Source organism: Benincasa hispida, chromosome 8 (assembly GCF_027475165.1).
Source record: "Benincasa hispida cultivar pf3 chromosome 8, pf3_genome.v1.1, whole genome shotgun sequence".
Lineage (NCBI taxonomy): Eukaryota > Viridiplantae > Streptophyta > Magnoliopsida > Cucurbitales > Cucurbitaceae > Benincasa > Benincasa hispida.
Window position 1 is genome coordinate 33,188,855 of NC_143485.1, and position 72,089 is coordinate 33,260,943.

At 33.7% G+C, this 72,089-nt stretch overlaps 2 protein-coding genes across 2 annotated transcripts; both read right to left on the bottom strand.

Moving 5' to 3' along the window:
• Nucleotides 1-7,071: 7,071 nt before the first annotated feature.
• Nucleotides 7,072-10,091, bottom strand: LOC120083596 (tetrahydroberberine oxidase-like). The gene is made up of 2 exons (XM_039039415.2): nt 9,069-10,091; nt 7,072-8,005 (listed from the first exon to the last, which is right to left on the bottom strand). Exons 1-2 carry the CDS (start codon nt 9,952-9,954, stop codon nt 7,257-7,259), a joined length of 1,635 nt encoding a protein of 544 aa, XP_038895343.1. The 5' UTR covers nt 9,955-10,091; the 3' UTR covers nt 7,072-7,256.
• Nucleotides 10,092-40,303: 30,212 nt separating this feature from the next.
• On the bottom strand, nt 40,304-43,246 carry LOC120083756 (tetrahydroberberine oxidase-like). The gene is made up of 3 exons (XM_090316142.1): nt 42,807-43,246; nt 41,884-42,356; nt 40,304-41,200 (listed from the first exon to the last, which is right to left on the bottom strand). Exons 1-3 carry the CDS (start codon nt 43,211-43,213, stop codon nt 40,470-40,472), a joined length of 1,611 nt encoding a protein of 536 aa, XP_090172268.1. The 5' UTR covers nt 43,214-43,246; the 3' UTR covers nt 40,304-40,469.
• Between the last annotated feature and the right edge of the window lie 28,843 nt (nt 43,247-72,089).

Below are 72,089 nucleotides of genomic sequence, written 5' to 3' on the forward strand. Positions count from 1 at the left end.
CCGTTGCAACTTTCTTTATGTACTCCAAACCATACACCAAGAGAATCGACAACTTGAGAATACCAGTTGGGTATCAACCTCCAAAGTTTCAGTAGTTCGAAGGAAAGGCAGTCCAAAACAACATGTTGCACACTTCATTGAAACCTGCAAAAATGCAGGAACCAGAGGAGACCAGCTAGTCAAGCAGTTCGTTCATACCTTAAAAGAAAATTCTTTCGATTGGTATACTGATTTGGAGCCAGAAGTGATTGACAGTTGGGAACAACTAGAAAGGGAGTTCTTGAACCACTTCTACAGTACAAGGTGCACTGTTAGCATGATGGAGCTGACGAACAACAAATAGTGGAAGGGAGAGACAATCATTGATTACATCAACTGATGGAGAGCTTTAAGTCTGGATTGCAAAGATAGACTCACTGAATTATCTGCAATGGAGATGTGCACTCGAGGCATGCACTGAGAGCTTCCCTCCATCCTACAAGGGATAAAACCTCGTACGTTTGAGAACCTGGCAACATGCACTCATGATATGGAGCTAAGCATCGCCAATAGGAGCACTAAAGATTTCCTAGTCCCTAAGGGGAGAAAATACAAGAATGAAGCCAAGAGCACTGAAAACATCATAGATAGTGCCACGAAAGAATCTATGGTCATTCATGTGACCCCGCTGAAATTTTCCTCCAAAAGAAAACAAAAAAAAAATTGAAAGAAGGCACAATGAGAATGAGAAGCGTTGTCCAACTCTTAGAGAAAGACGAGAAGTTTTATCCATTCTCTGACTCTGATATGGCAGATATGTTGGATCAACTACTAGAAAAGCAACTTATTCAGCTGTCGGAATGCAAGCGACCGGAACAAGAAGGAAAAATAGATGATCCTAACTACTGCAAGTATCATCGGGTCATTAGTCACTTAATTGAAAGGTGCTTCGTGTTGAAAGAATGAATTCTGAATTTGGCTCGTGAAAAGAAGATTGAGCTAGATTTGGATGAAGTAGCTCAGACAAATCACACTACAGTAGCGGCGACTTCAAGTGTTCCAACACTGTCTGTGTCCCATGCTCAAAGATAAAGCCTGATCCAGTTCGGAGCCTTAGAGCCTATAGTTGTTTGGTTCCAATAAAAGATTGAAACAACAAATTCCAAAAAGAAAGACGAGCTCGTTGAAGATGACAACGAAGGGTGGATAGTTGTGACTCGTTGAAAAAGAAGACAGCCAAGCTCCACCCAAGAAGAGTCACATTCCTATTAAAGCTATAGAAGAAGAAACATGACTCATAAAAAGAAAGGCAAAAAAATGACATGGAAGCCTAAGCTTGCTAAGAAAGAAGATAAGGACCTCCCTCAATTCCGACAGCTGACAACTTTGGCAGAATTTTTCCCAAGAAGCTTTCTCAATAATCATCCAAAGAAAGTATCAGAAGTTATTGCATGTCACACTATCGACATAGTGGAAGTCGACAACAATCATATGACTGCTGAAGAAGTCAACGACTCAGAAGAGATGAAGCAAAGAACTTCTGTCTTGGATCATATTAAGCCTTCAAGTGCTCAATCTTCAGTCTTTCAAAGATTGAGTATGGCCACGGTAGGAGAAGAAGACCAATGTCCAACGATTACTTTTGCTCGAACTTCAGCCTTCAAAAGGCTAAGTATATCCACATCAAAGAAAGATCAACCTTCAGCATCAACTTTTCATCGTCTCAAGACAACAAACGATCAGCGTAAAGGAAGGACTATAATCTTGAAGCCAACGTCATTCCATGAAGAAAACAACGACGAAAAGATTCACAGTCGTGTCCTTTCACACATGAAGAGAAAATTTTCTGTTGACATAAGTACAGAAGGTTCCTTGATAGTGAAGCCAAAACTCATCATATTGACGAATCCTACAAATGAAGAGGATGATCAAAACCATGATGAAATAAGAGCTTCTGAAGTTTAAAAGAGGAAGTTCCTCATCGCAAGAGCCTAAACTGCATGATGCTCCTGGCCCGCATGAGCTTAAAATGTGAACGACCCAAAAAAAAAAAAAATCTTTGTACAAACTATGTTACGACTTGATCCCTCTCATTATAAAGGGCACGTAGGCAACTTAGATAAGTTTAAGTTCAGTCGCGCATATAAAAAAAAAAAACATTCTTTTTGAACTATATTATGACTTGATCCCTATCATTATGAAGGGTATGTAGGCAGCTTAAAAGAAACTTCAAGTTCAGTCCAGTTAAAAAAAAAAAAACTTGAACGACGTCATGATTTGATCCCTTTCTTTAAGGGTACGAAGGCAACTTAAAGAAATTTAAGTTTACTCCATCAGAAAAAGTACCACGACCACCCAAGTATGATACTACAAGATTGATGTTGATCATCGCCTTAAAAGAATGACACTCTTGATTGAAGATGTTCATCCCTATTGGGGACAACACAACGGATTGAAGAAGTTCATCCCTCGTAAGGAGCTAGCACAGTAAATAAAAGGCACACACTTGGAATGATTTCGCTTCCTTCTTGATATCAAACTTGGATGCTCTTTCATCTTCAAGTTTAGAGGTTTCATCGATGCTTCATCTTCATGCTCAAGTCTGGAGGTTTTGCAATTCCATCTTCATGCTCAAATTTGCAAAGTCGAGCTTAACGCGAAGATTCATTGATGCTTCGTCAAACTCAAGTGCGGAGGATTCGTTGATGCTAGAGAGATTGTACAACGAGGAGATATGATAGTCACACAGATAGCTTCAAAAGACAACCTTGCTGATCCATTTACGAAAGCTCTCTCAAGCTCAAGTGCGGAGGATTCACGATGCTTCGGCACGCTCAAATTCAGAGGATTCATCTATATTTCAAACTCAAATGCAGAGGATTCACCGATTCTTCAAGCTCAATTGCAAAGAATTCGCTGATACTTCGTCAAACTCAAATGCAGAGGATTTTCCGATGCTTTGTCAAACTCAAACGTGAAGGTCTCATCGATGCTTCTCCATCTTCAAGTTCAGAGGCTTCATCGATGCTGCTCCATTTTAAAGTTCAAGATCGGCGTGCATGGCCCCACTTCCATCTTCAAGTTCAAGATCGGTGTGCATGGCTCTACTTCCATCTTCAAGTTTAAGATTGGTGTGCATGACTCCACTTCGATCTTCATGTTCAAGGTTGGTGTGCATGGCTCTGCTCCATCTTCAAGTTCAAGGTCGGTGTGCATGGCTCCGCTCCATCTTCAAGTTTAAGGTCGGGGTGCATGGCTCTGCTCCATCTTTAAGTTTATGGTCGGTATGCATGGCTCGCTTTTCTTACAAAGTCTGGCGTGGTTCCCTTCGTCTCCAAATTATGGTGTGGCTCGCTTCGTCTCCAAATTCTTGCGTGGCTCGCTTCGTCTCCAAATTCTTGCGTGGCTCGCTTCGTCTCCAAATTCTTGCATGTTTCGATTCGTCTCCACAAGTCTGGCGTGACTTCGCTTCATCTCCACAAGTCTGGCGTGGCTTCGCTTCATCTCCAAAAGTCAAGTGCAGCTGTGCTTCATCTCTAAAAGTCAGGAGTGGCTTCAGTTCATCTCCAAAAGTTAAGTGCGGCTTCACTTCATCTCCAAAATTCAAGTGTGGTTTTGCTTCATCTTCAAAAGTGCGGCTTTGCTTCATCTGCAAAATTCAAGTGTGGCTTCGCTTGGAAGAAGAAAAGGAAGTTAAAAAAAAAACGAAACAGAAAAGATCAAAAGAAAGGAAAAAAAAGAAAATAAGGAAAAACGAAATAAAGAACAAAAAAGAAAGGAAAATTGAAAGAAAAAAAAAAGAAGAAAAAAATGGTGGAAGAAAAAAAAAAAAGAAAGAAAACATTGGAAGAAGAAGAGAAAAATGAGAGAAAGAAAGTGTAGAAGAAGAGAAGAGGATGAGGATAATGGAGGGGTTTGGGATTCTATTTATAGAGGTTCCCTAGATTCCATAACAAATTATAAAATTCAAATCAAATAAATATTTCATTTAAAATATTAGATTTTTATTAGATTTTCTAACTTGATTCTATCCTAATTTCAAATTAAAATAAAAATAAAAATATTAAATTAAACAAATTCCCTATCTAATTTGATTTTATTAGATTTTATCCTTAAATTTATCTTTAACTAAAATTTGGACATATTCTAAATTTTCTTCAACTAAAATTTGGACATATTCTAAATTTTATTCAAAATCAAATTTATGGCAAATTAAAATTTGGCCATATTCCAAAATTTATTTAAAATCAAATTGTTCAATATTGAGATTAAATTGTAAATAAAATTTCAAATTAAAATTTGGACATATTCCAAATTTTATCCCAAATCTAAATCGTCATACTTTTATCCTCAAGCAAAATTATTGACGAAAAAATATCAAATTAACATTTGGGTATCTTCCAAATTTTATATCAAATTCACCCAAATTTAGGTTCTTATCCTCTTTCCAAATCAATTTATGGGAAATATCTAAAATTCATCTTAAATTAAAATTTGGTCATATTCCAAATTTTATTCCAAATTCAAGTATTGAGATCTCCAAATCAAATTAAATTTAGGATAAAACTCAAAGTTTTTCGTAAATTAAAAATTTGGCCATATTTCAAATTTTATCCCAAATTCAAGTTAAACTTATGTACTAAATTCATGGTTTGATTGACACATCAATTGAGGTCAAATTCAAAAACAGATATATTTGGATTTTGATTCCAACATTATATTTTTCGAGATTCATGCACCTGCATAAATCTCGAAAGGGGCATTTGTTGAACGAGAAATTTTGGACTAATCACAAATTGCCACGTTATTTACTAAATTAATGAAAAAATTCCAAATAATTGAATTTTGGACTAATTAGAAGATTAATTCGGCTCAATTTGATATTATTATTTGGGTCAAAGTCCAACTAAGCCCAAAAATAGGTTGAATTTTACCCAAATATCAAATCAGAGTCCAACTAATTAGGCCCAAAAGGCCAAACCTATAGATCAACCAAGCCCAAGCCCACATGTGAACTCTATAAATAGAGAAGCTCTCCTAATTTGGAAGGGTCAGGGAATTCTCTATAATCAGAAGACTCTTTAACTCTTGAAGCTGACCACGCTTGAAGACTGGAGTCTTTCGAAGATACAAACATGCTGAAGACTGAAGTTCTTTGAAGATGCAAGCATTCTGAAGACTGAAGTCTTTTGAAGATATAAGCATTCTGACAACGCTTGAAGACTGAAGTCTTTCGAAGATACAAGCATTCTGAAGACTGGAGTCCTTTGAAGATACAAGCAATTCTACATTCAGAGAGCCCAGAAAGAATTCATCAACAAGCAGAAGACTCCCGAAGCTGCACTCTTCGAAGATAGAAGACCCTTGAAGACACAAACACTCTTCCAAGACTTCTACTTCAACAACGTTCGGTGCTTTTCTTCTTTAAGTCGAGCACATCCACCCAACCGAGAGAGAATCAGAGGATCAAGTACTAGAGATCGAACCACATCGAATCAAATCAACCTCAACCTTAACATCAACTCAAGTTCAACTCCACGAAACAAGTTTCTTCGGAAGCTTCGTGCGAATATTAATCCCCAAGAATATCAACAAGCCCGAAGGCTGATCATCCAAAATGATCAATAAGCCCAAAGGTCGATCATCTAAAAAGACCAACAAGCCCGTAGGTCGATCGTCCAAAAAGATCAACAAGCCTAAAGGTCGATCATCCAAGAAGATCAACAAACCCAAAAGTCGATCATCCAAGAAGATCAACAAGCCCAAAGGCCGATTATCCAAGAAGATCAACAAGTCCAAAGGCCGATTATCCAAGAAGATCAACAAGTCCAAAGGCCGATCATTCAAGAAGATCAACCAACTTAAAGAATATAGTTTATTTTGAAAGCATCAAAATACTATGTATTAGAGTTTGTACTCATTTTCCACAAAATTAATACAAATACAAATTTCAAGTTCAACGAAATAAATTTCTCTTGAAATCTCGTGCAAACAAATTGGGCCAAAAAATAGGTTGAATTTGACCCAAATGTCAAATCAGACATAAATCCGATTAATTGGGCTCAAAGGCTAGACCCATGGACCAACCAAGCCCAAGTTCAACTAATTGGGCCAAAAGGCCAAGCCCATGAATCAACCAAGCCCAAGCCCACATGTGAACTCTATTTAGAGAAGCTCTCCTCATTTAGAAGGTCAACAATTCTATACTCCAAAGAGCTTATAGAGAATTCTCCACAATTAGAAGACATCTTGATTCCTGAAGTTGATCACGCCTGAAGACTGAAATCCTTTGAAAATACAAGTCTTCTGAAGACTGAAGTCCTTTGAAGATACAAACATCCTGAAGACTGAAGTCCTTTGAAGATACAAACATCCTGAAGACTGAAGTCCTTTGAAGATACAAGCATTCTGACCACGCTTGAGGACTGAAGTCCTTTGAAGATACAAGCAATTCTACATTCAGAAAGCGCACAGAGAATTCATTAACAAGCAGAAGACTCCCAAGACTCCTGAAGTTGTACTCCTAGAAGACAGAAGACCATTGAAGACACAAACACTCTTCCAAGACTTCTACTTTAAGAACGTTCGGTGCTTTTCTTCTTCAAGTCAAGTACATCCACCCAACCGAGAGAGACTCAGAGGATCAAGTACTAGAGATCGAATCACATTGCATCAAATCAACCTCAACATCAACACCAACTCAAGTTCAACTCCACGGAACAAGTTTTTTCAGAAACTTCGTGCGAATACTAATCCTCCAAGCAGATCAATAAGCCCAAAGGTCGATCATCCAAGAAGATCAACAAGCCCAAAGACCAAACACCGAAGAAGATCAACAAGCCCAAAGGCCGATCGTTTAAGAAAATCAACCAAATTAAAGATTATAGTTTATTTTGAAAGCATCAAAATATTATGTATTAGAGATTGTACTCGCTTTCCACAAAATTAATACAAATATAAAGTTCAAGTTCCACGAAATAAATTTCTATTGAAATCTCGTGCAAACAGTGAGCTTACAAGTTCAACAATATTTAACACGATCTTCTTCCTTAGAGGTCGAAGATTCAGTTTCACAACCACAGTTGTTGTATATTAAAAGAAAAAAAATGATAATTCACTTATTGTTATTGCAACATTTCAATATATATAAAGATATATATAAGTATAGATATATGCTTAAAAGCAGTACACACAAACCGCTTATTTTGTCACAATAATAATCAGCTAGGCACAGTTGAGAATAAACATAAACCAAATATCATATGGTTCAAACTATATTAAAATCTATGATGAGGGAAACTTGGTATACTCTGTTCATGCCTAAAGAAATCGTAAGGATCCACCTCATTTTTAACATGTACCAACCTGTTAAAATTGTTACCAAAATACTTTTTACCCCAAATACAGGCTCGCTTGTAGCTTGTCTTTCCATACTTATCGTTTGATCCAATGTCAAGGTCTCTATAGTTGACATATGCGGCTCTAGGAGATTTCGAAACAAAAGGAGTCATGTAACTATAAATCTCTCTTATCCAATTTAAATGTCTTTTCTCTGCATCCACACCTTGTTCTTCCCACCCTATAATATAGCCAATCTTATATAGATTTCCAATTCTATGTGGAAAAGGAATTTCCGACTCGGAAATTTGACTCATCCTTCCTCCGTACGGAATAAGTCCAAGGTTTACTCCTTCTATATCTTGAGATTTTAATCTTTGCCATATGCCCTCAATTGCAGCTTTAGTGATGGGTTCCTTAACATAATCAGATTTGATTTTGAAGCTTCCATTGGCCAAAGGTGTTCTATTGAGAAAAGCTTCTAAGGGTTGATCATCAATTTGAAGCCCATTAGCTGTATAAACGGCTGATTCAATCCAACTAGTTTCTTTGCAATCTTCTTTTGCCAAATTCAATTCAGGAAATTTGTTCTTTAGGATTGTCAAAAGTTCATCTGCCTTTCCAAGAAACAAAGTGAAGAACAAAGCTGTTGGGTTTATTTTGCCTCCTTGAGCTGAAATTTTCCCACCTATGTGTCATCAACAATCATATATATTTGAGTTCAAATCAATATGTGTCAATCAACCATACAAATAACTCAACAACAACAAATACTCGAACATGTTTCAAAATCAAATAAACTTTAAATAACAATTAAAAGTTTAAGGGCAGGCCTAAACCCACGATCCGAGTTCAATTCAAAGTTAAAATTGGACTAGACAATAATATGACCAGTCTAGTTCAGCCTGATCGAGTCCATTTGTTTGTTGAGTTGGAAATAGATCACCATTTTGAAGAATGTCCTAACCAAAGGCCGGTCCGTTGAGACCATTTTCGTTCAATTCTCGTCAAGGCCAATCCAATGAACTTACTACTATTGGGTTAACCATATCTATATATATATAATTTTTCATATAATAATATTTTATATTTAAAAAAATAATTTTTAAAATATTTTTCACATTCAAATTTATAATTTTGATACAACAGATTTTAGAGAATATAACTTATTTTGAAAACATTTATAACTAATAAAATATTTGAGAACATAAAATATTAAATGAAACTTTGTAATACATATAATTTTTCAAGTAAATGAAAAAAATATCAACTTTTTTAAATAAATAGAATAAAAATAGAAATTCATTAAAATTTAATAAAAATTAATAATATATCGATATATAATTAAATAAACAATTAAATCCGTCCAAACTTTGTTTCAATAAGTCAAACTCAAATGTTGAACTTTGACTATTAAATATAGGTCAATCCAATCCAAAGCCAAATATTATCTTAACTTAGTTGGATTGAGCCTAATGAGCATGGAATAGCAACTAAAATAAGGAATTTGTAATGAATTTATCACCTATTTAAATTTAATGTTTTGTGTGATAATATTAAAATCTAAGTCAAATTTGTAGAAAAGTAACAATTAATCTTTGTTCCATTATTTAAAACCATTTGGTGTGGCTTCGTTTTCATTCAAATATTATTAATTGCAAAAAAAAAAAAAAAAAAAAAAAAAAAAATCAAAACATGTGAAACATCTAACATAAATAAATAATAACTCAATGAGAGAGTGAAAAAAATACCAGTCAAAATGATGCTAAGAAATAGATCTTCATCCAATTTGTTGGCTACATATTGCCACTGATCGATTAACTTGATTGCTCCTTCCTTCCAAGTTCTATTAGCTGTGCAAATCGTTACCGTCGCCGGAACCGGAACCAGCTTCACCTTCCACGCCACAACAATCCCAAAGCTCCCACCGCCGCCGCCTCTAATGGCCCAAAACAAATCCTCCCCCATCGACTCTCTATCATGAAACTCCCCATTTGCATCAACCAAGTAAGCGTCGATTACATTATCCGCAGCCAGACCATATTTCCTCAGCAATGTCCCATATCCACCGCCGCTGAAGTGCCCGCCAACACCAACAGTTGGACAAGTCCCTGCCGGAAAGGCCAAGGTTCGACTTTTCTCAGCAATTCTGTAGTAAAGTTCACCTAGAGTTGCCCCTGACTGAACCCATGCTGTACTTTGTTCGACGTCGACAGCAACAGAGCTGAGATTAATGAGATCCACTACGATGAATGGGTGGTAGGCGACGTAAGAAAGACCCTCGAAGTCATGACCGCCGCTTCGGATTCGGATTTGAAGGCCGTGAGATTTGGAGCAAACGACGGCTGCTTGAATGTGGGAAATATTTGATGGGGTTATTATGAGGAGTGGCTTTGGGATGGTGGGAGTTGAGAATCTGAGGTTTCTAATGGAGAAATTCAAGAGAGATGAATAGGAGGAGTTGGTGGGAGCGTAAACAAGATTGGTAATAGAGTAAGTATTTGGAGAATGATGGAGAAGACATTGAAGAAACTCCTCATATTTTATATAAGAAGAAGAAGTTGCAGACAATAATGAAGATGATGAACATAAAATAATAAAGGCAAGAGAAAGAGGGATTAATGGAGAAAACTTCATGGTCCGGTTGGGAAATTTTATGATTGAAACGTCCACTATTTATAGTCATTTGCATGGAACATCTGCAACCAGATGTGTTACCAATTAATACCTAGCGAGTTAACATTTCATAAAGATAAATGACTAGTTACTAATTTAAAATTATACCTGTCTTTATAAATTATATTACACGTGATATTACTTTCCAACTATCTCCATAATTATATGATATTGTTTATTTTGGGCATTAAGGATGATAGTCGATTTGGTTTTGCCGGTTAGAACCAAACCAAATGATACTTTTTGGTCTCATACAAGGTTCACAAAATTTCTTTGTTCCACGTTCTTTCTCTAACCAATGTGAGATTTTGTTCGCACTCATAACACTAAATGTCATTAGAATAAAATTGGGCTAACCTGACATTATAGAGATATAGAGATAAGTGCAATCAACCAACACCTAAATATATTTTTTCATCCTTCATCTATCTTTTTTGTCGAGTGGACCGACTAAAAGAGAAAAAACTTAAAGAAAAGGAATAAAGAAGAGTTTGCTACATTGGACAAGGATATAGTCTACAAAAGATACATTCAAACGGTTGTATACCATTTTTTTTAAAAAAATTTTATTTTCACGAGTTGGATATATATGATTAAGATTAATTAATTATCAGCTTAAGTATAATTCAATTAATTTAACACCCATCTCCTTTACTAGAGGTCAAATATTTAAATACTTCAACCTAGTGGCAGATCTAAAATTATTGTTAAGGGGTTTAGTTTAATGCTTAGCAAAAATATTAAGATGAGTAAAGAAAAAAACATTAAATCATAAATTTAGTTCACGAACTTTCAGTTTGTGTCTTATACATTATTAAACTTTAAAAATGTCTAATAGGCCTCTAAATTTTTAATTTCACGTTTACTATATTCTTCACATATATGAATTTTAAAAAACTAAATTGACCTATTAGATATAAAATTTAATTTGTGTCTAATGAAATTTAACTTTTTAGTTTTGTTTTCAGTAAAACCATGATTTTTTTAAAATAACATTATATATCTAATACTCTATTACTCTATTAAACACAAAATTAAAATTTTTGAAATTTATTAGTTACAAAATTAAAAATCTAAACCTTAATACATACAAACAAAAGCTTATGTTTCGACCTTTTAAAGTTGATAGACTAAATAACTGTGAGCATCAAAATTTAAAGAATGAACTTGTAATTTAAACTAAAAAGTTATTGATTTGTTGTTCAATATGTTTTAATTTACTACACAATTGAATAGTAATTCATATAATTAATTTTTTCAATTTACTGCACATTTATGCATTGTCATAACTAGTATAAATATAATAGTCTAATAAAAAAATAGAATAGAATTGGAGTCTATTAAGGAGGATTAGAGAATTCTACCAATGTGCCAGATAACAATCTTGTCAACTAAAACTTCTTTGATTTATACTAATATAAAATACATTGAAGTTACTCATTTTATTTTATATTAGTATAAAACAAATAAAAATTGAAGGGGCTTGAACACCATAAAGTCTATGGTATATTTGTCCGTACTTCCATCCTCACATAAGGAAGTAATTAAAAAAAAAAAAAGAAAAATCAAGACGAAAAGTTTAGTTTTGCCTTTAATATCTTCATTAATGAAAAAAAAATCAGTATATTATATAAGAAAAAAATTTGGATGCATTCTAACTATCTATTGTGCGGTTCCTGTTTAACCAATTAAAAATTGACACGTGATATTTCATTTTTTAGAAAAAAATTATTAAATTTTTTTTTTTCTATGCACGTTTTTGTTTTGTTTTGGTTTTCTTGGAAATGGGTACCAAAAAAAAAGTTAAATCATTGACTACTAGTTTTAATCGTGCATATATTTCTTCAATCAAACTAATGGTTATATCTATTATCAAAAGAGAAAAAAATAATGGATATATCAAACCTATACCTATCAATTTATTTTGTTAAGAAAATTCTTCCGCAGGTGCGATTACTTGGGAAGAAAGAAAAACAAAGTGATAAATAACTTGAGAACAAAGAAAAACAGAGAGAGAAAATTAATATTTTAGGGACAAAAAATTTCAAAGCCTTTGACATTTCAAACCAATCAAATTTCATTTTTTTACCACCTAAATTACATAATCAAATTATCCGAAGACAAAAAAAAAAAAAAAAAACAGAAATTCCCCCTTAGAAACGTTAAGGCCCCTACCATCTATATGTTAAACTAATTTCTCATTCATGTGTAGCACGTAATATCATACATGATTCTATAATATGATTTTTGATAAACATAATAACTTAATATCAAACAATTATAACAACAGAGATAGTGATATACATTAATTGATAATCCAATTCAGTGCAATATCGTCTACGTTTCGGGGATTGTGTGCTTGGTAGAAAGAAACTTAACTATATAAAGAGTTTAACAATTACAAAAAAGTATTTATTTAATAGACTATTTTTTTACTGACTTATGTACAACTTACTCTTTAGTTTCAACTTAGGCTTCCCTAACTTCCACGGTAACGTATCTCTAATCTTTATATGTAAATCCACTCAATACAAAGTACTTAGGTCTTCATAAAGTGTGAGATCCCTTGACTTTCAACATACTTAGGCTCTCTCTAAGTGTGAGATTCCCTTACTCCATTAACAAGCTTTTACCATGCTTTGATTGAGCTCTCCTCAATACAATATCAAAAACTCGTCCTGGGTTCTCTATGTGATTCGCTACATTCAACAATTGATCAATGAAGTCTCATTGACGACTAAAATAAATTCCCGATGGGAAAAAACTAAGTCTTTTTAATTACAATTCACACCATTTTTAATAAAGAGGCTTACCTTATATAAAAGATAGCAGCCTACAAAATATATAGGAATATGCCTGATGGAGAAGGAAAAAAATATTATGCAAAATTTGTTGTCTGTCACACATAACATCTTCTTGGACATCATTATATAGGACATGTTGTAAAACATGTCACTAAGGATAGAGAAGCATTCAACAAAAATGCAATGCACATATCTACATATGAAGAATCTATCTTCAATAAAAATCAACTTGACATAACACATATTACAAAAACATGTTTCTAACAAGATACAAGACATGTTGTGAAGCATATTGTTTAAGTTTTGTGGATAACAAAACTAGTCAATCATACTACAGTAACATATATCATTAATTTTTTTTTTTTTTTTTAAATAAACTCATTTATTAACAAGATTGGAAATTTTGAATCATATTCTCTCCATTCTTATTTAGTGGAATATTGATATTCTATATATTGGATGAAATAGGTATAAAATTAAGATTTTGTTTGTTATCATCAAATATCAACTAGTTTTGAAATATATTTTACACTTCAAAAAGGTTAGAAATTCTAATCCCCACATTATTTTAATAGTAAATGATAAATATTTTATTTTGAATGATTATTATTCTTTGTCTCATATGACTTATATTATAATGTTTTAATTATTTAAAGATTCATCATTTAATTAACCGATATTGACCTATATTTTCCAATGAGTAATATATATGTTAGGTATTGAACATATTGGTTGAAATTATGTATTCAACAAACAACTCTTTTGACTATAGAAAAATTTAAGCCTTTCAACTCAAATAACCAATTTTTGGAAATCAAATTTTCGTTTTAAAAAATATTTTAATTCATGCATTTCATAAAGTTTGAATTGTGTTATAATATTTTAATGTCTTATCTCAATAGGGATCTTATAAGTAAAATATGTATAAAATTAGATGAAATAAACGTACACATCAATGTTTTTCGTCATCCGTTTTTTTGTTGCATTTAACAACGTTCCAATAATATCGAGAGCATGAAATAGTGTTAATTTGAGCATATAGCTAAGCTCTAAACTAAAAGATGTTTAAATTTCTAGTCCCTACATGTTATTGTATTAAAAGAAAAAAAAAATGCATTTAAACTAACTTTGAATCATGTACTTTGTTGGGATAATATCTTTAAATTTTCAAAATTTGCATCAATTTGTAAACTTTAAAAGCAACCCCTTACCTTTATGGATATAAACAATTCTACATACCTTGTTTTAATAATAATATCTTTCAACTTTCAAAGTTGCATTAATCTCCCTACTTTTAGTGCATAGACATAAGCAGTTTATAAACCTTCCATCTATCTTTATGTGCCATTTTCTCGCTCATCTTTGCTTTAACCTAAGAAACTTTTAAAATAATAAGTAAACATATACAAACACCAATATCAAGTGCCTATCTAAAAAACGATACGTCCTTTCTCAAAAAGCATATTGTACTATTGTGAACAACACCCTAGATCTTTGACTAAACAGTGCATTCAACAATTTTGAAGATAGATTAAATTATAACCAAAATTATCTGCAGGTATCTTTGTATATACTAAATCCGAACGTGTTAATTAGGGATGTTTGTGTCGCACCCCATTCCAGAATACTATACTAAATTTGTCTCACACTATTCAAGATGATTGTACTAAATTACCTAGGATGAGCTATTATGACAATAGACTTCAAGGGTGCAAAAATGAACCATCAATGTGTAAATAACAGGTCTTGGAAATCTCATAGAAATTCTTTTAAATCATACGTGATCACAAATTATTTGAGATTCCATAAAATATAGGTAAATGATAAAACATTTTCTAAAATAAACTAGTAAAAAGAATGATTAACTGTTGCGAAAACAACAATTAAAGAACACAAAAAGGAACGTAAAGATAGAGAAGATCGACACACAGATATACGTGGTTCACTAATAGTGTGTTAGCTACGTCCACGGACAGAGTGAGAACATTATTATTAGATAGAATAATACAACGAGACCCTCATACTTGGTTGTTCAAAGCGCCAGCAAATAGATCTAAGACATTTCAACACTGACTTTCACACTATGGATCATAAGCCATTACAACTTCGGTCCAACTTGATCTTTCGAATTAACCATAACGTAAATAAATTATGAATCACCTATACTTTTCAAAAGGGAATAAACATAAATTATTTACTTAACCATTTAGACTAACTAATCATCCTTATATAGCACCCATTAATCAAATCCTCAAATCACCATTCTCTCTCCTCATTCAACCATGATACTTAAAAACAAGTTTTAACTCACGAAAATTGGAGGAGAGGTTTTCTGGTTTTTTAGCTTGTTGAAGAATAACTTCTTGAACCTTCAAAAACTAAAAAATTCAGCAATTGCATCAGTTTTTCCACTCAATCAAGAGTGGTTTTATTACATGACTCTCATGCAAACTGATCACTTGAAGTCAGCTACTCCTTGAATTTGGTAATGGAATTATGTGTAAGAAGTGACAACCTTCTTGTTTGAAAGTGGAAAAATCCCACATTTCCCTTTTGATTTCAAAATTGATTTTCAAAATAAAAACTTTTTCCAATTTTAATTCTTTAATTAAAATTGATTTTTTATTAATTTTACAAAAAATAATTCAATAATCATTTTTTCTAATAAAGTTAATAATTAATAATTACTTAAGCAATTTAATTAATTCAATTAATTTAATATCAAATATTATATTAATTTATCACCAATTTCATTACCATAAATCCCTATTCATGAAATTAATATTTAAATCATATTTATATATTAATCGATTCTCCAATTACGTTTAATTCCAAAATTAAACGTGAAATTATATCACATTTAATTACTAATTCCCTTAATTCGAATTTGGACGTTTCAAATCAACTTATCACGTTATTCTAAGGCTAATTCTGATTGTGAGCTAGTGAGGGGACCTAATGGACCTATAGATCATGGGCTCCAACGATCCGAGATTAATTGGCCAAACTCTTTACACCGAATTAACCTCCATTCGTTAACTACCGGGTCATTCCACTAAAGCACAGTAGTTGCAATCTTCTCACTGTAGATATACTGTGTCAACTTAATATAACCATGATTAGTAAATTAACCCTTCACAAGTTGTTCGTAATAACGGTTGGGTCACAAGACTGTTTTACCCCCGAGATTACCTCTTATTTCTTAAGTTCCACTGATCCTCTAATGAATAATTTGTTTATGATCCAATCAACAAGCAGAATCCCTATCGGGTCAATGAGAGGGTGCACCCCTTGTTCAGGACCCGAAATCAACACTTAAGAGAATACTCTCTGCTATCCTTAAAAGCGGGTAAGAACGAATTCCGTCTTGCACCCTATGTCCCTAGCTATCTACCCGATCTTACTCCTAAAATGAAGGGCTTATTGAGCCGGCACTGTTGAGCCAACCCTCACCTATGCAAATCTAAGGATAATCTCAAATAAACAGGAGTTCGTAGTTAGCTTAGGATTAAGGTCAAGTTACCTAGGTTATCGCTATGAAATAGTCAATCTTAAATAGTAAACAGCGCTATAAAGTAAGAGTGACTTATTTCATGGTTCGATCTTATGCAAACTCATTGCACATAACACTCCCACTCCTCATGTCAACATGTGAATGAATCAAAATCACTTCATTTGTAGCACTTTACAACTCTTTGTAACAACTACAGAGTGTGTCGCATCCGATAGTGTTACCAGAATAAGGCACCCAACATTATTCATATACTATAGATCATTTTGACTATTTATTCGAATCTCTACACAAAGTTCAGGTACTCATGTAATAGTCATGACTCTTTTAGTTTATTAGAATTATTTCTAAAACGAAATAAGCAATTCACATATTCAATAACAACTTTATTGATTTACAAAATGAGTTTATTGTTTACAAACCAGGAATTTTAGGACAAAAAACCCAACAAACTTCCACTTGAACTAAAACTTCAGTGGTAACATAGATATGAATACATTGAGTTTTTAAATTTTACAGAGAAATACAATAAACTAGGGTATCACATTATTGAGGTTGATGCCCCAAACTCTCGTAGGATCCTGTAGTTTGTAAACACTCGTATGAACAAACGTTTGTGATATAATAATATGAGATATTTTCTTCACTGTTGTCTATAAAATATGAGATATTTTATTTACATTTACCACAAACCAATAAATTAAGATTTCTGGTTGTTGTTGTAATTTAAGCATGTATGTGGAGACATACAAGTGGATCATGCCTTAAGTGATAACCTAAATGGTCTGTAGTATATGGATATAAGAGGGAAATCTTATCCCCAGGACACTAAAGACACTACCCGCTTTGTAGATAGTTACAAGTGTTGTGACGTGCTACAGATGGTCTAACCTGATCATTCATGTGGAGACATGCGAGCGGGGGTGTCTTATACAAAAGAGTTTGTATAAGACCGGAACACGAAGTATTTAGTCTCGTTATATAACGCCATTCATGACAGAGACTTTCATTTCACTACGATGACCGTAGGTAACATGAACTTAATCTTGAGTGAGTTGGGAACTCTTACCTATGAGGGTAGTCTTTTAATTTGCATGAGTGTGAGTGGCCAAATTGTCGACTCAAACCTACCACTTTGGGGATTTTTCTGATTGGGGAGCTGAGAACTCAGCTACACAAGATGGAATTCACTCATTTCCCGAAGCAGGTGTAAGTAGATAGCTTGCTCCCTTAAGGGCTAATTCATGGGCTTGAACGATGTGGCGTCACACACCTTCTCAAGGCCCGAGAGGTGTCCACTAATAGTAGGACTATGATGTATTTTTTATTAGAGGGATCAGTGGTACTTAAGGAGTTAGATGTAACTACAGGGGAAAAACGGTAAATTGACCCAATTATACTTACGAGCGATATGTGAAGAGTTATCATACTGTTGACTAGTTATATCCGATGGATACAGAAATATATCTTTGGTGAGAAGAATGTAGTTGTTGGTCTTTTGTGGAGTGTCTGGCAGTTAACGGATGGTGGATCTCGTGATTAAAGAGTTCAATCAGCTATTCACGTACTGTTGGAGCTTTAAGCCACAGGTCCATAAGGTTTCTTTGGTAGCTCAATGGGTTCAAGTTGAGAATAAGTTTTTGGGTCTGTTTTTAGTGTTTAAATTGACAATAGGGAGTTTGATTATATATGACATGATTAAACTGGTTCAGTTATAATTGATATGATGTATGAGATACATTAATTGGAGGAATTTGATATAAATATGAATTATATCAAGTAAAGGAGAAGAGAACTATGGTTAAATATTACATATGATGTGATATTAAAACGGTAGGTTATAAATATAATATGATAAGTTAGTTATTATATTTATTTATAATTAAAACAATTATATGATATTTGTTGGTAGTTTCTTCTTTAACCGTGCGTGAAAGTGAGAGGTTATATTCAGTTTTCATAATTGAAGGATAAAATGAAAAATGTTTTCATTTTGTAAGGTGTCGCTTCATAAAGTACACTTCTGATCGTTTAGCTCAGAGAGACTACACGATAGCTTTCAAGTGTTTTTCTAAATGATCGTGTACACGTGCTTTTCTGAAAACGATCGCGTAGCAAGCGAGATTCACGAAACGATCATGTAGCATTTTACTAAATGATCGCGTGGCAAGTGATATTCACTAAACAATCGTGTAAACGATCAAGCCTGTTTTTCTAAACGATCATATACCTACTGAGTTTTACTAAACGATCAAGCACACAAAGTCTATATGATAGACTGTTCCTTCTCCCACTTGCTTGGTCGCTTTGTTCGATCGTTGCCTCCTCCAACCCTTTACCAAATTCATAACAGAGTCCACACCTCCTGGATTCTCACTCCGAAAATACCAAGGTTACTATGTGGTGGTGTCTGAGAGGTTACTTGTTCGTGGAGAAGATTATTCGTGATTGACCAGACATTTGGCTAGACGATCATAGAAACAATGAGAGGTTGTTGGTCCATGTCTTCATGAGAGCGAGAGATCTGTAGAAGAAAAGTTCTTCAAAGGTATGTCTCTTGTCTCTTTTGTTATTAGTTTCTAAAGCATTGTTGTAATTTGTTAGAAAATGCATACTTAGTTTGTATGTTTGTGAATGCTTGTAATTATGTCACAATGAACTTGGATCGATCGTGCTTCCTCTTACAGATTCTCTTTGATAAGAGTTCCTTCACACATACCCATAGTTTGCCTTTAGGTATCACATACCCATGGATTTTTCTCCCACTTGTCCTAGGTTATACAACTCATAGTCCTGGTCTCACTAGGTGATCCTCAAACACTTTAACTGAGAGGATCCCTGCAAACATGTTAGTATATAGCAGATTTCAATTCAAAACAATATGGGGAATGCATCTTATTTCCCCAACTTCTTGTTTCTCAATACTGTCACCAAGACCTGATGACTTAAGTTTCCACCAAACCCAAACTATGGCTAGGCTATTATACATTCCTACCATTACACCGAGGTACCCTAAACTCTTTAAGTAAGATGCATCTGACCTGTCCAAATAACTTTTGTTACAGTGTCAGCTTTAATTAATAACTATTTCACTTTTCTTTTTATTGAAACTAAATAATACATGGTGATCTCGTATACTTTTCTGGAAAAAAAGTTTAGTATTTGTCAACACAAACACTTGATTTTCTTTTACTTGAAAAGTATACTACTTTTGGTTTGCCTATATATAGGCATGCCATCTAAATGATATTCCAATGCTTAAGGGTTTGACACTAACACATGTGTCGATCTATTCCAAATTACTAAACTATGTAAACATCTTTTACATATCATAAACAACTTTTATGAGTTCTCCATATCTCATATGGAATTTTAAAAACACCTTAAAATTAGAATGTTGTTCAAAATAATTAAGACAACTAGGTATAGAGAGTTACCACTTGATTTCATGTTCTATCAAAACAGCCTTAGAAATCTCAGACTCTTTGTATTCTTTACCTAACAAGTTTTATACACATTGAACCTTTCAAATGTTCTAAACTTATTACTTAGGTAAACATAACCATTTGCCTTATTGTTTTTCAACCGTTAAATATCTAAATATTTGAAATGACCTTGAACTTTGGTTGGTTTTAACAAAAGTTGCTTTATAGTAGAATAAATATAAAATATATTTTTTACATAAGATAAAACTTGTCCTTTACAAAGATAAAAACAACTTTTATTACAATAATAAAAGTACAAGGATTCATCTCTTGTCAGCAACTTCAAGATCTCCCACTGGTTTTACTGAGATACTCTCCCATGTTCACAACTTGGAGCATTATCTCATTGTAAGCAATCCTCATGAACTAGTTTCCTTGTTTTGCTTTTTTCGCTATTTTCTCCACAAGGTATTGTGGGAAGCTTCTCTTCCAGTATGCATCCTCGCTGCAATACAAACATTTTTCTTTATCTACAGCTTTTACCTTGCCTTTGCGGCCAGTAGAAGTTTTCTTTCTCCCTTTCCCCTTATTATTCTTCAAGGGAATACTCTTATTTTTAGAAGAAGAAATAACATCAAGCTTTTTAGAGGAGGATCCTCTTTTCTTAGTAGTGGCAACATTTACCTCCGCTTCTTGTCTTTTTGTTCTTAAAATGGACTGAAAAGCCTGTAGCTCATTGAGAAGTGTAATAAGGTTGTATTCTATATTGTTCATTAATGCGTTAGTGCAAAATTGCAAGAAGTTCTTTGGAAGAAACTCTAGAATAAAACCGACTTGGCTCCTCTCATATTCGACAACTCTGTTTACCTCTATCACATTGAAACAGACCATCATGTCTAGGACGTGTTCTCTAACAGATGCCCCTTTTTTCATTCGGTAGTTGTAAATATATTTGATAGCATCATGCCTCAGGGAGAAGGATGGATGTCCAAACATCTCATGTAGAGATTCCATAATCTCTTTAGCAGTATACATGATTTCGTGTTTTTTAGCCAAGACATCAAATATGTTGGCAAGAATGTAGACATGGGCTCTCTCATTCGTCTTCGTCCATTTGTCATATGCTTCTCCAAACAGTTCGGTTTGCATTTGAGCTAGGGATGGTAGGATACTTCTCTGTCAAAATGAACCTTAAATCATCTATCACTAGGATTGTATGCAAATTTGATTTTCATGTAGCATAATTATCCCAAGTTAATTTATCCGAAGCCAATAATTGTACTAATGAACTAGTCATTCTGAAAATGTAAATAAATTCTTTATTAGTGAATTGCTTTTAAACCCAATCATGTTTTAGCAATGTAATAATGTACCCAAAATTTATTATTTTTGCAACAATACCATAGTGAGTCAGAATAAGTGCTATCGAGGGGCAGTCAAATACTCATTCACTAAAGCAAGACATTTTTTACTAAATACTATCTATAGAATAACTCATATTCCGATGGTCATTTAGCTACCGTTTTCAGTTAGAACTTACTAACACTTACAAATGTAACCCTTCATTTTCAAACCTCAGAAGTTAGCCCCAATGATGCTACCGAATTGAAAATTCAAGGTTGGAAAACGACCTAAGAAATCCTATCAATTTCTGGAGTTTGAGTTGTTTCGAATCCTATGTTACAACCTTCCGAGGAGATAGCCAGCGTTAAACGACTAACAAAAGCCGCCTAAAGCTAACCAGTAGGCGCAACATAGGAATCTCACGATCCAAACCAACGGAAGAGACCGCAGGACACGTTGACTTATATCCTTTACCCACTTACTATGAACTACTTCCCTCATTCACCTTGATCTTGGCTCCATGAAAACACTTTCCAGATGGAGCAGTCGAGATATAATCTGCTAGGGTTGATGCCCTAAATCTCGTAGAGTACTTTGTAAACCTTGTATGAACAACCTTGTCTGTGATTAATAATATATGATATTTTATTCACTTTTTCTATGAAATATGTGATATTTTAGTTGCATTAACCACAAACCAATAAACTGACATCCAAGGTCATCATTATAAGTTAAACATTTATGTGGAGATATACAAGTGGATCATGTTTAAGTGATAACCTAAATGGTCTGTAGTATACAGACAAGGTTGGGTACCTTATCTTGGTAACACTATGAGTATGGCCCGCTTTGTAGATATTACAAATGTTGTAAAGTCCTACAAATGATCTGATCCTAATCATTCATGTATCAGACATGCGAGCGAGGATATTCTATACAAAAGAGTTTACATAAAACCGGATCACGAAATGCTTAGTCTCATTATATAACGCCGTTCATAATAGAGACTTTCATTTCACTAGGATGACCATAGGTAACATGACCTTAATCGTGAGTGAGTTGTGAACTCTTGCCTATGAGGGCAGTCTTTTGATTTGTATGGGTGAGAGTGGCCAGATCGCCAACTCAACAAGCTTACCATTTTTAAGATTCGTCTCATTGAGGAGCTGGAAACTCAGCTCAACAAGATGGAATTCACTTCTTCCCCGAAGCAGGAGTAAGTAGATGGTGAACAATGTGGCGCCATACCCTCTTCTGGCCCGAGAGGGGTTTAATCATAGTAGGACTATGATTTAATGTTCATTAGAGGGATCAATTGTACTTAAGGAGTTAGATGTAACTACAAGAGCAAAAAGGTAATTTGGTTCAGTTGTACTTACGAGCAATTTGTGAAGGGTCATCATACTGTTGATTGGTTATATCCAATGGACACAGAAATATATATATAGTACGAAGAGTGTAGTTGTCGGTGTTTAGTGGAGTGCCCGACAGTTAATGGATGGTGGATAATGTAGTTAAAAAGTTCAATTAATTATTCACGTATCGTTCGAGCTTCAAGCTACAGGTCCATAAGGTCCCCTTGGTAGCTCAAAATAATTTAGTTGAGAATTAGTTTTTTGGTTATTTGAATTGTTTAAATTAATAAGAGGAAATTTAATTATATATGATATAATTAAATTGATTCAATTATATATGATATAATTATTATAATGTATTTGATACATTATTGTTTAATTGGAGGAAATAAATATTTGAATGAGATTCAAATATATTTTTCTATGAATGAGATTCATAGTTGTTAAATTTAATATGAATATGATTTATATTTAATGGCATAACATAGAGAAAAAGAACTATAGTTTATATTGTATTTCATGCAATATTAAAACTATAGGCTATAAATATAATATGATAAGTTAGTTATCGTATTTATTTATATTATTTATTATTTTGAATAATAATCCATTCTTTATCTCCAACAACTTTAGTGGGTGGTTGAGTAGTTTTTATGGCAAATGGGATAAATAAAAAATATATATTTTTTTTCCATAACAAGACTACTTGAAAAAGAGAGAGTCTATACGATAGATTTATACACTACACGATTGAAGTTTTTTGCTATGCGATAGTGTTCTTCTTCAATCTTCTTCCTCCTCAAAACTAAAAATGTCTCCTTACCAAAATAGTCAGAGTCCACAACTCTTAGGTTCTCACCTCGAGCATACTGAAGGTTCCAAGTGCTTGTGTCTTCCATTTTGGTTTGTGATTTTCTTGAAGAGGGTCTTCAAGTTCCGTTGCTGATTTTAGAGTTCGTGATAGTTCAAGGGTTTTACGAGAAGAAGTATTCTTCAAAGGTACAATCTCCTCTATTTCTTGATTAAAAAGCATGCTGTAATTTTATTTAGAACGTGTAATATGTATGTTTGCTGTAAATTCGTGTTTTCAATCTAAATGGAATTTGGACGATCTACTTCCGCTCATGGATCTCTCTTTAAAAACGAGTTCCTTCATAATCGAGACGAAGCATTGAACGGATCTCACGGTTTGAATTTTCTAGGGACGTAAGAGTTGAATCAATATATTGTATATTTGATTTTATATTGAATAACTTTTTTTCATTCACTTTGATCTTGATCCATGCAAACACATTCTGAATGGAGCAATCGAGGTATAATCGACACGAAGTGTTGTACGGATCTCACGGTGTGAACATTTTAGGACGTGAGATTTAAAATAAAAAACTCACTTTTGATTTTACTATGAACAACTTCCCCTATTCACCTAGATCTTGATTCAGGCAAACACTTTCTGAAAGGAGCAATCGAGGTATAATTGACACAAAACGAAGCATGAAACTCGATGTGAACTCTTAGGGACGCGACAGCCAAAAATAGCGTATCACATATGTTATTAATCTCCCTCTAAAGTTATAAAATTCCCATTGAAGTGTGCTAATAACATACATATATGTTATTAAATTCCCACTGAAGTGTTCTAACATTTGTTTGGGTGTATCTTTACTTAGGAATGTTCCGACTAATTAAACAACCTAAATCTAGGTGTTTATCCAAGTATAATGTTTATATTTGGGTTTAACTTACGATGTCTAGATGATAAACTAGTTTTAAAACTCACTTGCTCACGTATAGTTCATAAAACTGGTTAACAACACTCAATTATTCAACCATAATCTCCATGTAGGAGGTGTTCTATAGACCGTCAACTTAAATACCACCCGTCTTTAATAGGATTATATACCGGTTGAATTTGTAATCAAAGATAACGACATATTTTATAACAAACTATAAAACTTGGGAAGAGCTGAAAACCTTCGGTTTAAGTATGCAATCTCTGAGTCAAATGCATCAAGTTCTTCTCCCCTTTTGCATTACACACAGCTGAAAAAATTTAGGGTTTCAAAATTCCTTAGATTTCATTTATTCTTCTTCGATTGCACCTAAGGTTTCATATTCCTTCAGATTAGGTCGCACAAGCTCCAAGCTGGTCATAAATATTTATTCTCTTTATTTTTGCCAGCTTCTGTACTTGCTTTCTTTATTCTCCTCATTCTATTTATTTATTTATTTATTATTATTTTTTTTTTTAGTAAATTCTTCCTCAAACGATTTTCCTTTTTCACTTTGAAATTTCACCTTCATCGCACATATTTTTCCTTTTTTTGTGTTCACTTTGTTTTTGTTAGCTTCAGTATTTGCTTTCTTTCATTTTTTTTCTTAGGAAAAATAATTAAAAGAAATAATAATAATTATAAAATAATAATAATAAAAAGATATTTTTTATTAAAAAGACACAAAAATGGCGGTGCACGTTGGATTTCGTGGGTCTCCTCACTCCCTCTAAAACATGAATACCTTTTGGGACACAAACCCAATGTCCAACTTGGGCGTATAAAAAGGAGAGTGCATTTTCAACTTAATCAATGTGGGATTCTCAAAAGTCAACTTACTTTTAAAACTCATTTTTCACTAATAATCCCCCACTTGAAAATTTTAAAACATAAGAAAAACATTTTTCATCGAGCAGTTTCAGTCTATACAACACTGTGAGTAAGCAAAAGTATCTTATGACTTGAACTTTTACGTAGTGTAGATGATTCCAAATATATACTAGAATGTAACCCTTGGTTTTGAACTCTATCTCTAACAACATCTCACACATAGTGTCATTAGGGTGTAGTTCGAAAACCCATGCTTGAAGGTCTAGCACGTGTATCTCGGTTTAGTGAATGCTCTAGAGAGTTTGCCTAAAAAACTTCATAGGAAGCGGTCCCCATTTCCACATTCACATAGATGAGTCTATCAAAAGTACACCTGTAGTTAGGTACCCCACTTGACATCAAGTATAGATCTCATTAAGAACTGAGTTCAACCTCTCTTATGCTTCAGGATATCATGCTTAGCATGATACACTATATAACTTTGTGTTTGTTTTAGCATGATACACTATATATCACTTGTGATCTATTATTATCCGTTGAACCTGTTTCTTGGGATCTCCAGTCTACAAGTTGTGTTTTCATCAGAGTGATTCATCTTTCTATAGGCATGAGTCCCATCATTTCTGAAGTTTTGAAAGCCTTCTTTCTGGCTAGTTCTTTCGTCGAATGATCTGCCAATTTTTTATTAGTCCATATATGATCCACTCTAACTATATCAATAGTGAGAAGTTCTCTAATGATTCTGTGCTTACGAGGTGATGTCACCTCTTCCTCTCTCTCTATTTCTTAGTACAAAAAATACTCACTTGAGAATTACAAACTTACAGAGATATACATGCTCTTTCTATTTTCTAAAATTTACAGAAGAATTAAATTTGTTTTAAGTTTATTGCGAAACTTAATTCACTTACAGGGCCAATTGAATTTGAATTGGTGAAACTGACGTGGAAGGAAACTTCAAGTGTGGCTTCAGTAAAGGTAATTTTTGCTTCATCCATTTCAACATTTACTCTAATTGATTCTTTGATCTTTTTTGAGTTCATAAACTAAGGACTTTGTTTCTTAAATTTTACTCTCTTCCTTCGTTGAATCGCTTCGGTTCATTGTAAAAGTACAATGATTAAAATTGGATAATTTAAATTATAAGATGTAAAATAGAACAAACTTCAAATTATATAGACCAAATTGATATTTTAAACCAAGATCAATCTCTTTTTCTCATATGTTCATTGTTAAAATATTGATCAGGTTATGTAGCTTTTGTTTCACTCTTGCCTGGTATAGACACTTTCACATCTAACATTCATATATTTAGTGAAATTTGCAATCCTTCATTTAGATGGTATCCTTCTAAGGTAAATGTGGTATATTGCCGGTGTAGGGTTGTGAAGTTATGTAGTTTAATAAGCATTATCAACCTACCATCTCAGGTCATATTTAACCAATAATCATCTTGAATGTACAGAAAAAACAAGTTACAAACTACTTTGGCAATATAAGAAATAAAGTTAAACCCCATACTAACATATTTATTCAGTGCAGGTGGATGTTCACATTGGTCAGGCTCTACTTTGAACTCCCGCAAAGATGCTGGTGTGGGTGGATATACATATCAAATTATTATGGTCTTGTTAATGTCGTCAATTGTCCAAGAATTGAATCAGAATTTCGAGATAAATGATTTTATGGCTTTTGCTTCTTTGGGTTTGTTAAAAAGTAGGTGACTCTTCAACTAATGTAGTAGTGCTTGGCTGGAAAGATTGTTTTCTGTTAAAAGTACAATTTTGTTGTTCCATGATCCATTGGCTCCACTTGATATTTCAATTATTGATTGTAAATATAGAATAATTCTTCAACAAGTTGATCTATATATTTTTGTGGAGGAGTTCTTGATTTTAATATTCTTCTTTTGTTTGTAGATTTCAAGGAGTTGAGGATAAGATTCGATGTGACTTTGAATTTAGAGTTACTTAAGAGTGTTGTGGTGCTTGGAGGAGGGTGTGGTCTCTCTTTCTTATCAATACACATGCTCTGTGTTTTATGATTAAGGATCATAACTCGTTTTTTGTTGTTAAGTATATTGGGTCCAAATGGGTTTTATTCACTTGTGGGACAGATAGTTTGTAACCTTTGAATTATTTATGAGGTTGTTAATGTAGTTATATTGAAAGTATTAATGTAAAATTGTTATTTTTGAATTATTCATATAAATTTTGTGAATATATAATATTTATTTAGATGGTTGACAAGATTGGAAATGTGTGTTGTTTATTTCGTTGATAAATATTGTTTGTGATATAGATATCAGTATGATTGTTTGATCTCAAAACACGAACAATTATGTAGGTAATTTCTAATAGTACAATTTTTTTTAAAAAAAGAACACTTACACACAAACTTGACAAGAAAAACGTATAAAGTATTATTTAGGTTGTCGGTTTTTGGATGTCAAGAAGAAATTACATTTGACAAGTAAAAACTATCAAGTTATCAAAATTTTGATCCATAATAAATGTCAAGAATTTAGATACTTGACATCTAAAATAAGTCAACAAATCTCATATGATTGATAGTTATAAATCTATTACTGATGTGTTGTTTTTTTGGTTACTGAGTTTATCTAATCTATTATCGTTTGCATGCCGATTTTCTTTTTTTGTTTATTTTACTTCATGTTTCTTCTTAAATCTTTGACTAATATGTAAAGTCAGAAATTACCAAATTAATTAAAATGTCTAACAAGAGTGTAGCTCAATTGGCATAGAACTCGTACTATTGACCTTGAGATTAGAGGTTTGACTCCCCCACCCCATACTTTAATTACTATACTTTGGTAAAAAAAATAATAATAATAAAAATCAATTCTGATACATTTTAGATAAAGTATATTAAATACATAAATGATAAACTTGATATTTGATAATGCTTACAACTTGATACATTCTTTTTGGGTTGGGCCTGCATATAATTTTTATTAGATTTGCAATGTTTAAACAGTATGAACCCATCTACAATATCTATGGTGGAAGCGTTGATGAGCCAACTCTAAAATTTCACACTATTTCATAAACTTTAAAGAGAAGAAACCTGTTCTTTTATAAAATTCAAAAACACAAAAGAGAAGAATATTGTTCTCTAGAAACTCAATTTGCTTCTATTCATTTTTACTTCCTTGATTACAAACGAGGGAAATTATCCCTTGATATAGTACTCAAGGGATGTTTCCTAAAACACACAAAATAAATGAAGTACATGTATACATATCATTTATGTACTTGAACAATTACATGTATCTAGAAGTGTGTATATCTAGCAATTAGAAATTCATGTATTGGAAATGTATATAGGAATGTATTATCTATAAAAATGTATCTAGCTTAATTTCTAATATCCTCCTTCAAGCTAGACTTCCATGACTCCGAGCTTCTCTTTCATTTTCAAGAATAAGTCTATCTTCAATGCTTTTGTGAATATGCTTGCAACTTGATTTTATGCCTTGGAATACTTGATGTATAATTCTCCATCTTTGATCAATTTTCTAATGAAATGATACTTGATCTTTACATGTTTACTTCTTCCATGAAAAATTGGATTCTCTGAAAGTGAAATAGATGAATTATTGTAACAGAACATGATAGTCTCTTTCTTTTGAGGACACTTTCATTCATGTAGTACCGTTCTTAGCCAAAGTACTTAGCAACTGGCTATAGACAAATATAACTGCTCTCCAATCACCATCATTATATTTTAATATACCCAGAAGTATTTTTGTAATCATCAATATTTTCTCTCCAATCACTATCACTGTATCCAACAAGAATATTGTCTATGTCCTTCTTATAGTGGATTCCATGATTAATAGTTCTAAGAACATATCTAAGAAATCTCTTTCCAACTTACCAATGACATATCTTCGGTGATGCCATAAATCTGCTCAATAAACTAATTAAGAACATAAGATCAAGTCTAGTTGTAGTTAAATACATTAAACTCTCAACATGACTTCTATAGATGGTGGTATCAAAAGCTTTGCTATCATCATGCTTGCTTAGTTTTAAGCCTAGTTCTATTCTCCATTTTGAACTTTATCAACAAATTGAAAGGATTCGGTAAGGGTCTTTGAGCGAAAATGGGATTGGACCCAAATCCCAAATTTTATAGGATTTACAACTTTACAGAAGAAGACAGAACAATATGCATTTAAATAAATTATAGCATGTTAAAAGTAAAATTAAAAGACAATTGGGTTTCAAGAAATCCTTACCTTTGAAGAATCTTTTCTCCACGCCTTTCTTCTCTATCAAAGGTCATGTATAAGATGATCTGCAAATGATTACCACCACTCAAAACCTCCTGTATTCTCTAGGATGAGAATCCAAGGAGTTTGTGGACTCTTGATTTTTGGAAGAAAAGGGGAGTTGAGAGGAGCAAAGAGATTGCGAGGCTTTGAACTTTTCTCACGGGGAAACTTATAGAGAGTTATTTATTATTTTTTCTTTTTCAAAATCCAAAATGGGGAAGAATATGCTCGTAACCCTTTACCCTCACTTTCACATAGTAGAGAGAAAAGCAGGACTCCTTCTCAAAATATTTTTCAAAAAAATAAAATAATTAAAAGAAAAATAATTTTAATAATATATATGTGTGTGTGTGTATACATATTTATATATAACAACCACTTTATCATATAATATATCTTAAACTTTATGTTATATCAAATATAACATATAGCACATAGTTTAACATTATATCCAATACAATATAACCTATAATTTAATTCTCTCAACAATGATATTCAATATAAATTCCATTATCGTGTCACCAATCCACCATTTACATTAAATTTAATTATATGAATGCAATTTACATAATTAATATTTGAATCATATTCAAATATTTATTTCCTCTCAAATAAATTTTATATTATAATGTGTCAAATATATTATAGTAATTATATCCTATATAATTAAACCAAATTAATTATATCACATATAATTAATTCTCTAAATTAATTTGAACAATTAAAATTAATCCAAAATTTATTCTCATTTAATCTCATTGAGCTATAGATGGGACCTTATGTACCTGTAGCTTGAAGCTCCAATGGTATTTGAATAATTAGTTAAACTTTTTTAATTATATTATTCAACATCCATTTAACTGTCGAACACTTCACTAAAGACCGACAACTGTACTCTTTACACTACAGATATATTTCTGTTTCCATTGAATAAAACTAGTCAATAATGCGATGACCCTTCACAAATTGCTCGTAAGTACAACTTAACCAAAATTACCTTTTTATCCCTATAGTTACATCTAACTCCTTAAGCTACTGCTAACCTCTCTAATGAGCAATAAGTCATGGTCCAACTATGACCAAACCCCTCTCAGGCAATGAGAAGGTGTGGCGCCACATTGTTCAAGCCCCGAAATCATCCCTTAAGAGAACAGTTTAACTACTTACCCCCACCTCGAGGAAGGAGTGAATTTCCTCTTGTGTAGCTGTGTTCCTAGCTCCCAATCAGACGAATCCCTAAAATGGTAGTCTTGTTGAGTCGGAAATCTAGTCACTCTCACCCATACAAATCAATAGGCAGAAGTTCACAACTCACTCAGGATTCAAGTCATGTCACCTATGGTCATCTTGGTCAAATGTAAGTCTTTATTAAGAATTGTGTTATATAATAAGACTAGTCATTTCGTGATCCAGTCTTATACAAACTCGTTTGTGTAGAATACCCCCGCTCACATGTCTCCATATGAATTATCAGGATCAAATTATTTGTAGTAGTTTACAACAATTGTAACATCTACAAAGCAGGTCGTACTCGTAGTATCACTAGGATAAGGTATCCAATCTTATCCATCTACTATAGACCATTTAGGTTATCACTTAAACATGATCTACCTGTATATCCATACATAAATGTGTATACTATAGAAGATAACCTTGGATGTTATTTTATTGGTTTGTGGGTTTAATGCTACTAAAACCTCATATTTTATTAAATAAATAAAATAATTGTACAATGCAATTACAAACTATAGGACCCTACGAGATTTAGGGCATCAACCCCAATACAAAGTTCTTGCATACTTCTTTTGGGAGATTGTAATCCCATCATCATCTTGCTTAAGTTCATTATCAAGAAAGTAATAATGTAAACCCATATCAGTCATCTCAAATTTTTTCTTCATGTTCTCCTTGAAATCTTCAATCATCATGTTTGAATTTTTCGTAATGATTAAGTCATCAACATATAGACGAATGTTGAAGAAATTACTATTTTTTTCTTCTTTAGTGTAGAGAGCATGTTCGTATGGACATCTTTTAAAACCATCATTCAAGAAAAATTTGTTGATACGACTGTACCAGGCTCTTAGTGCTTGCTTGAGCCCCTACAATGCTTTTTTCAATCGACACACTTTATTTTCTTCTCCATTCTTTTATAACCATGAGGTTGCTCTGTTGGGGAGGATGCCCTAAATTTTCGTGTCATGTAGTTTGTAAACATAGTTTTGAAAAAATGCTTGTGATGTATAATATATAGTATTTTCTTCACTTATTGTCTATGAACAATGGATGTTTTATTTATTTTACCACAAACCAATAAACTAAAATCACTGACTGTCATTTATAACTTAAGCATGTATGGGGAGACATACCATTGGATCATGTCTTAAATGATAACCAAAATGGTCTATAGTATATGGATATAGGAGGGAAATCTAATCTTGGTAACGCTATGGATGCGGCCTGCTTTGTAGAATAGTTACAAGTGTTGTGACTTGCTACAGACGATCTGATCCTGATCATTCATGTGGGGACTATAGGAATGTATCAACAACATCGAAAACAACAAGAATCATTCAAGCACTCTAATTCATTAATTTTGGCAAAATATAAAGCATTAAGTAGGGGGACCTTGCGGACCTACAGATCATGGGCTCCAACGATTTGAGATTAATTGGCTAAACTCATTAGACCAGATTATTCCCCATTTTTTAACTAATGGGTCACTCCACTAAAGCCCACAGTTGCAGTCCCTTCACTGTAGATATATTATGTCCACAACCATAATCAGTAAGTCGATCCTTCATAGGTTGTTCGTAATAACGACTTGATCAAATATCTGTTTTATCCCCGAGATTACGTCTTATTCCTCAAGTTTCTAATGGTCCTCTAATGAATAACTGGTTTGTGATCCAATCACTAAACCAAACTCTCTCAGCCTAGTGAAGGGTAGTGCCCCTTATTCAAAACTTGGATTTAGTACTTGAGAGAACAACCTTTCTCCTATCCCTAAATCAGGTAGACGTGAACTCCGTCTTGCACCCTATGTCCCCATCTTTATATTAGGTTTTACCCCTGAAATGGGAGTCTTATTAAGTCGGTGTTGTTAAGTCACTCTCACCTATGCAAATCTAAGGATAATCCCGAATAAACAGAAGTTCATAATTAGTTGAAGATTAAGATCAAGTTACCTAAGTCATCTAGGTGAAATAGTCAGTCTTATACAGTAAACAATGTTATAAAGTAAGAGTGACTTATTTTCTTGGTCTGATCTTATGCAAACTCATTGCATAGGATGCCCCCACTCCTCATGTCATAACATGTACGAATTAGGATCACATCGTATGTAGCACTTTACAACTCTTTGTAACAACTACAGAGTAGGTTGTATCCAATGATGTTACCAAAATAAGGTACCCAACCTTATTCATATACCATAGATCATTTTGACTATTTACTCAAACCTGATCCACTCTTATGTCTCCACATAAAGTTCAAGTACTCAAGCAATAGTCATGGGTTTTAGTTTATTAGATTTAGACTTTCATAAAATTTATGAAATAAATAATAAGTATATTGATTATAGAAAGTGTTTATCATTTTACAAACTATGAGTTTTAGGACAAAAAATCTAACAGGGACATGCAAGCGGGGGCATCCTATACAAAGGAGTTTGTATAAGACCGGACCACGAAGTGTTATAGTCTCATTATATAACGTTGTTCATGATAGAGACTTCACTTCACTAAGATTACCATAGGTAACATGACCTCAATCTTGAATGAGTTGGGAACTCCTGCCTTTAAGTGCGGTCCTTTGATTTGTATGGGTGCGAGTGGCCAGATCGCAGAATCAAACCTACCACTTTGGGGATTTGTCTGATTTGGGAGTTAGGAACTCTGCTACACAAGATGGAATTCACTCCTTCCCTGAAGCAGGGGTAAGTAGATAGATTGCACCTTTAACGACTGATCCCGGGGCTTGAACGATATGGCGCCACACACCTTCCCATGGCCTGAGAGGTGTCCATACATCGTAGGACTATGTTGTTTTGTTCATTAGAGGGATCAGTGATACTTAAGGAGTTAGATGTATCTACAGGAGAAAAATGGTAAATTGGCCCAGCTGTACTTACGAGCATCTATGAAGGGTTATCGTACTGTTGATTGGTTATATTCGTTGGACACAAAAATATATGTTTAGCTGTTGATCTTTAGTGGAATGCCTGGCAGTTAGCAGATGGTGGATCTCGTGGCTAAAGAGTTTAGTCAGCTATTAACATACCGTTGGAGTTTCGAGCCATAGATCCATAAGGTCCTCTTGGTAGCTCAATGAATTCAAGTTGAGAATTAATTTTTGGGTCAGTTTGAAGTGTTCAAATTGACAAGAGGGAGTTCGATTATATATGATATGATTGAATTGGTTAATTATATATGATATGATTGATTTTATGTATGAGATACATTATTTGGAGGAAAATAATATAAATATGATTAATATGTAGTGGAGGAGAAAACACTATGGTTTATACGTGATATTAAACCATAGGTTAATTAATATAATATTATTATATTTATTTTTTTTAATTGGACAATTATGGGATCATTGTACCTACGTTTTCTTCGTAATCGTGTGATAGTTAGAGGTTTCATTAAGTTTTTGTAACTGAAGAATAAAATGGAAAACGTTTTCATTTTGCAAGGAGATCGGTCATTCTCTCATGAGTTGTATACTGCCTATCGCATAGCAAACCGAGATCCTACACGATCGCTCAAAGTTTCTACATAATCGTATACACACATGCTTCTTTCTAAACGATCGCATAGGATTTGTTAAACGATCGTCTAGCACTTCCCTAAACGATCGTGCGCCTGAGCGTTTACTAAACGATCGTCTATACGATCGGAGTCTATTTACTAAACGATCGTGTACCGTTTCCTAAACGATTAAGCATTATCTATACGAGACCTGACATTCTCCAATTTCTTGGTCGTGGTATACAATCTTCCTTTTCTCCTTCCCTCTACCAAATCCAATAGAGCCCACACCTCCTGGATTCTCACACCGAGAATATTGAGGGTTCTAAGTGTTGATGTCATCCCCATTGTTGTGTTCGTGTGGAGACCGTTCATGGGTAAACTATCGATGATTTGGTGAACGATTGCTTAGACGTTCCAGCGAGAGCGAGAGGATAAGTCCCTGTTCGAGAGAATGAGTTCTAATGCGAAGAAGGGTTCTTCAACTGGTACGTATTTCTTGTTCTCTTGTCGTTTAAATTTGGAAGCATGCCGGTAATTTTTTGGTTATTGCCTAACTGTTCTGTTAGATCGTAAATGCGGTAATTCTGTCACCATAAGTTTGGAACGATCCACTTCTGCTAAGAGGTACTCTTGTATAAGAGTTCCTTTATGCTCAACAATATTTCATCCTCTAAATACCCATTTAAAAAATCTGACTTGACATCCATTTGATGTACTTTCCAGTCATTTTGTACTTTAAAGACTAGAAGCAAACAAACAATCTCCGAGTGAGTCATAGTTGCCAAAACTTCATAATCTACACCATACTTTTGTTTGTACCCTTCCACAATGAGTCTTGCATTGTATTTCTCGACATCTTCATTTTGCTTTAGCTTCATTCTACACACCAATTTAAATCCAAGATGTTTTCTATTTTCTTGTAGTTTGACTAACTCCCATGTCTGATTTCTTCTAATTGCATCAATCTCTTGATCTATTACATTTTTTCATTTTTCATCTTGAATTTCCTCCTCAAAGTATATAGCATCGACATCTGTAAATAAAGAAAAATTAACATGTTCATTGCCTAACATTCTTCTTGAAGTATTATAGATATCATGAATACTTATTGTCTTTCTTAGAGTAGTTTCTTCATTACTTGTGAAAATGAAGATGAAGCCATTTGTTGAGTCTCTTCACATCTCGACTAATAATAACTTTCCTACTTACAGGGTTGTATAATCTACAAGCCTTGGAGTTCTCACTATACCCCACAAAAATGCACTTTTCTAATTTATCATCTAGCTTACCGATTTTCTCATTTGAAACATCAGAGTAATGTTGAGTTTTATGTCCTAAAACTTGTGGTTTGTAAATAATGAACTTATTCTGTTAATCAATATAGATGTTATTGATGTTTGATTCAGTAAAGTTGTTATTGAATATTCGAATTGCTAATTTTGTTTTAGAAATAACCTAAATCCAATAAACTAAGATCCATGTCTATTACATGAGTACTTGAACTTTATGTGGAGACATAAGAGTGGATCAAGTTCAAGTAAATAGCAAAAATTTTCTATAGTATATGGATAAGGATGAGTACCTTATTATGGGGACACTATCGAATGTGGCTCACTTTGTAGATGTTAAAATTGTTGTAAAGTACTACAAACGAAGTGATCCTAATTCGTTCCTGTGAGACATGGAAGTAGAGACGTACTGTGCAAAGAGTTGTGTAAGATCGAACCAAGAAATAAGCCACTTTTACTTTATAACGTTGTTTACTGTTTTAGAATGACTATTTCAAAGTGATGACCTAAAAAATTTGATCTTAGTCATGAGCGTAGTATGATCTTTTGTTTATTCGGGATTATCCTTGGTTTTGAATGGGTGAAGGTTGGCTCAATAGCGTTAGCTTAATAAGCCTCCAATTTAAGGGGTAAGATTGGGCAGATAGTTGGGGACATAGGGTGCATGATAAAATTTACTTCTACGGGCTTTTAGGGATAATAGAGAGGTTATTCCCTTAACTGTTGACTCCAAGACTTGAATAAAGGGCCCTACCTTCTCATTGGCCCGAGAAGGACTCGGTTTAGTGATTGGATCAAAAACCAGTTGTTCATTAGAAGATTAATTGGACTTAAGGAACAAGATATAATCTCGAGGGTAAAAACAACTTTTGACCCAACCGTTATACGAACAACCTATGAAGGGTTGACTTACTGATTATGTTTATATTAAATTGGACACAATTATATCTACAGCGAGGGGAATACAATTACTGAGCTTTAGTGGACTGACCCGGTAATTAACGAATGTTGGTTAATTAATTAGGTTAAAGAGTTTAACCGATTAATCTTGGATCATTGGAGCCCATGATCTGTAGGTTCATTAGGCCCCACTATTAGCTCACAAATGAATTATACCTTATAAAAGAGTGATGAGTAAATTTGAAATGTTCAAATTAAAATTAAGAGAATTAGTAATTATATACGATATAATTACACGTTTAATTATCAAATTAAACGAAATTGGAGAATTAGATAATATTTAAATTTAATTTTAATATTAATTACATGAATAGAGATTCATGATTGTGGAATTGGTGTTTTATTAATTTAATATTGGATATTAACTTATTTAATTAAATAAATAGATTTTATTTGAAATTAATTATTTTAATTAATTATATTTAAAAAATTGAATTTTATGAAAATTCAAAAATAATAAAATTTTTAATTTAAGTTTTAGAAATTTAAATTAAAAAAAATTAGAAAATTTATTTTTAAAATGAAAAATGGAAAGTTTATTGTTAAATCAATTTCTATTTTTTAGTGGGTTTTTCGCCCACATTTAATATTTAATTCCCACTCAAAATTGCAAGTATGTGGTGTCATCTTCAAATGTAATATGATTGCATGAGAAAAGTGAATAAAACTAACTGAAATGGTTGAGATTTCAACCATGCATTCTGGAACTTTAGAGTAGAATTGTTGAAAAAGTATTCTTCAAATTTCAAGCTAAAAACGACTTTTTCCTCTAGAAATTCCCTAAACACTAGCTCATTTTAGATCCCACAACTCAATATAAGGTCCTAGAGAATAATAGGGAAGATCAAGTGGTGGTCGACTATACTTTAGGACTCAAGATTGAAGCTAAATTCGTAGATTGAAGAAGGTCTTCAAAGGTATATTTTCAAACTCTAATTTTTCCTTATGAACATGCTTTCTTGATTGCTAAAATTGATGAATTAGAGTGCTTAATGATTATGTTATCTTCCGCTTATTGCAAGCTAACTCCAACAAGTAAGCAATGCACCCAAATACTCTTAGGTGGCTAACAATTGGCTTTAATCCGCTCCATGCTTCTTAAGGAGTAATACCTTGCACACATTTAGTTGAAGCTCGATTTAAGAGATAAACAACACAAGTTACTGCATCTTTCCAAAATTGATCTGAAAGTTTCTTGGCCTTAATCATACTTCTTGCAAGCACCATTGTTATTCTGTTCTTTCTCTCTGGAACTCCATTTTGTTGAGGAGTTCTTCGAATAGTTTTTTTATGCTTGATTTTATTTTTCTTCAAGAAATTTGTAAAAAAAATATATTCTCCTCCACGATCCGAATGCAATGTTTTCAATCTCAAGTTACTTACATTTTCAATCATTGCTTTTAATGTCTTGAAACATCCGAAAGTAGAGCTCATTTCTTTTAGAAGATAAATTCATGTCTTCCGACTATAGTCATCAATAAAATTGAGAAAGTAACTATTACCTCCATGTGTAGTAGTTCTCATGGGTCTACATAAGTTTCTTGTTGTCACAAGTCTTCACTTCATTTTTGTGAGATTTATCTAAAGATATAAAAATATCATTTCTTCCTACATATTGTTACTACAACCACTGTCAAGATACCATATATCTTCCTTACTTGCTTCTTGGATATTGAATGTGAGGAAGAGAAGACCTTGATCATTATTTTGTTGCTCATGGATTAGAGTGGCTTAAGTTTGATTAGAATTAATCTTCTTGGACGAACAGTCTGCTTGAAAATGCCCTAACTTCTACAATTAAAATATTATATATGAGAAAAATCTCCACGACCTCCACTTCTACTTCTTCCTTTACTTGAACTTCTTTCCCTTCTTTTATTTGAAAAAGTATGATTGTCTATGCTCTCTGACTCAAAATTTTTTAAGTTGTTGGACCGTCTATTTCCTCTACCACCACGTCCACTTCTTCTTCCACCAAATCTCCTTCTAGAAGAGGTTTGTATATGAAAAGCTTCTTTTGAAGGAGTAGAATTAAACCACTTTAATCTAAGCTCATGAAATTGAATAGATCCCATTCAGCTATTAATGGAGATAATTGACAAATATTTGGATTCTTCAATTTCTATAACAATATGCTCATATCTTCCGGTCATGCTTCCAAGGATCTTTTCAATCACTCTTTGGTTTTCAATTCCTTCTCCATTTGATCTCAATTGATTAATAATTAAGAAAACATGCTTGAAAAAATCTTCAATAGTTTCACCATCTTTCATTAGAATGGTATCAAATTAAGCTTGAAGTGCTTTGAAATCATACCAATTTTAGTGTTTCTTCTCCTTCATACAAACTCTAAAAATGCATTCATGCCACTTTAGTAGTTGAAGCTCCTGATATTCTTTCAAAGATATTTTCGTCTACAACTTGGTAGAAAAAATAATGTCTTTTTATCTTTCTTTCTAGCCTCTCTCAACTCATGAATTGTTGTTGTGAAAGACCATTCTCACTTTCTGGCTCCAAATATCCTCGCGTGTAAATAAGGTACTCTATCAACTGAGCTAGAACCCTTGTGCTTTTGATACCTATCTTATCATATAGATAATTTATTGTCAAGATGAATATTCTATGATCTATTTTGTTGATTTGTTTGATTGGTATTGCTTATCAATAATATTTAATTTATAATATATTGATATGATACGGCCCATTTTTTTCTTTGTAATGATAAATGACCTACTTAACTCCGTGATTAGAGTATCACTTTTATACGACGGGGTCGTTGGTTCAAATCCAATAGTAGGTAGAACTTATTAGATACAACAGAAGCAATGGTATCTAACAAGTTTTTCTACTAAACTTTATTCTATTGATTTCTATCAACAATATCCCAAAGATCTTGAGATCCATAGAGAACCTTCATTTGTGGACTCCACCATCTATAGCTTTTTCCCTAAAAACAAGGAAGTTGATGTTGCAATATATTGTTAGATGACATCTTTCAACCTTACGCTTGGATATCACTTTGTTGGAAGCATTGATGAGCCCACTCTAAAATTTCACTATAAATTTCACAAACTTTGAAGTGAAGAAACTTGTTCTCTTATAAAACTCAAGAACATACAAGAGAAGAATATTGTTCTTTGAAACTCAATTTGCTTCTATTGATTTTTACTTCCTTGATTACCAATGAGGGAAATGACCCCTTTATATAGTACTCAATAGATGTTTCCTAAAAGACACAAAATAAATGAAGTACACGTATACATTCCATTCATGTACTTTAACAATTACATGTATCTAGAAATTAGAAGTTAATATATTGGAAATGTATCTAGGAATATATTATCTATAATGTATCTAGCTTCATTTCAAACCATCTATATTACTTTTGCTAGTCTACTAAGTGCTCCAATTAAAAAGACTAGAGAAAAGAAAAACCCCCGTTAAAAAAAGAGTGGAATAAGAAAAAAGGAACTGCAATTAGTAGTATTTTTAGAAATAATAACCAAGTGTATAATATCATTTAAAAAAAATTGCAAATATAGCCAAGTCTATCATCTTATCGTTAGACTCTTACTAGTGATATGGTCTATCCCTGATAGACTCCCACCAATAATATGGTCTATCACTGATAGACTATTTAAATTTGGCCATATTTATAATTTTTTTTACATTATGTTATATCTGCTAATACTTTGGGTCTAATATCTATATTTGCAATAGTCCCTAAGAAAGAAAATCCCCTTTTAGTTTATTATTTCTTTTAAAGTTCAACTATAGAGTAATTTGAACCATTGATCTATTCATTGAAGGTAAAGAACTATGCTTATGTTGGCTTTTCAAGATTATAATTTCACTATATGTTTTGTGAAACATGTAATCAACACATTAAAGAATCAATGTTCATCTAACAGTACTTCAACTTATTATAATGCACACATAAAAGGAAATAACAAACAAGGATATAAATAAAGTACTCACAACATAAGCCTTTATTTTACTACCAACAGGGATATAAATAAAGTACTCACAACATAAGCCTTTATTTTACTACCAACAGGGATTTGGGAGGATAGTTTGAAAATGCTTGAAATCTAAATATTAATGTTTTATCACTAAATATTACATTAGTTAGAGGGTAGGTATACTTTGTTCATGCCTGAAGAAATCATAAGGATCAACCTTAGTTTTAACATACACCAACTTCTTAAAATTGTTCCCAAAATACTTCAAACCCCAAACGCTTGCTTGCTCGACGCTTGTCTGTCCATATTTGTTGTTAGCTCCAATGTCAAGATCTCTGTAATTTGCATATGCAGCCCTGGGTGATTTTGAAACAAAAGGAATCATGTACTCGTAAACCTCTCGTATCCAATGTATGTGCCTTTTCTTTGCCTTTAAACTTTGTTCCTTCCACCCTACAACGTACCCAATCTTGTACAAATTTCCAGCTCTATGTGAAAATGGGGTTTCTGACTCAGAAATTTGACTCATTTTCCCTCCATAAGGAACAAATATGAGTTGTGATGTTTCTATATCTTGAGCCTTTAATCTTTGGCATATGCCCTCGATTGCAGCCTCGGGAAGGGGTTCCTTGACGTAGTCGGATTTTATTTTTGTGTTTTCGATTGTGGGAGGTGTTCTATTGAGTAAAGGTTCTAAGGACTCAATGGGTTGAACCCCTGTGGCGATAATGAGGGTTGACTCAACCCAAGTCGCTTCGACACAATCTTGTTTTATTAAACCTAACTCAGGAAAAGTTGTTGACAAAGTGGCCAAAAGTTCATCTATCCTTCCAAGAAATAATGAGAAGAATGTAGCTGTTGGGTTAGTAATGCCTCCTTGAGTTGAAGCTTTCCCACCTACATATATGATTGAGAATTCTGAGTTCAGATCATTCTTATGTTTATTGGGGAGAGGAAAAAAAACTTCATCTCTTATTTCTTACTTCATTAGTTGATTCCTGGGGTGAGTTTGTTTTGGAAGTTGGAAGTTTTATTTTGTTTCATTTTATGAACAACTTTGTATTTGAATGTAGGAAAGTTTTGCCATCCTAATATGATTTTGGTGCTATATAATTAATATAAATTGTCAATTATTATATTTCTTTAAAATTTGAGAATAGCTCGATAGATATATAAGATAATGAGATCTCTCATCGTTTTTTTAATGTGAGATCCTCAACGCTCTCTATTATTTTCTCTCTAAAATTGGACTTTTCTCTCTCTCACGTCATGTCTGGAAAACATTAGCTAATACTCTCTTACTAAAATATTTCCGACTATTTTAACTTTCCTCCACTGAAAATATATATATTTCTATATCTCTAGATTTGCTGTTTCTAACAAATTTCCTCCTTCTACTCTTTTATTTTTCTACATCTACATATTTTACTCTCAGTCTAGGAATATATATATATGTATCATGTCGTGTGGTTTACTTCACATTATAATATTAATTTAACAAACATATTTTCCAAAGAAAAGAAAGAAAGAAACAATAATAATTAAAAACTCAACCATAGACTTTAGAAGGAATATAATACCAGTCAAAATGATGCCAAGGTATAGATTTTCATCTAATTTGTTAGCCACATATTGCCAGCGATGGACCAGTTTAATTGCATCTTCCTCCAAATTTCTTTGTGTCGAGCAAATTGTCACGGTTGCCGGAACCGGAACCAGCTTGATCTTCCACGCCACCACAATCCCAAAGCTCCCTCCGCCGCCACCTCTAATGGCCCAAAACAAATCCTCTCCCATTGACTCTCTATCATGAACCTTCCCATTAGCATCAACCAAATGAGCATCTATCACATTATCAGCAGCAAGACCAAATTTCCTCAGCATCAATCCATATCCACCGCCGCTGAAGTGCCCACCAATGCCGACCGTCGGACAAACACCTGCCGGGAACGCCAAGGTTCGACTTTTCTCACCAATTCTGTAGTAAAGTTCACCTAGAGTTGCACCTGACTCAACCCACGCAGTGTTGTTTTCATCGTCAACCTTAACAGATCTGAGTCAAAGTGAATATATAACTCAGCTATAATTGATATATAGGGTCTCATACCCACACTTGTTAGAGAAAAAACCAAATTATCAGTTTAAAACCTGAGCCCAAGTGAATATAATTCAATTGTTATTGACCATGTACTAGTCATACCCTAACTTACTATACTAAAAAAAAACAAATAGCATACCTATGCAAAAAATGAACATTTCTCTAACTATAATTGACATATCATACCTCCATTTATTATACTCGAAAAATTAACAAACATGAATAAACTTAAGTAAACGTAAGTATAGTTCAACGGTAATATTGAAATACACTACCGTATACCCTGTTATAAATAATAACAAACGTGAGTCTAAATGAACTTAGATTAGTGATAATTGATATGTACTCATACTCCAATTTATTATACTCGAGAAAAGAAAAACAAACAAAGAAACAGAAATAGACCTGAGATTTATTAGGTCAACGACGATAAATGGACGATAGGCAACGTAAGAAAGACCCTCGAAGTCATGGCCGCCGCTCCGTGTTCGGATTTGTAAGCCATGAGATTTGGAGCAGATGACTGCTGCTTGAATGTGAGAAACATGTGAGGGTGTGATAATAAGGAGTGGCTTTGGGGTTTGAGGCTTTGAGAATCTGAGGTTTTTAATGGAGAAGTCCAAAACAGAAGAATAAGATGAGTTGATTGGACTATAAACCACTTTGGAAATGGGATAACTGTTTGAAGAATGCTCTGAGAGACATTGAAGAAAGTGTTGATATTTTTGGGGAGATGCTGCAGCCCATAATGGACATGAATATAGAACAATAAGGACAAGAGCAAGAGGGATTAATGGAGAAGAGAACTTCATGGTTTTGGGTTTGATGATTTCTGTTAATTCTAAAGTTCCACTATTTATATAGTTAAAAAGACGAAGATAAACAATACAACTTGCATTATCTTTTGATATTTCTTTACTTTATTTGCCTTTGACCAAATTTCATATTCATTTTCTTCAAATGATCAGAGGTTTCGTTATTTTATTATTGTATTCCATATATGTGTACTATGTCAAGACAATTTATTTGTCCTATGTCTCTATCTATATATACTTTGATTTAAATTTCCTAAAATATTTATTTCTTTGTCCTAAACCATAAACTTGTGGCTTCAAATATATATATAAATATCTAATTCTTCTCTCAACCATTCCATCTTCGCCAACTTAACTCAAATACTTGTCTAAAGAAGAAATCCAAAACTTAAACTTCAATTTACAAAAATTAATTAATTTACACTACAAGAATTTTGAGCTTTAATATCGATTGAAAAAAATGAAATCGGATGCATTATGTCGTTTTTTTTTAAAAAAAAGATCTTTAATGTCGATTTTAAACAGACATTGAAGATGGGCTACAATATCGGTTTAAAACCGACATCAAAGGCCTCTCATTTATTTATTTATTTATTTTAACTTTCTTCATTTCATATCAAATCTTCTCTCTCCTTTCACTTTTCTCTTACCAAACCCTCTCTTCTCCGTAGCTTGGCCGTGTAAATCACTTCTAATCGTCGTCGTCACCGGTGTTACTTGGATCTTCATCGTCGTGGGCTTCTTCCAGTGGTGGGTCATCGTCGTGGGTGTTCTCCGGTTGTTTTTCGTCTTCGTGTGGCCGTTGTTCTTCCAGTGGATCAATTCGTCGTTCGTCCAGCTTGTTCCGGTCGTGGAGGTGGGTCGCCGACATGGATCTATAGATTTAGTTGTGGATTTTTCCGTTCCGGACGTCTATTTGCCCAATCTACTCATGGGTCTTCGGATCCGGTCGTCGGTGTTGTACTTTTCTCAGATGTGCCTTCTCAACTATGTTCGCAAGGTCTGGTGCTCGCCAGCATTCCAATCTTCAAGCTCCGGTTGGGATCTCTTCAAGTTTGTGGGTTTTTTAAGTTGTTTGCTTGGAAATGTAAAGTTTTATTTTCATATGAATTTTCAATTTAGTAATTTAAAGTTATTTCATTCATCTTAATTTTATTTTAATGATTAACCATATTGAAATTTTGAAATGTTGGAATTAAATTAGTTGAAGAATATGTACTTGGTTGGTAGTCTTGCTTGGTGTAGTTTAAGTTATATCAAAATTCTTTTCATTCAATTATATATAAACTAATTTGGTCTTAATTGGTTGGTTAAGTTTGATTGGTGTGATTCAATTATTATTTCATTAATTTTATATTTTGTTCCAATGATTAAGCTTCTTGAAAATTAGAAATGTTGGAATTAAATTAGTTGAAGAATATATATTTGGTTGGTAGTCTTGCTTGGTGTGGCTCAAGTGTATATCAAAATCCCTTTCTTTCAATTATATATAAACTAATTTGGTCTTACTTGGTTCATTAAGCTTGATTAGTGCGGTTCAAGTATTATTTCATTAGTTTTATGTTTTGTTTCAATGATTAAGTTTCTTGAAATTTGTTAATGTTGGAATGAAATTAGTTAAAAAATATATACTTGGTTGATAGTCTTCCTTTGTGTGGTTCAAGTGCATATCAAAATCCTTTTCTTTCAATCATATATAAACTAATTTGGTCTTACTTGGTGATTAAGCTTGACTGATGTTGTTCAAATATTATTTCATTTATTTTATGTTTTGTTCCAATGATTAAGCTTGTTGAAATTTGTTAATGTTGGAATGAAATTAGTTAAAAAACATGTACTTAGTTGATAGTCTTGCTTGGTGTGGTTCAAGTGTATATCAAAATCATTTTCTTTCAATTATATATAAACTAACGTGGTCTTACTTGGTTGATTAAGCTTGATTGGTGTGGTTCCAAGTGTTATTTTATTAATTTTCTTTTTTGCTCCAATGATTGAGCTTCTTGAAATTTGTTAATGTTAGAATGAAAGTAGCTCAAAAATATGTACTTGGTTTATAGTCTTGCTTGGTGTGGTTCAATTGTATATCAAAATCTTTTTCATTCAATTATTTATAAACTAACTTGGTCTTACTTGGTTGATTAAGCTTGATTGGTGTGGTTCAAGTGTTATTTCATTAGTTTTATGTTTTGTTCCAATGATTAAGCTTCATGAAATTTGTTAATGTTCGAATAAAATTAGTTCAAAAATATGTATTCGGTTGATAGTCTTGCTTGTCGTGGTTCAAGTATATATCAAAATCCTTTTCTTTCAATTATATATAAATTAATTTGGTCTTTCTTGGTTGATTAAATTTGATTGGTGTGGTTCAAGTGTTATTTCATTAATTTTATGTTTTGTCTCAATGATTAAGTTTCTTGAAATTTGTTAATGTTGGGATGAAATTAGTTAAAAAATATGTACTTGGTTGATAGTCTTCCTTGGTGTGGTTTAAGTGTAATCAAAATATTGTTCTTTTAATTATATATAAACTAATTTGGCATTACTTGGTTGATTAAGCTTTATTGATGTGGTTCAAGTGTTATTTCATTAACTTTATGTTTTGTTTCAATGATTAAACTTATTGGAATTTGTTAATGTTGGAAATGAAATTAGTTAAGAAATATGTACTTGGTTGATAGTCTTGCTAGGTGTGGTTCAAGTGTATATCAAAATCCTTCTTCTTCAATTATATATAAACTAATTTGGTCTTACTTGGTTGAGCACATGGCTTCAGGATGACCATTGTAGGAAAGTTGAATGAGATTTTAAAGCCTTGCAACACAGTTGCCGTAGGAATATGCTCTTTTCCCCTTTGTAATATGATGCTTTACATCTTCCATCTATAAATCCTGTATGATTAAATGTGAAACCGCTTGTTTTTGTGTATGAAAGTATTGTATCCACATTCTTTTGGCTTCCAAGTATTTGTATATGATCGTAGTGTGGCCAGGTTTGTCCTAGATAATTTTCAGAGTTGTTTGTGCGTAGTGAATGACATGTCTTGTAGTATCTTTATTTATGTTGTCAACTCTAAATTGATTGCCTATCAGGTCATGGACATGAAATTGTCTCTTGTTACCAAGTCAATGGAGCGTCTTTTAATTGTTTGGAAACATTATTGTTGCTTCGCTAGTTTTTGCCTACAAATTGTGGCACCATTGTTGAAGTTTTTAAAGGAAAAAAGAATCGAATTTTCATATTCTTCAGTAAAAATAATTTGAAGTTAGTCAGATGGATTTTTAACATTGTTTGTGTTCTGTTGTGGTTGTTTGATGTTTGGACGAGATGAATGGTCTACCAGTGACAATATCTACATGGCACTAAAGGAAGAGACTAAGAATAGATGTCTCAAATTTCTAAGATCGCTTAATATTTCTTGATGCCATTCTAGTTTTTTCTTTAGAGCTTATTTTTGTTGTTGAGAGAAAACACAAAAGGAAGAACTGCTTAGAAGTTTTAGTTTTTTTTTCAATTAGAACGACAACTTTGTAATTTCATTTCAATCTTTCTTCCATGTGTAGAGGTTTCTTTTCCCCCATTAGGCATTGATTCTTGTTGCTCGCAAGTACTGCTCAACCTGTGATGGTTAGTGTTTGGAATGAGAGTTTTACCCTGCAACCCATATGTAAAAGTGTCACATAGACACTTGGATATATGGTTTGTCGGTGTGACAAGTTTATAGTTTTGTGGTAACTTTTTTATTTTGAAACTTTTTTTTTTTATCAACTTAAGAATTAAACATGACGTGTTTTAAGCCTCAATCACTTTGGTAATGTAAATTGGTCAAAGAGCATTATTTAATTTCAAAGGTTGGATAAAAGACAAGGTATGAGTTCCTACCCCATGTTCATACAGTGTAACATTTATAGTTGTGGTACTTTCAATGATGAGGTAGTTAAGATAAATATGATATGTTACTTATTTGTAAGTTTCGATGCTATATTATTTATTTTGGCTTATTTCTTAAACACGTGGATGTATAGTTTGTGGGTGTGACATGTTTATAGTTTCGTGGTGACTTTGTGATTCTGAAAACTTGTTTGCTTGTTTCTACTTGTTTGATCCATAGGTCAATCTTATTTAATTCCGATATAAACTTTGGAATTATTTTTTGTTGTGCATTGGATTTTGACCATTATGACTTTGTACTGATTGTGTGTGTATTTTTCATATTTGGTAGGAAACGATTGATGAAATGCAACATGATATTATTAAGATTGGGAACTTACACAAGAAGGTAAGACAACTATCCTCAGGATCCGGAGATCAAATCTTATTATCATGGAATGGGTTACTGAAGATGATATCTCTAAGTCCAATTTTCTAATTCTTTGAGTTAAGACACTTAGTTTTGATTTTTTTTTTTTTTTTTTTTTTTTTTTGCTAGACGTGCTTTTGGCTATGTTCAGGTTTATGAGTAGTGATGTGGCCTACCCTAAACTTGTTTCACTTTTCATATCTAATATTTGTTTCTATATTTTCATATGAGGATGTACTTAAGTCTTTTTTTTTCCAGCAGGGGTTGGTCATTTGCTTAATTGTGAGGGTTCAATTATGCTCGTTATTTAATGCTCCTTATTCTGCAATTTATTTGAATCTAATTACTGTTGTTTGACATTTATCACCATTCTTGACAAGTTTGTTAGCCTCTTGCCTAATGTAGAGAACTAGTTTATAGAACAAAATGATGTTCGGACTCCGAAATGATCTAACAACCCTTTAGAAGGTGATGATGTCCTTTGTAAATGTGGAGACTCAGTCTACAGAACAAGATGTCGTCCATAAGTTGCAGAAAAGATTCTTGAGGTAGTCTACTCTTACAAGTTTGCCAACCTTCTTCATTTTTTCTTTTTAAGCAATCTTACACAAATATGGTGGAAAAGCTAATGAATGGGTGGGTTGCAGGCTTCCCCAAGCATTTAATATGTTTGTGAAGATGTGCAGGCTTCCCCAAGCAAAAGTTAATCTCTGCAGCCTAGTGAATTGTATATTAAGTTTGTGAAGATGTGCAACATTGAAGAACATATGACATATTTTCCTAATGTGCAACATTCTTTAATATGTTTTTATAAGTTCTTATTATATGTTGTTTGCCCATTTTCTCTGCTTGCAGGAAGTCATGCTTTCGATTTGGATCAAATCTGGGGTGGATGGTGGAGAGAACATAACAAAGGTGCAATTGAAAGATGATTTGGAAAATACTATAAAATGACAACAAGTGTGTGTGCACTTTTTTTTTTGTTTTTTTTTTTTTTTTTTTATGGAGGGGTAAGTTCTCGCTCTTTTTTGGATCAAAATTTTAATTTTGCTATGTAACAGTTATGAGTTTTGGTAATTTGTTGATTACCTTGGTTTTAGAGTTAAATTATCATCTCCAATTCCTCTTTTGTAACTTATTATTATGGATTTGTGAAAGAAATTAAGAATTTATTTTGTGCATGTACAGGTTGATTACCTTGGTTTTAGGGACATGTCGTTTTTAACTTTGTGACCGATGTTAAAAATGGATTGGACAATAATTTTATCAGATATATGGACAATAATTCTGGACAATAATTGAAAAAACGGACATGGTATTTACAAAAAACGAACAATATTTGAAAAAAATAGACAATAATTCTTGGCTTTAATATCGGTTTAACACCGACATTAAAGGCTTTAATGTCGGTTGACAACCGACATTAAAGATAGTGTTATTAAAGCCCTTTAATGTCAGTTTTAAACAGATATTAAAGATAGTATTATTAAAACCCTTTAATGTCGGTTTTAAACCGACATTAAAGATAGTGTTATTAAAGCCTAAACCGACATTGTACACTGTTTTCAATGTCGGTTTAAAACCGACATTAAAGACAACCAATATTAAACGGCTTTAATAACACTATCTTTAATGTCGATTGTCAACCGACATCAAAATCCAGAATTCTTGTAGTAACCATAATCGAAAATGCAGGGCGTTACAATTTCCACACCTTATGAACTTTCATCCTCCAAAATTATGCTTATAAAACTACTATTGATGCTTAGCTCCAACCTCGTGTTCCTTTACTAACGCTGCCTTCCTAAACTTTTGAGTTTTGATTGCACCAATGTTTTTACTCAATCATTTAATCAACCTTTAATACCTTGGATTTTAAGCCAAACACATCAAAAACTTCCTTCCCAACTGCCAAATCTGATTAAATATCTGAGCAAACTGATTATTATCATACTTCCTAAACAATGGCAAGCCAAGCATGTCATACACTAGACAAAACTTGCAGATTCTTTGTTGGACACTCGACACTTAGTTGGACACCCGTTAGATACATATTGAACACATAAAATTATAATCAATTAAAATTCTTATTATTGGATAGATTCTTTTTGTTAGAGTATAACATCCAATGATTTTTTTTTTTTTTTGGTTAGAATTTTAACTCAATCTAGGTGACTTTTTTGTGATCTATATTGAGATGTTCATTCAAAATTATTTTTCTTATCTCATTAAGATAGCAGGCATACAATTTTTTAAAAGGAATATTTGAAGATGGAGGAAATGTAATCAAATCAATGTTGTTATGTCTTATAAAAAAAAGGAGATAAACTTTTTTATTTACTTAATTCACTATTATTCATTTCCAAATAATCATTAATTTATATATGTTATATATTTATGTAGGGGAATGGAATGATACTTACCCAGATAAAAGGGAATGAAAGATGTCAGCTAAACTATATGATACTTACTATAATCTTGTGAATTTTGTATTTTGTATTTTGTATTTTGAAAGCTAATTTGTTTTGTTAGTAATTATATTTAGTCTATCTTGTATCCTTTCAATCACTTTTTATTCTAGAAAAATATTGAATACTTTCGTTTGTAATGTCAATATATTATGAAATTTCAGACATAAATGGAAGTCATGGTATTTAATAGATTATGATGTAATTAATGTGTGTGGATTTATTTCTAGCCACAAAAGTTAATTATATAGCTATGAGTAAAAGCTATTAAAAAATTTATATAGCAAGAAAGAAATGCTATCAAATGTTTATTACAATAATTATAGTAATTATAGAAGTTTAAATAATAGCCTAAGGTAAATGCTATAAATATTATATTATAGCCTTTAAAAAATGTTATTCTAAATTAAATATAGTACACTATTTTGGATATATAAACATATTATAGCTTTAATAGAAAAGACTATAAAATGTTTTTATAGCAATGAATATATATGCTATATCTTCATATTCTATTATAGCATCCATTATATCTCTACAAAAACGCTATAAAAAGTCTCAAACTTTTAGTAACACTTCCTACCAGGAGTTTCAAAAAAGGCTATAAGAAGTCTATTATAACTTTTTTTCGTTAATTATCGTGTCCATTATTTCTTGTAGTGATTGCTAGTCTTTCCAGGATCACCTAATAACGAAAGATAACAAAACCTAAGAAATGAAAATGCGTGAGGTTAGATTTGGTCAATTTAACTTGATGTTATAATCAATCAGTTAACCCATGAATATTTGCATGATTAATCAATGAATTAATCCATAGATAGTCCAACAACCTTTTAATGAGCAAAGGTAATCTCGTGTATCGCTTTCTCTCTCTCAATCTATCTTACTTTCTGTAATTTAATTTCTTACAATTTAGTTTTTCTATCAAACCAAATCCCCCCACCCCTCCCCTCCCCTCCTGGTGTTTTTAAGACCAATTTAGCTTAGAGAGATTTTATCTCAAGCTCCTTATGGTTCGACCCAGTCTTGGTACTAACACTACTTGTTACTTGAAGTTCTAGGTCTTGAATATAATTATTATTTGATTTGATATAAAGCCTTGACACCTTTTCATTCATCAATCAACTACAGGGCAACAATCGACGAGGTGATCGACGACTCTTTGCGTAAATCAAGAAGAAGATGGAAGATGGAGCATACATAACAATTAATTAATAATTGATGCAATTAATTAATAATTTATAATAAGGTGTGAGTGAATCTTGGATTTGAGCATAATGGTCTAATCTTAAACCCCAAAAAAAAAGGATTTATAGTGGTTTAATCATGAACTTGTTGAAAAAGAAGAAATAATTTGGATCCTAAACGTGCAAAAGGATCAGTTGTTGTTTGGCTCCTAAACTTGTAAAAAGAGTGATAAATCGGTTTGGTTCTCACCCATAAGAGAATCCATGCAATAAAATACCCAAAAAGAAATCTTGGAGAGTAGAGTAAGAATTCTGAACTACTATAAAAATTATCAGTGTTATCTCTCTTTCTCTCTAAATTTGTGCAATTTAGTTAGTTCTATTATCAATTATTTTCATTGGTTTCAATTACTTAAATTTAGTATTAAATTTCTTCAAACAGTTTTAATATTTTGAAGCAACTAATATTCCCCCATTAGTATTGTCATACGATCCTACATCTGCTATTGTAATTCATGCTATGTCCCAGCGTCCAGCAACATGCTCACTGCTTTAGGCGTCATGGACATCGCGGTACCATACACGGTGCCTTGTCGTTAGGGGTATTTTTGTAACTTTGTCCTACTTGATGCTTTAAGCCACCAATTCAATGCAAATTAATTCAATTTTCGCTCTAAAGAACCGTTCTGCCTACTTTACGTCTAAAACTTGTAGGATCGTGAAATTATAAACATATAAAATTGAGGAACAATCTCAAATTAATTAAAGAGATGATACAGCACATTTCAGATGCTATCAAACTTTATCCCAATATACAAATTTCCTAAAAGTTTAGCTCTAATGGGGTTTTCATTTCAAGATATATGTTTGTAATTAAATTCATGGATCAAACTTATGAGAACTTTTTTTAAGGATTTTTCATATGAAAGTTTTTTTTCCTCTCGTTTTGCTATCTTTCGATATGAAAGTTTATCATGAATTTAAGGTTAAGGTTGCAATGTTTATTGTTTGGGATGCAATAATTTAAAGTTGAAGGTAAAAGTTGATAGAAGTAGGCACGTTTAGAGCAACAGTTGAATTTCTTTTTCTAAATAAAATTAATAATATTATTATTATCTAAACTTTATTTTCACAAAAAAAAAAAAAAATACACCTTTCAAACAAAAACCTTATTTAATTAATATTTTATCCATTGATCAGGGCAACCATTTGTGAAGTGGGAGTCCAAATATCAAATTTTGGTATGAAAATCAATATTTTATCCATTGAGATGAATGGCTTCAACATTTCATATAGAAGGTATTTTCACTTTTGTCGCCAAAGTCTCTTCTTTAGAACTTTTTTAAGACAGTCTTTATTTATGAATTGCTTTCAATGTTATATCATTTTTCTAGTTTATCACAATGATGAAAGATTGATTTATTCATCCTCTTGATACGATGGTGAATGATTAAAATGATGGTTGCCAATATAAACGTAATTCAACTGATATATATAAGATGTATATTTTTCATCAACAATTCATAAGTTTAAATTATCCATCATTAAATTATTATATTAAAACTATCGATTAATTTATAAATTCAATATCTAACAGTTCAGAGAATTTGAACTTAAGTTGATGGTTGAGTGTTTATTTTTTCTTTCTAACCTTTTAGGGGCTACTTTGGCACACTAAGTTGAATTTTGAACATTGAGACCAAGGTCAATCCTAGCTACACATGAAATCGGGCTCTCCCCTACCCAATAGGTTATACAATTATCCTGAGACGACTCTAAAACCCTATCAAACAATTTAGGTCAACTTCTTCTATAATACATCATCATAACTTCATATATGAGGTAACACGAATTCTATTGTTAAACTCATTATGTTCCACACTCTTTCTCTCTCTAATTTAAGCATCAGAGTGTGTGGCAAACACCACACCATTGTGCAATTTTTTCTTTTACAGGTTACATTCTTTTCTCCTTCAAACAAATTCACCATTGGTGTCGTGAAAGTCAGCTGCATTTTCTCTGTCCAGATTTTAGCATCAACAATGAACACTATTAAAGTTAACGAAGTCCAATTATTTAAGTTGGTACATCAAACATCGATCACCTTACTCAGTAAAATATCATTTCAATGATAAAAGAGGTGAAATACATCAGTTCACCAATTCCATAGAAAAATTTGCAATTTTCCAGATATTATATGAAGTGTACTTTCTTAGAAAATCTGATTAAAAAATATATTTTTAATTATAAAAAATAATCCGTATTCAATAGGTAAATTTGACCATTTCTAATGCATGCTTATTCAACTAAAAAAAGAGACATTTCCTTTTTTATTTTTATTTTTATTTTTATTTTTTTTTTGTTGAAACATAAACACAGAGACATTTCCAATTTATAATTTAAGTTCTCTTTTTGAAACATTATATTAAAGAATTATGTTTTAAGTTATTATTATTATTATTATTAATGAGAGCAGTTGTGAACAAAGAAAACTGACGGATAAGATTTTAATACTTAGAAAAATATTCAAAGCTTTGACATTAAGTTCCAAGCTTCATAACTTAATTGAGGGAGTTTGGAAGGATCAAAACATCAATAATCTATTCCTATAAATCAAAGTTCAAATCTTCACTTTTCAAATGTCGAAGTAGGTGTTGATGCACAAATTATAATAGACAGAAATCTCACCAGCTGGCTACACGTTATTTTAAGGATAAATTTTTAACTTTGAAGAATTAGATGAAACATTCCAAATAATAAAAACTACACACTTGTGTATGGCTTTCGTACAGGGTCTCTTAAGATAATTATAGGTCTTTGAAATGTAGCGAGAGTTTAGAAAGTTAGAATGATCTTAAGTTTCAGGTTGAAATTACCTCCTATTGATTTATAATATAATGTCTTTGTAGGGATAAATGGCCTAAAGTTTCTCTTTTCAACTTAGAATTACGACTTGATGTGTTTAGAAGTGATTCATTGAAACCACAAAACTTTTTAGCATGTGTAAGCTGTCCAATGAATGTTGAAGGATCATACATTGAAGAGATAAGAAAACTTCACAATCATTATATATTATACATGAGTTACTCCTCATTACCAATTAATTTGGAGACTGAACTCTGTATTTATTGAGTAGGGTATCAAGTCCATGAAACCTATGTTGGGAATGTCCTAGAACTTGTAGTTTGTGTTGAACATTCTATTTATCAATAATATATTATTGAGTATTTTATTCAATAAAGTTGTTGATTTTGCACTCTATTATGAAAATCCAATAAACATATTCATGACTATAATATGAATAATTTAACTACATGTAGTGACATAAATATGATCAAGTTAATAGTATATAGCCTAAATGGTCTTTAAATATATGGATGAAATTGAGTATTTCATCCTGGTAACACTATTGGATCCGACCCATTTTGTATAGGTAATACAAATGATGTGATCCACAGATCATTCATGTAGACACATGTGAGGGGGGACATCATATGAAATGAGTTTGCATATAGAGTGAACCACGAAATAGTCACTTTTCTTTATAACGACCGTTTATTATTAAAACTGACTATTTCATATTTAAGTAACGTAGATAACTCGATCTTAATCTTGAGCTAGCTATGAACTCCGGTTTATTCGAGATTATCCTTTGATCTGCATGGGTGAGAGTAGTCCAACAACACTGTCCAATAAGCCTTCCATTTTAGGGATAAGACTAGATGAATAGCTGGGGACATAGCCCTGCAAGATGGAATTCGCTCTTACCCATTTTAGGGTTAGCAAATAGGTTGTTCTCATAAGTACGGATTATAGGTCTTGAACAATCGGGGCCCCGCCTTCTCATGCTAGAGAACGAACATGATTCATAAGTAGTATTATGAATCGAATTCTTCATTAGAGGATCATTGGGAACTTAAGGAACGAGATGTATTTGTAGGGGTAAAACAGTTATTTTGACCCAAATATAAATACAAATAACCTATGAATAATCGACTTACTGATTATGGTCTATATGTACAGAAATATATCTACAGTGAGGAGAGTGTAACTATCGAGCTATAGTGGTGTGTCTTGATAGTCAACGAATATTAATTAATTCGGTTAAAGAGTTATAACGAATTAATTATAGATCGTTGGAGTCAAGATCCATAGTCTATTAAGTCCCTCTGCTAGCTCTTAAATTGGAATAAAAAAATTGAGTATTGATGTATGAAATTCGGGTTACAAATTTGAAATATTCAAATTCAATTTTAGGGTTTCCAATTGATTGTATATGATACAATTATAAACGTTTAATTTAATTGAAATTAAACAAAATTGGAAAATCAATTAATATTTAAATTATGATTTAAATATAAAATTGATTTATTGGTGGTATTGTATTAATTTAATATTTAAATATTAAGTTATTATTATTTTAATTAAAAATCAATTAAAATTAGTTTTATCTAATTAATTATTTTCAATTACTTTTATAAAAATAATTTAAAATAAAAAATTAAAATAATAATGATTTTTGAAATCATTCTTAGTGGTTTTTTCCATTTTTTGGGAAAAAATCACTAACCATATTTATTGGAGAATCACCAAACTCCGTTCCTAGTCCTTAAGCTAGAGCTGCCCAACATGCAACCCTATACATTTGCATGGTTTTTACCTATATATTGAAGCTCCATACATGAAGATCGGCGAGATTACAAAAATATACTTTTATGAGCTAATAACCTAAAAACCCTACTCTCGTTCATCATCAATTCAACTTATTCAAGTGTTTTCACCATACGTTCCAGCTTGAGTATAGTAAAGAAGATCTCGGTGGTAGTCCTCTCGGTGATTAAAACTTTATCTTTGTGTTTTCAGCTGAATTAGTAGTGAAATCTTCAAAGGTAATATGTGTTTCAAACCCTCTTATGAATATCATATGAACAACATGTTTAAAACTCAAATTAAATGTAGTTTAAGTACTTATTGATTTTGTATTCTTCCGTTGCATGATATACCATTCCTTCAATTGGTATCAGAGCATGATTTAAGCGCTTAACTATTGTAATTTAAGTTTGGTGGCTGTTTATTCATGAACTGCATGAAAAACTATGATGATATGGTTTTTCCTGTGTTTTGGCATTTTAATCCTTTCAATTATATCGTTTCTCTTGTAATTGACTATTGTTGATGGGCCTTAATATGTGTTTAAGAGTCTGTAATTCATATGGAGTCATTAGAAGCTGAAGGATATAATTGAAGAAAGAATTGAAAAAGATCGAGCTGCAGGTTTCCAATTTTTCAGCCACTATTTGAATTTCCCACGAGAATGGACCCAGTTCGAGCGAGATTTTGAATCAAGTTTGACCGAGATTTTTAGCTCGAGTGAAATTTTGTTGAATTTTGAACAAGATTTCAAGTTCAAACGAAATTTTGAATCAAGTTTGAGCGAGATTTCAAGTTCGAGCAAGATTCTGATGGAAGTCCTAGCGAGATTTCAAGTTCAAACAAGATTTTGAATCAAGTTTGAGCGAGATTTCAATCAACGAGAGATCAAGTTTTGAACAATATTTCAACTAGCAGCGGGAGATCAAGTTTGAGCCATATTTTAATCCAAGCGAGATTCTTGAACCGATTTAAGAAGATTGACTGGTTTGACCGGTTTTCTTTGATCCTGGCCCGGTTCATTTTCAAAATTGTTTTTATTGGCCCTGTTCATGTGGTTCACATCCATTTCAAGCAATTTTGGGTCCAGTTTGGAGTTGTTCGAAGCGGTCAAGAAGCAGTTTGGAGCTGTCAGCGATTTTTTGTAATACATAGGCTTTTGTTTACTTAAAAAAAATGCCAAAATTAAAAACCATATAAGTATGTGTTTAATCATTTATGCATGTGATGTATGTTATAATTAAATAAATCTTGTATATGTATATAGTATGCCATGTAGATTTAAAATCCCATCGTAGGAAGCATGTTACATGCATTGAAAGTATGTTATAAATTGTTATTATATATAGTATGTATGTATAGGGTTTTCTTTTAATACAAATGTTGTATTAAAATGCCTTTGATGAATGTTGTGGATGTTAAATATGTCTAATTTTTGTAAGTTGTTATAAAATTGAATTAGACTTTAAAATCCATAACAAAGAGACACAACATGCTCACTTTGGTTAACAACTAGTTTTAACCATTAAAATAGATTGTTACCTTATAAAATTTGGTTATAAACTCAAATCGGTTTACAAACCTGTCTAAGGCTGGGGTACTTAAGTTGACAGTTTATGTAACACCTCCTACCTAGGGATTATGACCGAAAGATTGAGCGTTGTTAACTGATTATATAAGCTTGCGTGAGCGGTATGAGGTTTGAAACTTGTTTAAACACTTAGACATCGTAAGGTTATATCCAAATATAAATGTTATACTTGGATAAAAATAACATAGACTTAGGTTGTTTAAAAGTTAGCCATTTTTAAAACTCAGTAAATAGATACCCAAACATTTAGAACATTTCAGTAGGAGATTAACAATATATTTGATATATAGTTCTTAGCTCTCATGTCATCAAGAGTTCATACCGTGAGATCCATTCTTGGCTTCGTGTCACTTTTACCCTGACTACTGCATTTGGAAAGTGTTTGCATGGGTCAATAACAAGGTGAATGGGGGAAGTAGTTCATAGTAAGTGGGTGAAGGAAATGTGTCAACATTGTCCAATGGTCTTCTCCATTAGTTTGAACCGTGAGATTCTTATGTTACGCCTGCTATCATTTTTAGGCGACACTAGCTAGTCGTTAACCACGATGATCCCCACGGAGGATTGTAACATAGGATTTGGAACAACCCAGGCTTCAGTAAATGTATAGGGTCTTATAGTTCCGTCTTGGATATTGTCTTCTATTTCAGGGGCATACTCTTACCATTCTATAATATTTGAAAATAGCGGGTAATACTTACAAGAATCACTAATTGTTAGTAAAGATGTTGGCCAAAAACGATAACCAAAAGAACTATAGGAGTAAAGAGTTATTCTGATATAGTATTTGATTAAGAACTGTCTTGCTTCAATAAAGGAATTATTGACTGCCCCAAGGTAGTAACTATTCTAAATCATTAAAGTATCATTACAAATAAATAAAGATTTATTGGGTACTTTATTATATTACTAAAATTGGATTTAGATGCATAAAGTTTAATAGAATTTGTTTAAATTATTTCAACAATGTCAAATTCAATCATACAATTGATAGCTTTCGATAAATTTAACGGTGAAGGATATTCAATCTGGAAATCCAACATCAATACAATATTAGTTGTGGATGATTTGAGGTTTGTGTTGATGGAGGAATGTCCTCAGGTTCCCAGTACAACAACGAACCGAATTGTTCGGGACATCTATGATCGGTGGTTAGAGCTAATGAAAAAGTTCGTGCCTACATCTTAGCAAGTATATCTGATGTACTTAATAAGAAACATGAGGTAATGCCCAGTGCTCATGAGATAATGGCGGCACTTCAGGAGATGTTCGGGCAATCGTCATAATCTGTTCGACATGAAGCCATTAAGTATGTCTACATTACACACATGAAAGATGGAACCAATGTTAAAGAACATGTTCTCGGTATGATGGTCCATTTTAATATTGCTAAGGCTCATGAGGCGATAATAGATGAAACAAGTCAAGTAAGTATGATATTGGAATCTTTCCCAAAGAGTTATATGCCATTCAAAACCAATGTTGTTATGAACAAAGTTACTTATAATTTGACCACGTTGTTGAACGAGTTACAGACATATCAGTCTATGATGAAACTTAAGGAGAAAGAAGTAAATGTTATTTCTAATCCTAAGAAGATTTTTTAGGTGTCAACGTCTAGAACAATACCCACTGATAACAAAAAGTCTGTTCTCTCTTCTTCTAAAGACAAATTCGTAAAAATGAAGAAAATGGGTAAAGGGAATAAGAAAACCACTGCTATGAAAACCAAAAATAAAAACAAGACTCCCAAAGGAAAGTGTTTCCACTGCGGAGAGGAGGGCTCTGCAACTGTAACCACCCAAAGTATTTGGTTGAAAAGAAAGCGGAAAAGGCTAAACAAGGTAAATCAGATTTACTAGTAATTGAAACATGTCTAGTGGAGAATACTCACCTTACCTGAATATTAGATTCAGGAGCCACTAATCATGTTTGCACTTTTCTACAGGAAACTAGTTCCTGGAGAGAACTTTTTGAACAGGAAATGACTTTCAAGGTGTGAACGAGTGAAGTCATTTTAGTTCATGCAGTGGGAGACGTCAAGCTATTTTTTGGAGAATCTTTTATCATACTTTGCATTTTGTATTCTGTACCTAAGATGAAAAGAAACTTAATCTCTATTTCCTTCATGCTAGAAAATATGTACAGAATATCTTTTGAATCTAATAAAGTGTTTATTTTATCAAGAGGTGTTCATATTTGTTCTGCAAGACTAAAAAATAACTTGTACATATTAAAACCAACTGAAGCAAAGACCATTATAAATATAGAGATATTTAAAACAATTGAGATTCAAAATAAAAAACGAAAAATTTCTCCTAACGCCTATCTTTGGCACCTAAGACTTGATCACATTAATCTCATCAGGATTGAGAGGTTAGTAAAAACTGGTCATCTAAACCAGTTAGAAGATACTTCATTACCTCCATGTGAATCATGTCTTGAGGGAAAAATGACAAAAAGATATTTTTCTGACAAAAGTCTTCGTGCCAAAGAGCCTCTCGAACTAAAACATTCAGACCTATCTGTATTTCGTCTGTTTTGTTGAGGATTATTCATGATATGACTACATTTACATAATCAGTCATAAGTTTGAAACTATTGAAAAGTTCAAAGAATTTAAGACCGAGATAGAAAATTTGTTAAGTAAAAGAATTAAAATATTTTGATCTGATCGAGGTGGTGAGTGAAAGATCTCATATTGATGAGTTCCATGAGCGCATTCGGATCGCTCCGATCTCACTGTGATCGAAATATAACATTATACATTTAACACATACAGTTATGCAAATAAACTCTAATTAACAGCATGCTACTAACAACAAATAATAAGGGAAAGAGTTTCATACCAGTTGAAGACTATCTTCAAACTTCAGAACTTCAACGTAGCGAAAACCCTCCAAGTGATCTACCAACGCCCGGTGGGAACGTCGACTACAATAGCACAATCAACGCGAACACGAATGCCGCAACGGGGACGACATCACCACTATTGAGCCCCGGATATTCTCGGAGTGAAAACCCAAATGGTAGGCTTTGGTGAATTTGGTAAAGGACGGAGGAAAAACGATTCGTGTAGTCGATAAGCTAGTGGGAAGGTGAAAATCTCTATCGCATAGTAGAAATGCTTATCGTCTAGAGAAGCTACACGATCGTGTAGGATTTACTGAACGATCGTTTGGGTACACCTTGTACGATCGTCTAGTTAAATCAGTACACTATATGATCATTTAGAGAAGCTATCGGATCGTGTAAGCGAGAGTGTGCGATCATTTAGCGAGAGATGGACGATCGTTTAGGCGAAGAAGAGCTGTCATATAGTCTCTCAAGCGATTGTTTTGATCAACACCAACGCGCTCTCACTTTTCTCTTCGAGTGATTGACGGACGATCGATTGAACTATTCAAAAAATGAAAACCTTTTTCATTTTAACCCATCGGTTATCATAACCAACATTGCCCACTTACCCATGTCTGAACGTGGAAAAAGGATTAATTACCATATAATTAACCAATTAATTAATTAATAAATATAATCATATTATATTTATATCCTATAGTTTGATATCACATATCTACTATAGTATTTTCTCCTCTATTTGATATAAATCATATTTATATCTAATTTCTTTTAAAATAATGTATCTCATACATTTAGCCAATTATATCATATATAATTAACCAGTTCATTTATATCATATACAATCGAACTTCCTCTTGTCAATTTGAACATTTAAAATTAACCCAAATACTGGTTCTCAACTTTATCCAAGCTACCCAGGGGACCTAATGGACCTGTGGCTCGAAGCTCCAACGGTACGTGAATAGATGAGTAAACTCTTTAGCCACGAGATCCACCATCGGTTAACTGTCAGGCATTCCACTAAAGATCAACAACTGAACTCTTCTTACCACAGATATATTTCTATGACCATCGGACATAACTAGTCATGAGTATGACGACCCTTCACAGATGCTCGTAAGTACCGCTGGGCCAATTTACCGTTATGCCCCTGTAGTTACATCTCACTCCTTAAGTACCACTGATACCTCTAATGAACAATACAACATAGTCCAACTATGTGTGAACACCTCTCAGGCCAGAAGAAGGTGTGTGGCGCCACATTGTTCAAGCCCCGGAATCAGCCTTTAAGGGAGCCATCTATCTACTTACCCCAGCCCGAAGGAATGAATTCCATCTTGTGTAGCTGAGTTCCTAGCTCCCAAATCAGACAAATCCCCAAAATGGTAGGTTTGGATCGGTAACCTGGCCACTCACAGCCATACAAATCAAAGCACCGCCCTCAATGGTAGGAGTTCCCAACTCCCTCAGGATTGAGGTCATGTTACCTATGGTCATCCTAGTGAAATGAAGTCTCTGTCATGAACGGTGTTATATAACAAGACGTTAACAATTCATGGTCAGATCTTATACAAACTCTTTGTATAGGACGCCTCCGCTCGCATGTCCCCAACATGAATGATCAGGATCAGACCACCTATGACAAGTCACAACCCTTGTGACCATTCCACAAAGCGGCCCGCATCCGTAGTGTTACCAGGATAAGTTTTCCGTCATATATCCATATACTACAGACCATTTTGGTTATCACTCAAGACATGATCCACTGGTATGTCACCACATATATACTTGAGTTACATACAGATAACCAGGGATTTTATGTTTATTGGTTTGTGGTAAAGCAAATAAAACAAGTAAATGAGCAAAAATTCAAGATGTGAAGTAAATATCATATATTAACAACATAAGCGTTCGTACAAACTGTTTATAAACTACAGGACACGAGACTTTAGGGCATCAACCCTAACAATCTCCCACTTTTCCTAAAGCAAAGTGAGGTGTACAATAAACTAGTACAAAACAATAAACTAGGGCATAAAAGTCCAGTACAAGAAAATCTCCCACTTGCCCTAGTTCAACCACAGGCAACCTGTAAACACATGCTCCATACGTGACCCTCAAACACTGTAGCCGTGAGAACCTTCGTAAACGGGTCAGCAACATCAAAATGGCCTGGGTTACACTGATCTGTCTCATCTTCTTAACTTCTTGAGGCGTCTTAGAACACACTTCCTTAGACAACGTGACTCCATGCCTGAATGATAGTAGGTCCCTCCTGGAGTCCTGCTTCGAGTACTTGAGTAACATCTCGTCAATATACGATGTCTGAGACAGTGCTAACACTTTATTTTTATGATCCCGAAAGATCTTTATACCTAGAACAAACTGAGCCTCTACTAAATCTTTCATTTGGAATTGGGTCGCTAGCCAGTTCTTAACTGCAGTCAGTAGACCTCATCATTCTCAATGAGTAGGATATCATCTACATACAACACTAAGAAGACTACTGAAGCATTGATGATCTTTTTGTAGACACAAGGTTCATCAACGTTTTCGTCAAAGCCATACGACTTGATCGCAGTATCAAACCATATGTTCCAAGATCGAGACGCCTGTTTCAGTCCATAAATAGATCGATTCAGTTTGAAAACCGTTTGCTCTTGACCTTGGGCTATGAATCCCTCGGTTTCACCATATAAATGGTTTCCTCGAGATTGCCATTCAGAAAGGCTGTTTAGACGTCCATTTCCTAGATGCGGATTGACTTTAACATGGCAACAGACGAGAAAGTCTCCTTGTAGTCGACTCCCTCTACCTGGGTATAACCCTTTGCCACAAGTCAAGCCTTGAAGGTCTGTAGTCGACTCCCATCAGCACCCCGTGTGCACTTGTAGCTCCATTTAAAACTTGTAGGGCGAACCCCATCAGCCTGATCTACAAGATCCCATATAGAGTTGAAGTACATCGACTCCATCTCGAGATCCATGGCCTTGACCCATTCATCCTGATCAACATCCTCCATTTCCTTCTTATAAGACAACGGATCCTCAACGTCGCCATCTGCTAACATAGCAAGGATTTCTGTGAAACCCAGATAGCAAACGGGTGGGTTCGCAACCCTCCCACTACGTTGAGGTTCCCTCAACTCTTGAGTTGGAACCGACCTACTGGATGAACTCTCATTAACAACACTTGTTGATATAGCAGGCTCTTCAACAACTCTTGTTGAAGTTCTAGTAATTTCATTGGAAAGCTCACGCAACATGACTTTGCTTCGTGGACTGTGCTCCCTTATATGATTCTCCTCTAGGAAAGTAGCGTTTTTTTTTAAACAAACACCCTATTTTCCATCGGATCATAAAAATAACCCCCTCTTGTACCTTTGGGATAGCCTACAAAGAGGCACAACCTCGACCGTGGTTCCAACTTCTCTGGATTAGCCTCAAGCACATATGCAGAGCAACCCCAAATGCGGAAGTGACATAAACTAGCTTTACGCCTGTTCCACAACTTCAGAGGTGTTCTTGGAACACTCATGGAGGAAACATAGTTGAGTATGTACACCGCAGTCTCCACTGCAAAACCCCCAAAATGAGTTTGGTAAGGAAGTGTAACTCATCATCGAGTGAATCAAGTCTAACAAGGTCCTATTTCTCCTCTCCGCTACACCATTCTACTGAGGTGGCGCTAAGAGTTGGGAAACGATTCCATGTTCTGTCAAATAGTCATGGAATGTGGAGTCCAAAAACTCTCCACCCCGATCCGATCGAAGTGCTTTAATCTGTCTATCTAATGCATTTTCAACTTCAGCCTTGAAATCTTTGTACTTTTCAAAGGATTCAGACTTCCGTTGCATAAGATAAACATACCCGTACCTGGAGTAATCATCAGTAAAACTCATAAAATATTCATAGCCACCTTGGGCTCGCACATTCATAGGAGCACCAAGGTCATAATGTACTAACTCAAGAGGCTTCTTTGTTCTAGAACTTTTTCCAGTAAAAGGTCATTTAGTTATCTTACTCTCAAGGTAAGATTCGCACATTGACAAAGAATTTTCTTCTAACTCACTTAGAAGTCCATTCTTCATAATCTCTCAATCCTATTGAGATTTATGTGCCCTAAACATAGATACCAAAGTTGGGCATTTTCTTTTGGAGAAATTCGTCGACATTTTGATTGAGTTACAGAAATTCTGAACATTTCAGTATTATGGAGGGAATTAATGGCTAACGACCTTAGCACATAAAAATTCAATTCCAGATTTGTTGTGCAAATAAAAATACCATCTTTATGAATAAACGATTTATTCAAATCAAAAGAGACAGATATTTTCATTGCAATAAACACTTTACATAAATAAGGTTCGTTTTTAGTTCAGGAACAATATATACATCATTTAAAACAAGAAACCTATTCTGTAAAGCTAATTAGAGTCCTCCCACTGCCACAGCTTAGACGACGTTCCCAGTGCCTACTCGTATCGTCATCTCACCAGCCTTCAGCTGTCACCAAGATCTAATCCCCTGAAAAGAAGAATAAACATGGTTAGTGGCGCATGAATCAATTATCTAGGCAGAATCATCATTCTCCACTAAACAAGTTTCAAGCACAAGTAAATTACATTTACCTTTCTCGGCCTTGGCCTTAGCCTTGGCTGCTTTCTTCTCTTTCAGGTACCGAGGATAGCTTCTCTTCCAGTGTCCATCTTGGTTGCAGTGGAAACATTTTCTTTAGCAACTTGTGGACACCTCATTGGGGTGATAGGCGATGGGATAGCAGGTGCCTTCCCTTTTCCCTTATCACCTTTCTTCTTCTTCCTTTTTGCAGAGTTAGAAGCAGAAAGCGCAGACTTCGTTCCTGAGGTCGAACCTCTATGGAATGTCGTAAAGGATGAAGCAACATTTGCCTCACTCTTCTGCCTCTCCTTACTTTTCAGTAAAGATTTGTACGTCTGCAACTCATTGAGGAGAGTTGTAAGGTTATACTTCACTTTGTTAAGAATCACATTACTAACCAAGTACAAGAAGCTCTCCGGAAAAGAATGCAGTATTATGCTAACCTGACTGCCCTCATCGATGGTAGACCCATTCAACTTCGCCACATTAAAGTGGACCATCTTGTTTAGCACATGTCACGAATAGAAGTGCCTTCTTGCATCGAGTTGAATATGTATTTAAGAGCCTCATGTATAAGCTATTCAGACGGTTGTCCAAACATCCCTTGCAGGGACTCCATGATCTCACGTGCTGAGACCATAGGCTCATGTTTCTTTCCCAATACTTTAGAAAGACTTGCCAAGATGTAGGCTCGGGCCTTCTCCTTTGCCTTTGTCCATCGCTCGTATGCCTCCTGAACATTTCGAGTGGCATTTGGAGCTGGAATAGAAGGACAAGCCTCCGTGAGAGCGAACATGAGATCCTCGATGATTAGGATCATCCTAATCATGTGTTTCCATGTTGCGAAATTATCGCCAGTAAGTTTTTCGACGCTTGATAAAGCTAACGTGGCTGTTGCCATTTGAAAATGTTGCTGAAAATACGAACAAAACTTTATTAGATTTTGCTAAACCACTTTTAAACTAATCAGTTTTGCAAAACAGTTTCAAGTACTCTAAGTTATAGACTTCTATTTTGCAATGATGCCTCAGTGAGGCAGGACAAACACCACTGGCGGGGTGATCAGTTTCCCCTTCGCTAGGATGAAACATTCTCAACCATTAGGCAGAACCAACTATTGGAATTGAACCTAACAGCCACCATTTTTTGGTCCAGAATTGTTAACTTTTAACTATTCCACGTAAGTGTAACCCATCGCTTTCGGTGCCAGAGTCCCACCCTAATGCGCTTACCGTAGGGAAAAGACAGATTAGGACAAGAGACTAAGTTACCTTATCCTCTTACAGGAGATCAAATAAAGAAATGCGCAAAACTGCCATCCTTTAGGGGGACACTCCAAGGGTGCCTCGAGGCGATGTGCAGTAACTTTATTCAACCTAATGAGGGAGACCGAGAGATATGCTGTCACACTTCCCACTCCCACTTACTATGAACATTCTCTCAATCCACCTTGATATTGACCTACCCAAACACCATTTGTTGGGGAGATATGCCAAAGGTGCTGCGAGGCTTAGGATAGATCTCACGGTGTGGACTATTTAGGAGAAAAGTGAAAGGTTTAAGTGAAGCATCTCATACCCCAAGTACCTCTCACTAAATGTTGTTCTACCTATGGATTCATTAACGCAGAAAATCCGGCTACTGATTTTAGTCTAACTCATCTTTTTAAACTCTGCTCATAAACAACGTTTGTCTATGAAATAGTACAAATTCAAGTAGTCACATTTAAACACTTTAATGGACTGTCCTTAACTTGCATGCATACATCAAATCTATCTAATTCACCTTTCCAGGTAAGTTCCAAGGTAGGTGCGTTACGTTTCCATCAACTTAAATACCCCAACCTAGACAGAACCCGCCTTAGATAAAAGATCCCTTATAGATAGATTTGCTACACTTTAACCTTTTATTAGCCAATTTAATCCTATTAAAGTGATTAAAAGATTAAAGCCTTAGGGTTGCTAATCGTATTAGAATTGTGATCTTAGGTCTATGTGATCCAAGTTTTAAACACTTTAAAACCATGAGTTAAACCTAAGTGAGCATGCACGTCTTTCTTATTTCTTTTAGTTTTAATTTCTCTTTAACTTTAGAAAAAACAACTAAAACCATTGCGCACAACGAGGCATTTATAACATTTATAAAATAACCTACATGTCATGCTTCATGCAATGTCCAGTCATTACTATATATAACTTTTATATATAAAGCGTAACAACCAAGCAAACATGCTATCATTCACCCTTATACTATAACAACTATAATATAAAGATGATGCATGTCAATGCTTTTAATGCATGCATAAATATAACTCTTATATTATATGATGCATGAGCATGCTCTTACATAATTAAATCATGTTTCTCTAAATTATAACAATTATAATAAAGAGATGATGCATGACTATTGCATAACCTAAGGTGGGATTTACTATATGTACATACTATATGACATATAAAAATTACATCGCATGTAATAAATAAAGGATTAATGAACCGGGATGAGCCTTTACAAAAATCGAAATGAAAAAAACGCTATCTATTACATTTTTCATCGAGCAAACCGATTCACAGGCGAACCAGATCTTGAACCGCCAGAAGGTCTTCATCATGTAGCAAACTTCAGTAGGTAGACGATTGTTCAACCTGCACTAAACGATAGGAACATAAGTAAACGATCGCGTAGACGAGGACTAGGCTGCAAAGCCTGATCGTCTATGCGATCGTGTAGCACGATGACAGGTAAAGGATTTACCTTGAGTTACTAATCGATCGTTTAGTCAGTTACTAAGCGATGAAGCTTGATAACCCAAACAATAGTATAGCGCGCGCGCTTTAAATGATACGTGAGCGTCTCATCATCTACACGATGCGTGCAACCAAGTAAACAATTTAACTTGCAATACTAAGCTATCGTTTAGTGAGTTAGTAAGCGATGAGGCTTGCTGACCTAAAGGATCGTCTAGCACGCCTGCGCTTTAAGCAATCTGCGAGCATCTCATCATCTACGCGACGCGATACTCAGCGATCGTGTACTCGATCGTCAACCCGATGCGACCTACTGTTAATCGTATTCACCATCGTTTAACTGATGCATTCATCAACGATCGCGTACTCCTTCATCTTTACGATGCGATGGACAGCGATCGCGTAGAACTTCTTCTGCACGATGCGATCAACCCTAGATCACCTCCTTCCTTGAAGAGCCATAACCCTTGCCCATAACTTCGACGAACCACTCAAAACTTGAAACAAACTTTGAATACAGACTCGATAACGATTATTAATGCCCAAAAATGCAGGGGCCTTTACAAAAAACTGCAAATGTAAAAGAATTTAAATCAAAATTGAGACTAAACATCTCGAAAATATCCATTAATCCGGCACATCCATAGCAGATTTAACAATTAAACAGCGTAGAAATGCACCCACCATGAATGTATATTTCATTTCGTTGCAACAGATGAAATCGGAGTATCTGAACCTTGCTTTGACACTAATTGAAGGATCTCATATCGATGAATTCCATGAGTGTGTTCGGATCGCTCCGATCTTACCGTGACCGAAGAGCTATCATATAGTCTCTCAAGCGATCGTTTTGATCAACACCAGTGCACTCTCACTTTTCTCTTCGGCCGATTGACGAATGATCGATTGAACTATTCAATAAATGAAAACCTTTTTCATTTTAACCCATCAATTACCATAACCGATGTTGTCTACTTACCCACGTCCGAACGTGGAAAAAGGATTAATTATCATGTAATTAATCAATTAATTAATTAATAAATATAATCATATTATATTTATATCTTATAGTTTGATATCACATATCTACTATAGTATTTTCTCCTCTATTTGATATAAATCATATTTATATCTAATTTCCTCCAAAATAATGTATCTCATACATTTAGCCAATTATATCATATATAATTAACCAGTTCAATTATATCATATATAATCGAACTTCCTCTTGTCAATTTGAACATTTCAAATTAACCCAAATACTGGTTCTCGACTTTATCCAAGCTACCCTGGGGACCTAGTAGACCTGTGGCTCGAAGCTTCAACGGTACTTGAATAGATGACTAAACTCTTTAGCCACGAGATCCACCATTCGTTAACTGTCAGGTATTCCACTAAAGACTAATAGCTCAACTCTTCTTACCACAGATATATTTCTGTGTCCATCGGATATAACCAATCATGAGTACGATGATCCTTCACAGATGCTCGTAAGTACAGCTGGGCCAATTTATCGTTATGCCCCTGTAGTTACATCTCACTTCTTAAGTACTACTGATTTCTCTGATGAACAATACAACATAGTCCAACTATGTGTGAACACTTCTCGGGCTATGAGAAGGTGTGTGGCACCACATCGTTCAAGCCCTGGAATCAGCCCTTAAGAGAGCCATCTTAAGGGCTGAGTGAATTCCATCTTATGTAGCTGAGGTCCTAGCTCTCAAATCAGACGAATTCCCAAAATGGTAGGTTTGAATCGGCGACCTGGCCACTCGTACACATACAAATCAAAGGACCACCCTCAATGGTAGGAGTTCCCAACTCACTCAGGATTGAGGTCATGTTACCTATGGTCATCATAGTGAAGTGAAGTCTCTATCATGAACGGTGTTATAACGAGACGTTAACACTTCGTGGTAAGGTCTTATACAAACTCTTTGTATAGGACGTCCCTACTTGCATGTCCCCAACACGAATGATCAGAATCAGACCATCTGTGACAAGTCACAACATTTTTTACCATTTCATAAAGCGGGCTGCATCCGTAGCGTTACCAGGATAAGGTTTCCCTCCTATATCCATATACTACAGACCATTTTGGTTATCATTTAAGACGTGATCCACTTGTATGTCACCACATACATGCTTGAGTCACATACAGATAACTAGGGATTTTATGTTTGTTGGTTTGTGGTAAAGCAAATAAAACAATTAAATGAGACAAAATTCAGTATGTGAAGTAAATATCATATATTAACAACACAAGCATTCGTACTAGCTGTTTACAAACTACAGGACACGAGACTTTAGAGCATCAACCCCAACAGTAAGTATATGGATTTACAATTCTAGAATTATCTAGTAGATCATGGAATTCAATCCCAACTCACAGCACCTGGAACACCACAACAAAACAGTATTGCAGAAAGGAGAAATCGAACCTTATTAGACATGGTCCGATCAATGATGAGTTATGCTCAGTTACCTCAATCCTTTTGGGATTTTGCAGTACAGACTGCTGTATATATTCTAAACATTGTTGCTTCTAAAAGTGTTTCAGAAACACCGTATGAATTATGGAAAGGACGCAAAAAAAGTTTACGTCATTTGCGTATCTAAGGTTTTCTAGCACATGTATTGGTACAAAATCCTAAGAAACTGGAAACACGTTCAAAATTATGTCTTTGTGTAGGATACCCCAAAGAAATAAAAGGAGGATTGTTTTATGATCCCCAAGAAGAGAAAGTATATGTATCGACAAACGCTACATTCTTAAAAGAAGATCATATAAAAAATAATCTACATCGTAGTAAACTAATATTGCAAGAAATGACCAAAGATACTACAGAAACATCAACAAGAGTTGTTGATCAAGCTGGTTCATCAACAACTGTTGTTGTCCCGTCACGTCCATCTCAAGAGTTGAGTATGCCTCGACATAGTGAGAGGATTATACAACAACCTGAACGCTATATGGGCTTAACAGAAACTCAAAACATCATACATGATGATGACTTAGAGGATCTATTAACCTCTAAAAAGGAAATGGAAGATGTTGACAGGGAACAGTGGATAAAAGCCATGGATGTTGAAATGGAGTCTATGTACATCAACTCTGTCTAGGAACTTGTACATCAACCACGTGGGGTTAAACCTATAGGTTGCAAATGGATCTACAAGAGAAAACGAGACTAAACTGGCGAGGTGCGAACTTATAAAGCCAGACTCGTGCCAAAAGGTTTTACCCAAAGAGAAAAGATTGATTATGAAGAAACTTTTTCTCCTGTTGCCATGATAAAATCGATTAGAATACTTCTATCTATTGCCACATATTATGACTATTAAATATGGCAAATGGATGTCAAGACAGCTTTTTTGAACAACCATCTTGATGAAAGTATTTTTATGTCTCAACCAGAAGGATTCATCGAACAAGGATAGAAGCAGAAAGTTTGTAAGCTTAAATGATCCATTTATGGGTTAAAACAAGCTTCAAGATCTTGGAATATAAGGTTTGATACTGTGGTAAAATCTTATGGCTTTGAACAGAATGTTGATGAACTTTGTGTATACAAGAAAATAGTCAATAAAACTGTGGCATTCTTAGTTCTTTATGTTGATGATATCTTGCTCATTGGGAATGAGACAAACTTCCTTGCTAAGTAAAGAAATGGTTAGCAACACAATTTTAAATGAAAGATTTGGGTGATGCTCAATGCATTCTAGGAATACAGATCTTTCGAAATCGAAAGAATAGAACCCTAGCACTATCTTATGCATCTTATACTGCCAAGATGTTGTCAAGATGTAATATGCAAAATTCCAAAAATGGTATGTTACCTTTTAGGCACGGAATTCATTTGGCAAAGGACAGTGTCCTAAAACACCTCAAGATGTTGAGGAAATGACAAGAATTCTATACGCATCTGCAGTTGGGAGTTTGATGTGCCAATGTTATGTACACGCCTTGACATATGCTTTGCAATTGGAATCGTTAGTAGGTTCCAATCCAATCCATGACATAGTCATTGGACTGCTGTCAAAAACATCCTCAAGTATCTAAGGAAAACGAGGGACTATATGCTTGTGTATGGACCCAAAGATTTGATTCTTACCGGATACACTGATTCTGATTTCCAGACCGACGTGGATTCAAGAAAATTTACTTTAGGTTCAGTTTTCACTCTCAATGGAGGAGCTATAGTTTGGAGAATCATTAAGTAAAGTTGTATCGTAGACTTCATAATGGAAGCAGAATACGTAGTCGCATGTGAAGCCACTAAAGAAGCAGCTTCGCTATGCAAATTCTTAGCAGACGTAATCGTCATTAAGATAGCCTCTGAAGATAGCCTTGCTGATCTATTTACGAAATCCCTCTCTGTTAAAGTGTTTGAGGACCACCTGGATGGACTAAAACTTCGAGCAACATAATCTAGAGCTAGTGGGAGAATA

Excerpts from the sequence above, each read along its gene's own strand:
- LOC120083596 (XM_039039415.2), bottom strand. The coding sequence starts at position 9,954 with ATGAAGTTTTCTCCATTAATCCCTCTTTCTCTTGCCTTTATTATTTTA. Across the intron at positions 8,006-9,068 it reads TCTTAGCATCATTTTGACTG|GTGGGAAAATTTCAGCTCAA; the intron begins GTATTTTTTTCA and ends GATGACACATAG.
- LOC120083756 (XM_090316142.1), bottom strand. The coding sequence starts at position 43,213 with ATGAAGTTCTCTTCTCCATTAATCCCTCTTGCTCTTGTCCTTATTGTT. Across the intron at positions 42,357-42,806 it reads GTTGACCTAATAAATCTCAG|ATCTGTTAAGGTTGACGATG; the intron begins GTCTATTTCTGT and ends ACTTTGACTCAG. Across the intron at positions 41,201-41,883 it reads CCTTGGCATCATTTTGACTG|GTGGGAAAGCTTCAACTCAA; the intron begins GTATTATATTCC and ends TCATATATGTAG.